At 38.8% G+C, this 72,089-nt stretch overlaps 1 protein-coding gene across 1 annotated transcript; it reads left to right on the top strand.

Moving 5' to 3' along the window:
• Positions 1-20,247: 20,247 nt before the first annotated feature.
• Positions 20,248-67,709, top strand: Eda2r (ectodysplasin A2 receptor). The gene is made up of 8 exons (XM_038317264.1): positions 20,248-20,333; positions 27,081-27,177; positions 40,830-40,926; positions 59,966-60,144; positions 60,681-60,766; positions 62,504-62,668; positions 65,537-65,911; positions 67,414-67,709. The coding sequence occupies exons 3-7, from the start codon at positions 40,840-40,842 to the stop codon at positions 65,899-65,901; spliced, it is 882 nt and encodes a 293-aa protein (XP_038173192.1). The 5' UTR covers positions 20,248-20,333; positions 27,081-27,177; positions 40,830-40,839; the 3' UTR covers positions 65,902-65,911; positions 67,414-67,709.
• The last annotated feature ends 4,380 nt before the right edge of the window (positions 67,710-72,089 follow it).

Raw genomic sequence — 72,089 nt, 5'->3', positions numbered from 1 at the left:
GAGAGAGTGGACAGCCTTGTCGTGTTCCTGAATTTAGTGGGATAGCCTTGAGTTTCTCTCCATTTAATTTGATGTTAGCTGTCGGCTTGCTGTAAATAGCTTTTATTATATTTAGGAATGACCCTTGTATCCCTAATCTCTCCAAAATTTTATCATAAAAGGGTGCTGAATTTTGTCAAATGCTTTGTCAGCATCTAATGAGATGACCATATGGTTTTTTCCTTCAGTTTATTTATATGATGGATTACATTGATAGATTTTCGTATGTTGAACCAGCCCTGCATCTCTGGGTTGAAGCCTACTTGATCGTAGTGGATAATTTTTCTAATGTGTTCTTGGATTCGGTTTGCCAGTATTTTATTGAGAATTTTTGCGTCAATGTTCATGAGTGAGATTGGCCTGTAATTCTCTTTCTTGGTTGAGTCTTTGTGTGGTTTAGGTATCAGGGTAACTGTAGCTTCATAGAAGGAATTTGGCAGTGACTCTTGTGTTTCTATATTATGAAATACCTTAAGGAGTATAGGTATTAGGTCTTCTTGGAAGTTCTGGTAGAATTCCGCATTGAAACCATCTGGTCCTGGGCTCTTTTTGGTAGGGAGGTTTCTGATAACAGTTTCTAATTCTTTGTGACTAACAGGACGATTTAGAGCATTTACCTGGTCCTGGTTTAACTTTGGTATATGGTATTTATCTAAAAAACTGTCCATTTCTTTTACATTTTCCAATTTTGTGGCATACAGGCTTTTGTAGTAAGATCTAATGATTCTCTGAATTTCCTCTGTGTCTGTGGTTACGTCCCCCTTTTCATTTCTGATCTTATTAATTTGCGTGTTCTCCCTCTGCCGTTTGATTAGTTTGGCTAAGGGTTTGTCAATCTTGTTGATTTTCTCCAAGAACCAGCTTCTTGTTTCATTGATTCTTTGGATTGTTTTCTGTGTTTCTATTTTGTTGATTTCTGCCCTCAGTTTGATTATTTCCAGTCTTCTGCTTCTCCTAGGTGAGTCTGCTTCTTTTTTTTCCAGAGCTTTCAGGTGTGCTGTTAAGTCACCAATGAGTGCTTTCTCCGTTTTCTTTAAGTGGGCACTTAGTGCTATGAACTTTCCTCTTAGCACTGCTTTCATTGTGTCCCATAGGTTTGAGTATGTTGTGTCTTTGTTTTCATTAAATTCAAGAAAGACTTTAATTTCTTTCTTTGTTTCTTCCTTGACCCAGATGTGGGTCAGTAGTTGACTGTTCAGTTTCCATGAGTTTGTGGGCTTTCTGGGGGTAGCATTGTTGTTGAATTCTAATTTTAATCCATGGTGATCCGATAAGACACAGGTGGTTACTAATATTTTTTTGTAACTGTGGAAGTTTGCTTTGTTACCAAGTATATGGTCAATTTTCGAAAAGGTTCCATGAGCCGCAGAGAAGAAGGTATATTCTTTCCTATTTGGGTGGAATGTTCTATAGATGTCTGTTAAGTCCATTTGGTTCATTACCTCCATTAAGTCTTTCAATTCTCTGTTAGGTTTCTGTCTGATTGACCTGTCCATTGGTGAGAGAGGAGTGTTGAAGTCTCCAACTATTAGTGTGTGTGGTTTGATGGCTGCCTTGAGTCTAGAAGTGTTTCTTTTACATAAGTGGGAGCTTTTATATTAGGGGCATAGATATTCAGGATTGAGACTTCATTCTGATGGATTTTTCCTGTTATGAGTATAAAGTGTCCCTTTCCATCTCTTCTGATTGATTTTAGTTTGAAGTCAATTTTGTTGGAAATTAGTATGGCCACACCCGCTTGTTTCTTAGGGCCATTTGCTTGATAAACCTTTTCCCAACCCTTTACTCTGAGTAGGTGTCTGTCTTTGTGGTTGAGGTGTGTTTCTTGTAAACAGCAAAATGTTGGATCCTGTTTTCGTATCCAGTCTCTTAGCCTGTGCCTTTTTATAGGTGAATTGAGTCCATTGATATTAAGTGATATTAATGACCAGTGGTTGTTAACTTCAGTCATTTTTAGTAGTAGAGTTTGTGTGTTTCCCTTCTTCTAGTTGTGCTGGTGAAGGGTCGCTAGATGCCTGAGTTATTGTGGGTGTTGTTGGACTCCTTGGTTTGTGATTTTCCTTCTATTACTTTCTGCAAGGCTGGATTTGTGGCTGCGTATTGTTTAAATCTGTTTTTGTCCTGGAATATCTTGTTTTCTCCATCAATGGTGAATGCAAGCTTTGCTGGGTATAGTAGTCTAGGCTTGCATCCATGTTCCCTTAGTGTCTGTAGCACATCTATCCAAGCTCTTCTGGCTTTCATGGTTTCCATTGAGAAATCAGGTGTAATTCTGATAGGTTTCCCTTTATATGTTATTTGACCTTTTTCCTTTGCAGCTCTTAATATCTGTTCTTTATTCTGTATGTTTTGTGTTTTGATTATTATATGGCGTGGGGATGCTTTCTTTTGATCTAGTCTATTTGGTGTTCTGTAGGCTTCTTGTACCTTCATAGGAACATCCTTCTTTAGGTTGGGGAAGTTTTCTTCTATAATTTTGTTGAATATGTTTTCTGGGCCTTTGAGTTGTAATTCTTCTCCTTCTTCTACCCCAATTATTCTTAGGTTTGGTCTTTTCATTGGTGTCCCAGATTTCCTGAATGTTTTGTGTTAAGAATTTGTTAGATTTGTTTAGTTCTTTAATCTGTGAGTTTATTTCCTCTATAGTATCTTCAGAGTCCGATATTCTTTCTTCCATCTCTTGTATTCGGTTGGAAATACTTGTCTCTGAAGTTTCTGTTCGTTTACTCAGAGTTTCCATTTCCAGTCGTCCCTCAGATTGTGTTTTCTTCAATACCTCCATTTCATTTATCAGGTCTTGTCCTGTTTCCCTTACCTGTTTGATTGCTTTTTCTTGTTTTTCTTGTTTTTCTTGGGTATCTTTGAGAGATTTATTTATTTCGTCTACCTTTTTGTTTGTCATCTCCATTTCTTTATGGCAGTTTTTTACCTCCTGTTTAAGGTCCTCTATTATTTTCATAAAGTACTGTTTAAGGTCGGATTCTTCTATATCTTCTGGGGTAGGGTGTTCAATTCTTGTTGTTTCGGGATGTCTGGATTGTGGTGATGTCATGTTGCCTTTCATGTTGTTGGAGGAGCTCCTGCATTGGCGCCTGCCCATCTCTTCCTTCAAAAGGAGCCCGGAGGCGTTTGGTGTCCTAGACCAATCTTTGCTGTGACTGAAACTGGTTGGATCTCCCCAGTATCAGAGGAGGACCTATTCCTTGTGTCACAATCTGAAGAAGCCCGCACTCCCTTGCAGGAATCCCCAGACCTGCCTAGAGGCCAGAGTCTGATTCCTCTGGGTGGATGGCCTTAGAACAGGAGCAGGACACCAGTTCAGGTGGAACTGAACTGGTGGAATACCACACAGCGAACATGGCAGCACAATCTGAAGGAGCCCGCACCCCTCCGCAGGAATCCTCAGACCTGCCTGGAGGCCAGAGTCTGACCCCTTTGGGTGGATGGCCTTAGAACAGGAGCAGGACACCTGAGAACACTAGGGAAAGCTTGGGAGACACAGGGACGGGAGAAACAGACACAAGCCTGCAGAGGGAAGTGGGGGTAGGGGGTCTGTGCTCTCTTCTAGGGCAGGTTGCCCCAGGGTCCGCATTCACTCACCAGTTCAGATGGAATGTCAGTGCACAGGATCAGGGATTCCAGGCAGCCCAGGGTCGCAGCCCAGACAAAAGGGCCAAGGTGGGGGCAGGACGGGATGGAATACCACACAGCGAACCTGGCAGCACAATCTGAAGGAACCCGCGCAGGAATCCTCAGACCTGCCTGGAGGCCAGAGTCTGACCCCTTTGGGTGGATGGCCTTAGAACTGGAGCAGGACACCTTGCCCCGGGCAGTCAAATGAAGGAGGGGACCTCCCACCGGCCTGGGTGCACTCAATTCCAGGTCCCCAGAGCCCAAACAGGGTGAGCTGTGGGATTTTGTGGCCCCAAAGACGGGAGGATGAGGCAGGGGGACTTGAATATTTATTTTTATTTAGTGGAAGTGTTTGGGAAGGATTTTTAGGTGTGGCCTTGCTGAAGGATATTTATCACTTGGGGCAGGCTTTGAGATTTCAAAAGCCCAGTCCAATCAGAGTTAGCTTTCTCTCTGTCTGTTGGTTGTGTCTCATAGTGTAAGTTCTCAGCTACTACTCTAAAGTCATGTCTGCGTGCCTGTCTCCTACCATGCTCACCACCATGATGGTAATGTGCTTTAACCTTCTGAAACTGTCTAAGTTGTCTTGGTCATGGTGTCTTATTACAGCAATGGAAAGTAACTAAGGCATATATATCTAAGAAGGGCGTGGAGGCAGAATTATCCTACAAGGGTGGACAATGCTGACCCTGGAATATATATATGGGTTAGTTAACAAAAATCACAGTGCCAGCCATCGGATATCTCCTTGTCAGTTAATGTTCAGGGATGTCCTAGAGGCACCCAAAACAACACAGGTTATTGTTATTGTTCTTAGTTTCCTATCATAATCTGATAGTGAGTCCCTATTTGTGAAGAAACTACTCATTTTGGATGCAGGCCTTAAAGAAATAAACCTCCATCTGACTAGCAGCTACCTTACATAAAGCCACAAGGTGTTAATCTATATTTCTGGGGGAAGATGCCCTGGCTTCTCCATACTACAACACTGACCTGTTGGAAAGATGGGCCTGTTAGTGTGAAATAATGGTATGATGATAATGGAGTAACTAACCACTTTCTGTTTGTATATTGGGCCAGATCCAACTGGAAAATTTTATGCCTGATACTGTAAATAGGGTCAAATCTCCATGATTGGGAAGACCATTAGCCCTAAGGGAAACACATAGATTATTGTTTTTCTAAATATCTTACATTGTCAAATTGCATTCTAAACACTATGTTTACACAATAGATTTGTGCTGCCCTCAACTGCAGGAAAAGAAACTTCTTTGTTAGGTAAGTAATTGTAAAAATACCAAATACAAATAACTGAGTGTTCTGCTTCCAACCATCCAGGACTCAGGGAACTTTTCAGAAGAAGGGAAAAAAAGCATGATAGAGGGGATTTGGAGGAGACTTGTAAAATGCTAACTTCTGAACAGGACATATCTGTAGCAAACAACTCATAGCTGCTCTGATTACTTGCACAAGATCAAGCCACTGAAAATCTCATTATGGATGAGTAATGCCTAATTCCACACTTCTATCAAAAGAGCTATAAGGAGTTGATGATTGCTGGTTCCACTCTCCTTTGTAGATGTCACACAAGAGTGGATTGCTCATCTATCATTTCATATAGATGTATAATTATCTTCTCCAATTTAAAGATAAACGTTGAACAGCCATTTATTCCCAGCATTTTGGCCAGTTATAATTCTGCACAGTAACCATTGCTAAGTATATAAAAGAAGCTTATGAGATCGAAACGGACAGAAGCAATAATACATTGACATAAATATAAATATTAAGAAGGCAATTTAGCAAGTACACCATGCTCATCAATAAAACAAAAGCAGATGTTTCCCCATTGAGGCCTATGACCATTCCAGGCAAAGGATATGCTTGTATTATATTAGACACAGATCTCTTCATGCTGTGGTCTTTTGTAAAACCTGGTGCTCACTTTAATCTCCTTCCTCCACATACATATACAGGGTATCATTCTTTTTTTATTGTGTTTTCATGTTTTTATTTTTTCTCATTTTTTATTAAAAATTTCTATCTCCTCCCCTCCTCCCCCTTCCCTCCCCTCCCTTCCACCCATACCCCCACTCCCTCCCTCTCCAGGCCAAAGAACCATCAGGGTTCCCTACACTATGTTAAGTCCAAGGTCCTCCCAACTCCCCCCAGGTCCAGGAAGGTGAGCATCCAAACTGACAAGGCTCACACAGAGCCTGTCCATGCCATAGAATCAAAGCCCATCTCCATTGTCCATGGCTTCTCAGTCAGCCTCCAATGTCAGCCACATTCAGAGAGTCCAGTTTGATCGCATGTTCCATCAGTCCCATTCCACCTGGTCTTGGTGATCTCCTGTTAGTTCTGTCCCACCATCTCAGTGGGTGAACGCACTCCTCATGGTCCTGACTTTCTTGCTCATGTTCTCCCTCCTTCTGCTCCTGATCAGGACCTTGGAGCTCAGTCCAGTGCTCCAGTGTGGGGCTCTGTCTCTATCTCCATCCATTGCCAGATGAAGGTTCTATGGTGATATGCAAGATATTCATCAGTATGGTTATAGGATCTGGCCTTTCCCGGCTCCCTCTCCTCAGCTGCCCAAGGAAGTAGCTGGGGGCATCTCCCTGGATACCTGGGAACCCCTCTAGAGTCAAGTCTCTCGACAACCCTTAAATGGCTCCCTTAATTAAGATATATGCTTCCCTGCTCACATATCCACCCTTCCTATATCCCAACCATCCCATTCCCCCAAGCTCTCCCCATCCTCCCCTTCACACTTTTCTCTCCCCATCTCCCCTTGCCCCCAACCCACCCTGCCCCCAAGTTCCCAATTTTTGCCCGGCAATCTTGTCTACTTCCAACATCCAGGAGGATAACTATGTTTTTCTTTGGGTTCACCTTCTTATTATCTTCTCTAGGATCACGAATTATAGGCTCGATGTCCTTCATTTATGTCTAGAAACCGATTATGAGTGAATACATCCCATGTTCATCTTTTTGGGTCTGGGTTACCTCACTCATAATAGTGTTTTCTATTTCCATCCATTTGCATGCAAAATTCAAGATGTCGTTTTTTATCGCTGAGTAGTACTCTAATATGTATATATTCCACAGTTTCTTCGTCCATTCTTCCACTGAAGGGCATCTAGGTTGTTTCCAGGTTCTGGCAATTACAAATAATGCTGCTATGAACATAGTTGAACAAATGCTTTTGTAGTATGATTGGGCATCTCTTGGGTAAATTCCCAAGAGTGGAATTGCTGGGTCCTGGGGTAGGTTGATCCCGAATTTCCTTAGAAACCGCCACACTGCTTTCCAAAGTGGTTGCACAAGTGTGCATTCCCACCAGCAATGGATGAGTGTACCCCTTACCCCACAACCTCTCCAGCAAAGGCTATCATTGGTGTTTTTGATATTATCCAATCTGACAGGTGTAAGATGGTATCTCAAAGTTGTTTTGATTTGCATTTCCCTGATTGCTATCTTTCCCCACAACATATTGCTTGCACTTAGGGGAAGTATACTATAGATAATGTAAATCTTCCTTTTCTATCATTTCCAAGGAGTTTTAATTTTGTGGTATACTATAATCCCTCACATGGACACCTTAGTTTTGTGAAGGTATTTTTATGTATGGATAGTTTATAAAATTGATGTTTCTACAAGAGGACAAGTACCGAAATGTCCTATTCCGTTATGTTGCTGAAATCGTTCCCACCTAGAATTTTACTTGTTCATTCTTTCCAGTTTTATACCTTTAAAATTTTTACTTTAAGCTTCTGTGTTAGTACCTGCATGTATGTATATGCACCATTTACATTCATAGTACAAGAGAAGGCCAAAAGAGGACATGGGATGCCCTGAAACTAGAGTTGCATGTGGTTATGAGCTAGGCAATGTAGGTTCTGGGAACTAAATCAGAGTCTTCTGCACAATGTGAAAGCACTCTTAACCACAGTGCCATCTATCCTGTTCCCTGTTTTCATTTTTAAAATGGAACCAAAATTTGAAGTGGTGTAAAAGACTGCATCTGTCTCTCTTGCTGTTGATGTTGCAGTAATAAAACATTTTGACAGAAGGCAACTTAGAAAGAGTTATTTGACTTATGGTTCCAGTAGGTTAGCATTCATAATGATGGGGAAGACAGTGTCACAAGGTGGACACTGAGAATTCACATCTCAACAGCATACAAGAAGCAAACAGCTAACGAAAATTTGGACGAGGCTGCAAACTTTCAAAACCTTCTTTGAAGTACTTACTTCATCCAGCAAAAGGATTCCATAATGTTTCCAAACAGCACCACCAATTAAGAACCAAGTAGTCAAATATATTAGCCTATTGTGGGGGCATTATTTTTTAAATTACTGCAAAGAGTTAGTGAGATAACTTTTAAAAATTGCCTAGAGCCATTGTCTATATATAGTAAAAAGTCTCATGGATGGCAATTCTGTCCTTTGCAACAAGTAAACTAGCATAATTATGATAAAGAATCTTTCCCATTATAGTAAAGTTGAATGACAGAGGAGGGATATTTGCTTCCAAGTTACTTTAAAGCAAAATTATTACTAAGCATATATGCAGCAATATCTTTCTGGACTTAAGCCTGCCAGTGTAGTCTGTAGAAGAAAACATTGGTTTGGCTACTTGTCTCAGTCACAATTGTATTATTTCAGTCAACATTTGAGTAATGAAAGACCAAATAAAACCAGGAAGTGTTGACAAGGAAGTAGATTAATAAGCAAAGTTCTCAGCGAGGATGTGGAGAGCATGGTTGGTGGGCTATGAGGAACTTGGCAGATAGGATGTCCACACAAGATTTATTGTTTGGTTATGCTCAGTTTATTCACACAAGCATTCCTTACAATACTATGCTATAATAAGGTTATGATAACCTTATGCAAACGGGTGTTTCTGTAAGCAGGGAACTGTTGGTCAGGCAGAAAATTGCTGCAGGGTTCCACTGAGGAATCCTTCCCTATTAGAATGCTTCTTACAGGCCTAACCAACATCTTTGTGAAGCTCTTCACCTGTGGTAGGCCCAGTGGATGGCACTGTTGGAAGTCCCAAAAAGTCCTTGAGAGTTAAGACATTGTTAGCACTGGCAGGTAGGCATGTGTGAACTCAACAACCATGCCAAAAACTCAATAGTCACTAAAGCCAGAGCCCAACAGAGGATATTCTCTCAAAGTCTACTTGTGCATGGATATCAGTATAGAGGCTTGAAATGCTATCTCAGGGCAGTTTTATACTAGAATTGCCTCCAAATTTCCAAATCTTTGTATTATTCTAACAGTGTTAGTTTCATGCTATGGGACTTTCAGACTTTAAGGCTCTTTCTTTTTTTTTTTTTTTTTTTTTTGGTTTTTCGAGACAGGGTTTCTCTGTGGCTTTAGAGCCTGTCCTGGAACTAGCTCTTGTAGACCAGGCTGGTCTCGAACTCACAGAGATCCGCCTGCCTCTGCCTCCCGAGTGCTGGGATTAAAGGCGTGAGCCACCACCGCCCGGCTTTAAGGCTCTTTCACTATTATGTCAGTGCCACCTTGGGGTTGTTTAATTAGTATACCAAAGCCTGTATTGAGTTTGGCTCATCTAGGGATACCTTGTGGCTGTCTCTTGGCAACTAATTATTCCAAATCAAACAACATAGTTTTTGTTGCACAAATTGCTTCATTTACATTTCTAACAGAGTATCAGAAAATTACTTGGGTAAGGTGTGCTTTAGTGCATTCTGGGTAGTAAAAAAAATCTCTTAACCTGGCTAGATTATAAGATACCTACATTTCTTATTTTTCTATCAGTTTGGGATACAAGATTAAGATGTTGTCAGAGTCACCATTTGGTTCATGTCCAATTCCTCTATTGCTTTCCTCTTGTGCTTTCACATGATGGAGGGGGCAAGGAATACATATGACCTATATGATATTTTTTATAAGAATACTTATCATTTTCATAAAGTCTCTGCCCTCACAATCCAATCACTTTCTAATGGATTGCCTACAAATCCCCTGTCATTAGAGTTTAGGCTTTGACTTATGAATTTTGGAAAGATATAAACTTTTAGACCATAGCAAGGGGAAAAGGTTTAGTAATATAATCACTGGTATTAGCAGGATCTAGTGGTGATAATTTCAGTTACTGAGGTCCTGTGTTTAGGATTCAGATATGGAGTCTATAAATGCTTCTCTTTATTCTTTTTAAAAATCCTTGTTTTGTTCTCGATTTAAGGATCTGGATATTGATGTTCAAAGAGGTTTAAGTTCCTTCTTCTAAATCCTATAACATATAAGCCAGTGAAAGATGATGAACCTCAACTTATATTACAAACTCAGTCTATTGTTGAGTTATATATGTATATTTGTTTAAGAAGAACATGTTTGGAATCAGATTCTGGCTTTCATTCTGGCATGAGTTTATGCTCCTTGCGTCCCTGGGCATTTCAGTCTATTTCTCTGATTTTGAGTTCCCTACTTTATAAAAGAATGAAAAGAATATATCCTTCAAAGGACTGCCTATAAGGTAGATGAATTCATGTACATAAAATATTTTGAAAAGACTCACCTTAAAAATATTCATAGAGGCAAGACAAAAGAAAGATTTGTTACATACTCTGAGGTGGAATATTATGAGAGATAGAAGAAAATTTTTCTCCAATGAAAGAATGTTTCTGAAAGAAAAGTGACCAACATTGGAAAAAGTTGTGAATAAAGAAGAAATGAGAAAAAAAAATGTTCCCTAATATTTGGCGCTAAAGTTGTCCCTTGTAGTCCAAAGAACAACACATGGGCTAAGGAGGCTGATTACAATATATTAGGCTGTTGATAGAAATGATTGCCTGGAAACAGTAAGTGCAAAATACTCTGATCAGAATATTTTAAATTATTTTGTTAATATATTTTAATTATATATTATGATAGATTTTATTGCTACATTTTCACAAATATATACAATATAATTTGATCATACTTCCATTTTTACTTATTACCACTCCCTCTACCACTAATCCTCCTTCTCTTCTCAACAAAGTCCACTCCATTTTCATAGTGTGTGTGTGTGTGTGTGTGTGTGAGAGAGAGAGAGAGAGAGAGAGAGAGAAAGAGAGAGAGAGAGAGATTCAGTGAGTTTCATTGATGTTGTTTATTTATAGGCTCACAGGTGAGTGGTTTTTGACAGGTCTGTGGGCAACTTATCAGTGGCTACACTGTGGAGAAAATGCCTGTCTCCCGCATCAATCAGCCACACTGTATAAATCCTTAGGCCAAGTGCAGGATCATCTCCTTATTTCATGAAAAAGTGTTGACAGGTCCATTCTTGTGCAGATTTTAAACAGCTAACCATGGCTGTTGTGAGTTCAAGGGTGCAGTAGCCATGTTATGCTTGGAAAATAGTGGTTCACAAACTCCTACCCCTGCTTCCAGCTCTGATATTCTTTTTGACCATTTCTTGATATTTCTTGAGCCTTGTAGGGAGTAATTTAGATGTTCCATTTATGACAGTACATTCAACAATCGCTTATTCTTTAGACTTTAAGTAGTATTGTCTCTTTAGTTGCATTTTGTACTGCAAAATGAAGCTCCTTTGATGAACACTAACAATAGCACTAATCTATCCTGAACATAGTTATTCAGAAGTGATTTGATTAGCACATTATGCCTATTTATAAAAAAAGCAATGTCTTCCCCATTAGGACCTATGACCTCTCCAGCCATGGGCTCTTGTCTGAATTTATAGTATCTGACTCAATATTTAGTTAGAACCTTAACTAAGAAAGGAGAAGAGATGAAGCTGCTCTTTAAAAAGAAGGCAGTGTAGATCTAGGGTCAAGGTAATTTTACAGTGGGAGGGGGACTCAAATGTGTTTGTGGGTAGAGGGCATGGACACAGCAGAGAGGACCAATAATATGGATGCCAGTGAGGATGTACGTGATGGATGAAGCATGTCCACAACTGGGAGAAAGAAGAGGCTCATTTCTCCTCTTTAACTTTTAGAGGGACAGGTAGAACAGATGAAGAAAGCATGACTATTATAGATTTAAGTAAAGGAAGCAGAGGTATTAAATACCCTATACCCTCAGATGTGGTGTGGAAAGTCCTTCTGTATATGTGTTGCTTTTATTGGTTAATGAATAAAGAAGCTGCTTTTGGCCAATAGCTTAACAGAATATAGCCAGGTTGAAAAGGATATATATATAGAGAGAGAGTAGGGGGAGTCAGAGAGAATCCATGGAACCACCAGAGGAAAAAGACATGAGCTGCCAGCAAGGATCCTTGCTGGTAGGCCACAAGCCTTGTGGTAAAATATAAAATATTAGGAATGGGTTCATTTAAATTGAAAGAGTTATCTAAAAATATGCTTGCATGGCTGGCCAAACAGTATTGCAATTAATACAGATTTCTGTGTGATTATTTCTAGTCAGTGTGGTGGGAAATATACTAACAGCCTCCCCCAACAAATTGGTGCCCACATGGGTGACTATATCCATAAAAACTGAGAGACTACTTTTTTTTCAGATGGTCTCTGTTTGCTTGAAGCAACAGTAGGAGCACTGTGGTTCCTTTAAGAGAGGTCTTTCTGATTTGGTGGTATCAGAAAAAAAGTGCAGTTTCAAAACCGCAGCTTCCTGGTCCATACTGCCAACATGAACTCTGGCTCTTTCATGAGGCCAAGCACTTGAATGGGGTTTGTGGGTAGGTTACTTGGTGACAGCATGGGCCAACTGCTTACAAGAGTTGAGGTAGTAAGCGTGGCTCCTATCTGGCAGTCTCAGAGGCAGTGAATGGACCTCCCCTATGTTGGACAGGGCATAATAAAAAACAAAGCAGCCTTAGTTCTAGCCATGCCACTTTGCATCTTAACAAGCAATCCTGGTCAGAAAAGGATTACAGATACACAATAAAGACAAATTCAGATGAAAAAGACCTCTAAATGGGTCACAGTGTGTTTAAAAAATATGGGTAGACTTGGGAGAGAGAAGAAAGGGGGTATAGAGAATCATAAAAAGAAGTAAATGGTTTTTTAAAAACTAGAACGAAGTCTTTAAAGAGACAGAGTACAGACAATCATAGATTAAAGGGGTAAAGAAAAAAATAAGCCACATAAAGATGGAATAAACACAGAGACTGGATTATGTATATTATTGTATTTTAAAAAAAGTTTTTGACTGTGAAGTACAGAGAGATATTTCATTGTATGGGCTGCTAAGCTAAACCAACATATATACTTTAAGGGTATTTTGACTTCAAAATTTGGGTAAGGATAAGTTGCTTTGGAAAAGAGATTTTTCTTTTGTTTCCACAGAAAAAGAGAACCTGTGGATTCCTTCCAGACTAATATGGTTTGATTAACCAAGAACACCTGAAAAGTCACTGTGAACACCCCTAAAAATTCACCCAACAAAAAGCAGGAAAAAGTTTGGAGAGAACTCTGCCTAAATTCCCTAAATGATTGTTTATACATGTTTGTTTACATTTAAAGGGGGATATGATATAGAGATCAATAATTTGCATTTTTATGGATCTTGGATTACTGATATAAATTTAGGATCAATTTTGTTTATATATATATATATATATATATATATATATATATATTTCTGCTCTTGATTAAGGTATTGTGTTTGTGCAGCTCATTGAAAAATGTAATGTATAATTAAGAAATATATGTTGATGGAGAGTCATCTATAATAGTCGTTTGTCATCATGTTAGGTAGCTTTTCCAGATACATAGATATATATTTCAATTAGATAGGTATTCTTCAAATCTTTCAGAGAGCTTCAGAATATGGCATTTCAAATATTTTAAGAATTTAGGACTTTTAATGACAGTGAGACACATCTGCTCCTAGCAGCACTAATCTACTTCAAGAGGATGGTGGGCATCGAAGATGTTCCTCATGGAGTTTGTTAGTCTTTTGAGCAGTGAACTGCTCTTGCTTGAACTGCTTGACTGGACTTGCAGAACCCACAGTAAAATGATTGCTGAACCTGCCTGCTTCATAAGAGTCTGCCAGATACTCCATAGAATAGAGAAGAAAGTGATTGACAAACTGCCAATATAGGTGGAACTGTCTTTGAAATTTCCTGTTTCTTGGAAAAGTTTGCTGGATACTATGGGCCTGTAGGCTGAAGACTGAATGCCCCAAAGATAGAGAAAAATTTGGGTGACTATCCAGACAATGAGACATCTCTGTCATTTCTAGAGTTTTGGAAGTTGCTTACAATGTACTCCCTGTTTACTTAGGTAATATTATATTCTTATGAGGTCTTTGATGGAGTTGAAGCATAGTTATAATCACAGTTTTCCTTAGTTATGATAAAAGATAAAGTACAAATATTGTAACTGTAATTCTTGCTTGATACCCATTTTGTTGTATGTAATTTTACTATGTTAAAGTTAAAACTTTCTTTTTTATTTAAACAGAAAAGGGGAAATGGTGTGGGAGGTCCTTCTGTATATGTGCTGCTTTTATTGGTTAATGAATAAAGAAGCTGCTTTCGGTCAATGGCTTAATAGAATATAGTCAGGCTGTAAAAGATATATAAGGAGAGTAGGTAAAGTCAGGGAGAAGCCATGGAGCCACCAGAGAAGAAAGTCACACTGCTAGCTGAAACCTTGCAGGTAGACCATGAGCCTCATGGTGAAATATAAAATAACAGGAATGAGTTGATTTAAAATATAAAAGCTAACTAGCAATATGCTTAAGTGATTGGTCAAGCAGTGATTTAATTAGTATAGTTTCTGAGTAATTATTTCTGGTCTGACAAGCTGGGAAACAAACAAGCAGTCTCCAACAACATGGATGTTCACAACAACAACAACAAAAGGATCAAAGTTCATTTTTGAGACAAAAAATTCAGTACTGAGTAGGAAATTTAGGGAAATATTTGAAGTACAGAATAGTTCTCCAGATAACATAGGATGGTCCGTTTTGGAAAAGAAAGAATGGGATATTTTTAATGTGGCAGTAAGTAAATCAGGGATCACATATTTTTGAGAGTCCTGGGTTACTTGCCACTTGTGAAATTTTACCTATTATGAAATATTACCTATCAATTCTGTCACTCAATTTTCTCAATTATAAAATGAAATCTTGTGTATAGAACATTTAACATAGGACCTAATGTACAGCATTATTGAAGTGATAATAAATTTTTAGTTATCAGTACTGTTTACTATGTATTTCCATTGTTTGCTTTTGTTTAGTTGAGGAGGTATTGAAAATCTTGTGTGGTGGTCCCTGTGTGGCCTGGAAAACATGATTTAAAGTTTTTATCCTTTGTCCATCCCACCCAGTCATATGAGAATTAGTTTATTAATGACATACTAATGGATATAATAAAATTGGCCAAAACTATGCTCTGAGTGCTAATTTGCAACTGGAAATTAGTGAAATGACATTGTAGGTCCTTGACACATAGGTTCACACTCCACTTAAACATGTTAGAGTCAGTTACGAGGATCAATGGGAGAAACTCTCGGATATTCCAACATGTGAGTTGTAAGTAGAGAAGAAGAATCCAGGGGAAAGTATAGAGGAAGTACTGAAAGCAAGAGCCCATAATTTCCACAATCTAGGTAGAAGTCAGGAAAAAGGGACTCAGTAATTCTGGATGTTCTAAGGACCTCAAGTAAGTAGAAACAAAGAGTCTCTGTGTTTGACAGCAAGTAATCCATGAGTAGCCTTAAGGAAAGAAGAATATAGTGAGTTCAGAAATGAAGAGGTAGAGACAGATATAGTGGCTTTTATCTTTAAAGCCTGCTTTAGAGATGCTATGGTTAGAGGATCATATAATCCTGTTCTGCTCAGGCTGTTAACAAGAGACTATTTTTAAAAACCCAAAACTACAAACAAAAGGAAATAAAGAAGCAAAAATGATCTCCCTCCTCCTGCTCCTCATCAGGACCTTGGGAGCTCAGTCCAGTGGACAGAACTAACGGGAGATCACCAACTCCAGTTGGAATGGGACTGATGGAACATGCGACCAAACCAGACTCTCTGAATGTGGCCGACGGTGGAGGCTGACTGAGAAGCCAAGGACAATGGCGCTGGGCTTTGATTCTTCTGCATGGACGGGCTCTGTGGGAGCCTTCTCAGCTTGGCTGATCACCTTCCTGGACTTGGGGGGAGTTGGGAGGACCTTGAGCTTAACATAGAGTAGGGAACCCTGATGCCTCCTTGGCCTGGAGAGGGAGGGGGGGTATGGGTGGAGGGGAGGGGAGGGAAGGGGGAGAAGAAAGGGAGGAGATGGAAATTTTTAAATAAAAAAATGAAAAAAAAGAAGCAAAAAAGATCATATAGAACCAATTGGCATGGTAAATCCTTTGCAGAATTTGCTTCAACTAAAAAGAAGAAAAGCAGCAGAAGTGTCTGAGGGGAAATGGCTACAAAGATACAAAGACCCATGAAAAGTAATAAGCAGCAGACAATAGGAATCAATAGGAATGAATGCTGATAGATCCTTCTGAGACAGAAAGAAGTTAGTTTTTAAATAAGATGGAAGGATAAACTTAAGGAAGTAGAGATCACTGTTTTTTTTTGTTTTGTTTTGTTTTTTTTTTTTTTTTTTTTTTTTTTTTGGTTTTTCGAGACAGGGTTTCTCTGTGGCTTTAGAGCCTGTCCTGGAACTAGCTCTTGTAGACCAGGCTGGTCTCGAACTCACAGAGATCCGCCTGCCTCTGCCTCCCGAGTGCTGGGATTAAAGGCGTGCGCCACCATCGCCCGGCTAGGTCACTGGGTTTTTTTTTATATTCTTTATAAAAAATGAAATAATTAGGCATTTTAGAGTCTTGACTAATATGAATGAACTTGAAATAGTCATTTTGGCAAATGAAAAGAAACATGATTCAGGATGAGAAAGAACACTAATTAACTAAGCTCAGACTCAGTTGAACATGGTGATTAACAGACCTAAGAAACTGACTGTGCAATTAGGGGTGATGCTAGTCATAGTAAAATCCAAAGAGTTAGCTCTATAGCTCTCACCATCCTGTGATTCATCAACTTTTGCTTTCATTTTCACTTATCAGTATCTACAGATTGGAAAAGCCTTAGTCTAACTGAGTAGACAGTATTTTCTATTATAATGAGTCACTGCGTCTGTATTTTATCCTTGAATTCTATGCTATCCTGGCTTCTTTGAGAACTCACCAAGGCCAGTATTCCTAAGTAGTCTGTGAAATATCTGAGGCCTGGCAGTAGAGAGCCCCATCTCTCTCTCTCTCTGTGACCCGAAAGGAACCCTTCTGCAACCATAGATATGCTTAAAGGAGGCTAGACTTGTCTATCCTCCAGTTAGGTATGTCAGGCATGTTCTAGCAACACTTCAACTAAAGTTATACTCTTCGGTCTCTTTAAGTAACTTCTGCCCAAGGTAAAAGGATTTGGGGGAGCCCCAAGAAGTAAAGTGACCCAACTCAGTTTTCACTGCCATTAGAAAGGAATAGATGCCATATGGAGGAAAGAATTGAGAGCCTTACTCTAGCCTAGTGCCACCCTGTATCTCAGGTACTTGGAGCTAGTGCTGGGGAAAAGCTCATTTATCCATTGGAATCTAAAATGCAGGAGCATGAAGGCATCAGTCACAAATGATCCCACACCAGTTTGGAATTATGATTAATAGAATGGTTATTTATTAAAGGGAAAAAACTTACAGATCACCGTCCCAGACAGCAGCTTCTGTGCAATCAGGAAAGGAGTCTAGGAGCCAGAAGCTGAGCTGGAAGAAAGAGAGCAAGGACATGGCTGCCGCTGTTTTTTAAAGCAAACCAGACCACACCCAAGTAAACTGGTATCTTAAAGTCTATTGGCTGAAGGAGTGGAAGCAGCTCCCGCAGCAGGGGCAGTTCTTTATATTAGGATATTCTTGAAAATTCCTTCTGAAAACATTTGAATGGAGAGCTAGAGCAGGTGATGGATGAAGTCATAATAATGGCTGGGAATAGAACCATGGTGATGGCTGGTGGAGAAATTTCTAAGCTGTGAAAGCACAAATCCAAAGACCAGTCTTTAACATGTCAGATTTTAGGAGAAGTAAGCCAAAGATACTGACCATAGTAAGGAAGGAGATTCGTAGGAGATGAGATCAAATACATAAGACAGGTTGGTGGCAGTCAGATGGAGTAGAGTATTTTATAAGCTATTGAAAATCATAATTAACACATTTTGTTTTTACTATTAATAAGATAATCCATAACATGGCTTGAAAATATTTAGATTTATTAATATTTTAAAGGGTTACTCTGTTTACTAAGCTGAGAATTGACTCGGGTGAGGGAATTACAAAAACAAGGAGAAAACATGACTGGCTACCAGAACTGTTGAAGTAAAGATGCTGAATTGTGGAATTTAGAACGTATTTTAGAGGCAGAAAGTGCTAGTGAATTATATGTGACATCTAAAGAAATAGACACAGGGATTATTGCATTATTTTTGGTCCCATAGGTTAAATATATTAATCTAATCAATTATAATGTGTGAAAGAATCCCTACCGATTTCTCAGTGAAGATCAACAAATTATTCTATTATTGGCCAAGTTACAGACGGAGGCAGAGTTGCTTAGAGACATTTTCTAAGTAATAGAAGAATAACTTGTGCACTCTGAAGTTTTTCCGCAACTTTTCTTTCAAGTGCCTTTCAGACATGATCGTTGAGTACTAGGGTTCACTTTGACTGCAAAATGTAATTGTTAGGGGCAAAACAACACAATTTACAAGATTACAGATTGCTTTAGCTTACATCTGAAATGTCTAGCAAGTATCTATTTGTCTATGGCTTGGACAATGTCCCATTGTACTTGTAGAAAATGCTAAAGCTTTTAAGAAGTGAGGTCTAGCGGGAGATATTTTGGTAGCTAGGGATATGTCCTTGAAGAAGAAAGTGAGACCCAGACTATTTGATAAGTCTCTCTTGTGAATTCTGGCCATCATGTAAACAGTTTTGTGACACTTGGATAAGCTAAGTTGTCACAGAGCAAAAAATAACAAGGACAGCCAACTGTGGGCTTAAATCTCCAAAACTATGAGCCCAAACAAGCCTGTTTTCTTCAAAAACTGATGGTTATTGTTATGGAATGCTGGCTAAAGCAAAGACGAGTCGTTAATGTTGCTTCTGTCCACCGTCTAGACCTTTGCTATTTATTGTCTATAATCCAGAAGCAACTGCATCAAATGGGAATGTCTATAGAAAGCCAGTCTCGGCCTCATAGCAGTGCTTCTAATGCAGAATCTATGTGTTGTCAGAAAGCGTATGTAACTGCATGTGCACACAAGCATGTGGGAAGACCCACTGTAGAATTTCAAGGCCTTCAAGAACAAGAATCTGTTCAAGTTTTAAATGCCAAAAGCAAGACTGAGAAAGATAATATGATTTTACACATGAAGTTGCTTGGGCAAGGGTCCTAATGCCCAGATCAACATTCCTTTTATTACAATAAGGTCTCAAAACTCAACTAGTTCAGGCACTATGATTTGAAGAAGATGGAGAAAATCAGAGGGCCCCTCTTTTAGAAAAAGTCGCCCTTTTTGGAAGAAAAGGCAGATTATTCCTCTATTGGTCCCTCCTCTTTATTAGAGACAAAAGTAGCTGTGGAGAGTAATAATTTTCACTTTAATTTCAGAGATGATGTCAGCTTGCTCCAAAAGTGTATGTATTTATTTTTTATGTCCAGTATACACTTGTATGCAACTAAACTCTAGTCATTATTCTAATCCAATTCTGATCATTTCCTACAAATGATTTTCAGCCTCTGACACTTGATTATGAATTCCTGTTTTTGGCCTCTACCCAGGCCAGGTGAAGTATCTCAATTTGGTCAAGACATATGCCCTCCTCTATACCATGGCTCAAGCCTCCACTTCTTCCTATCTATAATGCGTTCTAGGACACCCACTATAGTGTGGCCTGTGAAATCACAAGACTCTCAGAAAGTATCATTTTTGGAAGAGCCCTTAGAGATACTATGTATATGATGTGTGTGTGTGTGTGTGTGTGTGTGTGTGTGTGTGTTTGTACCATATATGTATGTGTAGTGAGACCCAGAGACCCATCAGAAGTAACAGGATGTCTTAAAAACAGAGTGAAGTGTTAGAATCTGGTTTTTCTTCTTTTTTTTTTTGTGGTCTTTCCCCAGCTTCAGGTTTCCTGGTAAAAATCTTAATCTTCTGAGAGTACTAATATAAAACTGCAAAGCCAGAGCTGGGAAGTGCCTTTTTCTTGTGTCTGAGAATCCTAACTATCCCACCATTTGGTTTTCTCTGGAACTCCAAGCCTGCTAAGCCATGCACAGAACTTTGAAAAACTGAGCTGCATTTAGCTGCCTCCTCCCTTCCTGCCCACAGATTCAGTTAGCTCCAACTCAAGGCCCTCCCCCTCGCCCCCCCCCCCCATGCCCCAGCTTCAGTTCCTGGAGCTTTAAAAACTCTTGCCTTGTGGCTTGGCCATTGTTTACCAGCCAGACTCGCAGAGGCCTTTCAGGGGCGGGGTTTATTTGCATAACCACTCCCAGACACATCAAATAGTCCAATAGTTGTCCTGCATGCCTCACAGGGGAGAGGAGGGGTATCGGCATAACATGATAGAGAGGATGGATTTGATCTGTTGTTGCCACACGTGAAAGTGAAATGAATCCAGCAGAACACTGGTTGCAACGGATTTCGCCTATTGTGAGAGCGGTATGCAGGCTGGGTGCTGAGGGGCGGCTATTGGGCAGGGTGTCTGTTCTGTACTCTAATGTGTTTGCTCAGGGAGTCTCTGTATGATCCATCCATTGATCTTTACAGGTTAAGTGTGGGAACACTCTTTCATTTGGTAACTAACTAGGGACGGAAATAGAGGACCACATCAGATGTCCCTTTAAGGGTGCTACAAAGTCAGCCTGACTTGGGGAAAAGTATTCTCTAATCAGTCATTTCATCGTTTGAGCCCTGACAGCACTCTCTGAGATGTCAGAAAGTTAGGCTGTTATCCCTACAGCCTTGACTAGTCAGTTCCTGACTGTGCGGGTTCGAACTGAAGCCAGATGGCCGCTGGGAATATGCCCGGACTTGTCCAACAACATTGTACATCTGGGATCCAGAGATGAGGAAGAGAGAGGAGGAGGGAATGGATTGGATATTCAGAGCATCCTGCAGAAAGCTGAACTACTTAGCCCACCCACGTGGTGCTTGGGCAAGTCCGGGCCTGTGTAAAGAGCAATTTGGCACTGTGTATGGGGGCTTTCAATCCAGCCTTGTCACCAGTGACTGAGTTTCATTTGATCACTTGCTGCTGGAAGCCGAGCCCAGGACAGTGATATTTTGATCCGGCCTCACCCCAAACACTGGCCAAGACCCAGACAGCTGCAAGAACTGGCGGGGTGCAGGGAGGAGAAGAGACCTGCCAGAGACTAAGCTGGGAAAACAGGCTGGAGGATCTCATTTTGACAGGTTTTGGCGGTGATGGCCAATATCATGTAGGGCAATGGAAGGTAGTAAATTGTGGAACTGTTTAGGTAACTGTCCTGTCCCCTTCACATTTAATAAATATAAAATGCGTACTGAATATCTACCCTCTATCACCAAGTTTGAAGCACTAAGCTGTCTACGATAGAGAGCTGCATCCCCTAGGACTTAACAGACTCATCCTGAGTGGAGGAACACAAATAATACTGTACAAGGTGAATTTTAAAAGTTCAGTCAAAATGCTCTCAAGTAGTCAAGTAAGGACCACATCCACTAAAGCCAGAGAAAAACAGAAAAGCTGTGCCCCCCCTCACTTTTTTAGTGTTTTGTTTTGAGTGGGACTTGTTCTGGGTATCTTTAGGACCTGATAGTGTCCCAGGTAGATAAGGCTGGACTAAATGAAATTCTGTGTAGCAAGGTGGCTCTTTAGTTCCTGATCCTCCTGCTTCAAGCTCCTAAATGCTATAAGCACAGGTATGTGTTTATTATGCCCAGCTGACTACTTTTCAGTCCTAGCACCTTTGGGTGCTAGAGAGCAAAACTCTTTATATTCAGATCTCATTCCACCAAATAGCAACTGTGTGACCTTGATCGAAAGGCATAAAAGGGACCTGAGATTCATTTTACTCCAAGTAAAAGTTGAGTTAACAGCACCAACATCATTGAGTTATTGTGATGAACTGAATTAATCCATGTAAAATGCTTGTACATGCTTAGCATGGTTCAAAATAAGCACTCAATAAATGTTAATCATTATTATTGAAGGTAGATTATGTAGCACAGATAGGGTTTCAACAGGTGGAAAAAGGAGAGGAGGCATTTGAAGTAGAGAAAACATGAACAACTGCTTGATGGCAAGGAACCCAGAACATGTGAAAGGAACAATAGTCAAATTGGATGCTTTAGTACAATTGGGAGAGAGTACCAGTTAGATAGGTGGGAAACCACCTGAGACTTTAAATACTTGAGTTTCTGTGTACTTGGCAGAGCATTGTACCGCCACGGTGAGTTTCTGAACTGAAGAAAAAGTCAGATCTGCACTTTAGGAAGAACAATTAGGCAAATGTGAATCAGCTGGGCAAGAATAAGAGCACACAAAAGTGAACAAATGAAAATTGATGTGGTGGCTGAGAGAACAGAAAGAAGGCAATGCATGTATCAAGTAACACAAACTTTGAAATCCCTTTAGAGATTTGAAATGATGAATTACATGAGATTTGAAAAGGGAAGGATGGAGTTTATCTCTTGGGGTTAACTTATACTTTGAAACAGTACACATTTTCGTCCTACCTTTCTAGAGAGTACAATTTAGAACCTGTTGTTTGGAATCTTAAATGCATTCATTGTATATTCAATATTTCCATGATGAATCAGACTAACTGGTTTTATGCAGTAAAGAGATGTTTCTTCCATTCACGATAGAATCATGAGGAAACCCAGTGAGAAAATCCAAACTTCCCTATGTTTCCATTTTCCTGAAAAATGAGAAATAGTTCCCACTGGTTGGAAGAATTAAAAATGATAATCTTCTAAAGGATCTATCCCAATGTTTGAAGAATAGTAGGCTTTTGCGAGTCATATGTTTCTTTTCTAACATTTGACTTCACCTTTAAACATCCATCTCATCTCTGACAACACTTCTAGAGGAAAAGTCTTTGCTGTTCTCTAAAAGATCCCATTATCTGGCTGTGGGGAAATCCTTGACAGCTGAAAGTTTTTCCTCTGGTTCAGCTGCATTATCTTATGCCTCTGACGTGTATTCAGTTGTTCAAAGGGTGCTTTCTGGGGCTACTTACCTAACACCCCCTTTCTCTCTTCTGAAAGGTAGGAGCTCTGAAGACCAGAGACCAAATTTCCCTCCATCTGCCATCCCCTGGGAAATCAGCTGGGTTTCTTCCATTTCTCATGTGACATAGTATTAATTAAAATATTTGTCTGCGGTTTAGAATTATACACAATATACAGCACCTTAAGAGCGATGTCAATAACTGCAAAAGAAACATGATGGAAGAATGTGACACAGTTCTTTATAGTGTATCATTCCTTTCAGTTCCTTAATTGCATCATTTCTTCACTAGAATATGCTTAGAGAAAATGAAACATGCTGGGGATCATTTGGTCTGTGTGTGTCTGAGCCATAACTGCAAGCCAGTTTTCTTCTAATTCACGTTTTTCCTTTTTTTTTTTTTTTTTTACAGCTGCTTGCATATAAGATGTTGGCTAGATAGATTAATTCTGGCACCAGAGAGGAAGAGAGGAAAATAGCTATTCAACTGCCTTGTGTCAGCTACATTGTCTTTGAAATTTTTCAGGAAGAGGAACCAGGGGCCTAGAAACCTAAGGCAGGCCACATAGCCTTCCTTTAGTTAGATGTCTTCGTGATCTGCTCCACTTGAGTGCCTTATGCAGGGAGTAAGGCATACGTCATTATTGAGAGCTGAAGCTTTTGAAGCAGCAGCTATTTTTTTTTTCTCTGTTTTCTTTAGAGGACTGGCTTCACCCATATATTCTCCCCTAAGGTGCTGAATGGGAAGAGAACTGGTCAGTTTTATCATCATTTTATATATGAGATGGACCATTATTATTAGAGACATATGAGAGATGTGAAGATGGCTGTAGTCTGTTTTAGATTAGCATTAACTATATATTTTTCAGTGTTCCTCTAGACATACTCTCTTGCAAATGATTGGCCTTCTTCATTCTGGTTTGGTGGTTTTCTCTTTTGTGACAAAGCCTAACAGAATTCCTAGTGTGTAAAACAATTATCAGCTGAGTTTTTAGTGAGCGACTATCCATTCTGAAGGATTTGCAGTTATTCTATATGTATCCCTAACAACAACCTAGGTGCTCCTGACTGAAGAATGGATAAAGTGTGGTAATATACAAAATGCAGTATTACTCAGCTGTAAAAACAGTGACATCATAAAGTTTTTAGGCAAATGGATGGAACTAGGAAAAAAATCATTCTGAGTGAGGTAACCCAGACCAAGAAAGACAAACACAGTGTGTACTCACTCATAAGTGGACATTAGATGTAAAGCAAAGGATAACTAGAACACAATCCACAGCTCCAGAGAAGCTAGGTTACAAGCAGGACCCTAAGAGGGACACATGGATCACTCTGGGAAGGGGAAATAGATGAGGTCTCTTGGGTAAACTGGGGGCGAGAGGTGGTAAGTGGAATGTAATAAGGGATGAGAACATGAGGGAACAGGATGGTCCAGTTTGGGGAGGGATGGGGTGGAAATTCAAGTAAAGAGATATCTCCATAGAGGGAGCCATTATGGGGCTGCGGAGAAACCTGATGCTAGGAAAATTCCCAGGAAACCACAAGCAAGACCCCTAGCAATAGTGGAGAAGATGCCTAAACTGGCCTTCTTTTGTAATCAGATTGGTGACTACCTTACCTGCCATCATAGAAACTTCATCCAGTAACTGATGGAAGCAGATGTAGAGATCCACAGCCAAGTACCAGGCCAAGCAACTGGAGTCCAGTTGAAGAGAAGGGGGGAGGGATTATATGATCAAGTGGAGAGGGTCAAGATCATGACAGAGAAACCCACAGAGACAGTTAATCTGAACTGGAGCTTAAGGATTCTAGACCTACAGCTGGAGATTCCACATGGGACCTAACCAGGCCCTCTGCATATGGGCAACAGCTGTGTAGCCTGGTCTGTTCATGGTACTCCTGGCAGTGGGGCCAAGTTCTATCCCTGGTGCATGAGCTGGCTTTTTGGAGCCCATTCCCTAAGGTGGAATACCTTGATCAGCCTTGATACAGGAGGGAAGGGCTTGGTCCTGCCTATACTGAATGGGCCAGGCTTTGTTGACTCCCCATGGGAGATCTTATCTTTTCTGAGGAATGGATGAGGGTGGGTTGGGGGAGGAAGGGGAGAGGAAAGGAGTGAAGGGAAACTCTGCTTGGTATATAAAAATGAATAAGATATAAAAAAGGAAATAGCAACCCATCTAAAAAGTAAAGTGGTTTCCATGTAATATTATGATGGAATCAAACAATAAAATGTCATTATTTCCAGGAGGTTGTTAGTCACTATTGTGATTAAGCCAAAATAAGTGGGCAGTACTATTTCCCTTCCATGAGCTGCCTTTCCCTGACCCAGTATACCCTTTGGTATTTTTCTTGTTGAGAGATTACAAAGCCAATATTATGTTTTGAAGAAAAGAGAAGATGGATCCTTGGTAACATAGTTAGTTGGCAGTCAGTCCTGAAGGTGGCCTGCCTCTTTGTTTATGGGAAATAGACAAGGCAGTGAGCCCTGGGAAGAGACTTACATTATAGTCTTAACAAACTGTACATTTGAGGAAAATTGTATTTTTCCCCTGTAGCTCCAGTTTTCCGACTGGGATCATAAAGGTTGAGGTTATCTTGATAGATTTCTGTGGCATTTCATGCCTACATAGTCCCAATTAGTTGTATCTTAAATTTTAATCAGTTGTCAAAATGAAGAAAAAAATAAACCATAATGAAAACATATTGTCTTGTGAGTACTGAGCTGCCTGTTACTAAAGGAGTTCAAAAAGAGATGGATGATATTTTTCTCTGATCAATAAAAACAAGAAGATAAGATGACCTTTTGTGTGAGATTTTCAAAATCTAAAATTATTTCTGTAAATTATTTCACAAAAGCATAATTATATGTGAGGTAATAGGTTTATTTTTAACCACATATTTTTTTATAATACTAACCCTTTCATGTCCTATACGTTTTTCCTCTTTTTGAGCATTTTTCACATAAATTTCTTCTTTAAAAATTTTTTAGTTAGCATACAATACATTAAGTTTCATTGTGACATTTTTGTAAATGTAGATCAGTCTTATTTATGTTCACCTTCAATTACCCTTCCCATTTCATGGGCGTGGCTTTTAAATGGAGGGTGGAACACTTTGGCAACAGTATCTCCTCTCCGAATGAGCCTCAACCTCTGGGCTGATTTGTGGAGTCTCATTGTGGAGGTTTTGCCTTGGGTTGTATTACATGTGCCTCCTGTTTTATCCCACAGTTTCTGTAGGATATTTCATTCCCTGGCCTTCTAAGGAAGAAATGTCATATTTGATTACTTTTGGGTAAAAAGGACTGAGGGATTCAGGGTGGTACAGTTGGTCTAGATTGCTTAGTAATCTGAACAGAGCCAAAAGTAGTAAGGGAAACCAGAAATTAGAACAGACTTTCCAAATCACACAGTTTCCAGCCACGCACATAAAGAAATCATATCATGATCTTGATTTCTTTCTGGGATACTCTGCCAAATTTCCTTGGGAAGCTAATGAATCTCCACTTCAAGCACTCTTCTGGTGGGCAATTAATTATTGTTCATAGCGAAATTTCATGCTGTCTTATGGTGGTCGATACACAAATCAGTGACTCACTTAGGCTTGGGTGACAGGAAAGCAAATCAGACTAAAATATTGGCTCAACATTGCTATGACCTGTGGCTTGTCACCAATGTCCTTTGCTCCTCTGTGCTGGGTGGGACAGTAACAATAGTCCTAACAGCTCTTCCCATGTGAAGCCCAATCTGGAGTTTCCAGAGCGCTTTCACATACATTGTCTCATTCTTTCCCTTGAACAAATTCCAGAGCAGTTTCTGGACTTTGCTTCTACTAGGCATGACTGTTTCAGCAGAAATCAAAAGGGTATGTTCCCTTTAAAATCAACCTAGAATTGATTTACTTTAATTAATTTCATTCCTTTGTTAATCATCTCTCATATATATATATATATATATATATATATATATATGCATATATGTGTATGTATACATAGTTTGGTGGGTTTGACCTTTTCTTCTGCTCAATTTACTGTCTTCGAAGTTGTATTTGTGTTTTTAAGAAGTTTATCTTTTTCTGAGGTAGCTGTGTGTGCAGGCACACATTCTGAAATTTAACTCATATGATTACTGTTTGCCTTTGGATGAGTAGACGTGGCCCAGTTTACTGACTTAATTCTACTTCTACAGTGACATCTGCCTTGAAAACAAACTCTATGATTGGGCCCACTTCGAATGAGATATAACCTCCCGCTTTGTGCACTGGAATAAAGGACAAAGTAAACACGTGAGTCACTCTAATTGTTTACAGCTTCTTTTTATTTTCCCGAAGCTGTTATCATGCACAGAAGAAATTCTTAAGCCACTAGGAAAATAGAAAAAGGAGCCAATTAACAACTATAATAAACACCTTTGTCTCTTAATTATTTCTATCCCAGGCATATGGTTTAGCAAATTTAAGCATAACAAGATAATTTACTTTTAAAATATGGCTTCTAAGGCTCAAATCCAGTTTATCAAGCTTTCGTGACAAGCACAATTACCTACCCACTAAGCTATTTTGCTAACTTGCAATTTACTTTTACACAAATCAATATCAAAATTGCATATTTTAACCCCTTTGTCCATCCCTGTACCAATATCTGGCACTAATTCTCACTCCTTAGTTATTAACGTTTTATTATGCATTAGTGTTCCCAGAATCAACTTTTCTTCTTGGTTTCCCTTGTGTGTTGGTGGCTGCTATTCCCTTTCTAGCGTTAAATATGTGTGTCACTTAACATTTTGTTTGTGGCATCCTTCTTTATCCATCTAAGTCTATCCCACTATTTACCTAGTAAAATGATTCTTAACTGCCAGATGTTTTGATTTAGCCATGGGTGTAGGCATTTCACAAAACTTCCCCAGTAACCCTTTTATAAGGATTATTTAAAGAAAAATCAATTTAATGTTCAGAAAAGATTTTTTTTTCTGTTCACTGAAAATATCTCAAAAAGAAAAAAGATCAGTAAGGTTATGCACTCACACTTTAGTAGAACCCTGCTTTGGGAAGCATGATACACTTTTGGATTCTAAACTGCCTTTGATTCTTGGTTTTCTTTCTTTTTATTTTTTATTTTTTCCCTTTTTTTCCTTTTTATTTTTTTAAAGTAAATTTATTCATCTATTTATCTTACATCCTTCCCTTCAAGCTCCTCCCCCACTTCCTTTTCCACTCCCCAAACCTCTCCTCCTTCATCTCAGTCCAGAAAAGGGCAGCTCTCCCATGAGTATCAATAGAACATGGCATATCAAGTTGCAGTAAGACTAAGCACCTCCCCATGTATTAAGCCTGGGAATGGCATCCCAGTATGAGGAATAAGGTCCCAAAAAGCAAACAAAGAGTCAGAGGCAGCCCCTGCTCCCATATACAGAGTTTGGCTTTCTTTCTTGCCATGTAACTTTAGGTAATTTCTCTCTGAGACTCATTTATTCTGTTTTGGTAAAATCTGTCTTAGCTCTCTCCTATGGTTATTGTGCAGATCAATAGAAGTAAGGGACTCTACAAACTATAAGGTTGTTACTATTATTCTGTAGAATATCTTTTTACCACTTGGTCAGTAATAAATACGTATATAGTCTCTACTGTGTGACAGGCACTGTTTTAAGTATATTGAATGGGGTGGTAAATATAATGATACAACGATATCATAGTTACTTCTCTTTATTTAGAGGAAAAATGGGATACATGTTAATAAGAAAAGCATAATGTCTAAGAAATTCATACATGCTATGGAGAATAATGTAACAGGAGGAGGATAGGAGGATTAGGGGAATTCTGATTTTAAAATAGTGGCCAAAGAAACCCTATTAAGGGATGATATATTAATAAAGACCTGAAAAATTGGAAAGATCCAGTAAAATGTGTATATTCAGGAGAAGATTCTTGGCTTGAGAAAGTATGAAGGCCTTTCACTGAAAATATCCCTGCTTAATTTGACGAATAGCAATGTGACCACTGTGGCTGCAGTGGATACAGTAAGGAGAATTGTAGACCCCTTTGCTAGAGATAACAGAGGAAGTTTAGGTAGCCAGATTCTATAAGATATCACCGGCCATTAAAAGGATTTCAGTATTTTTGCAAGTAAAAGGAAATACTATTGAAAGAGTTGAAAATAATGTCATCTAACATGTTTTAAAGGATCTGTTCTATATTCTTCTCCTTTCTCTCTCATTCTCCCCCCAAAAGAAAAAAATGGATAGATTACCTCTGACTATGGGAATTCTCTTTTACTGATTATGCTTTATATTCAAGCAATACAGAAAGTCAAAGTTAAAGGAACCTTTATAACCACACCATTCTTTAGAGTTGCTGTATCTGAGAATCAACAGGTAAACTATGTATGTTCCAGAAGCTCGGTTCCTACTTGGACTGATTATATCAGAACCTCAAGAGTAGTACCCAGGTATCCATATATTTTGAAGCCTCAGAAATATAGCTAAGAATGAGGACCGCTGGTCTGAAGTATTTAAACTAATCAACCTTCTCATGATGACTGTGCAGCTTGACTCAGCACTGAGTATCACTGTTACCTTTGGCAGAGCTGCCCCTGGGACCATTTACTCTAAGTAAAATAAGAAATAAAAAATGACAAATGGTGAGCAGGAAGAAGGTAAGATCCTTGATAACACAGAGATCTGACAAGAGGAAGTTCAGCTAGAAATGGATCTGGGCCAGACCAGAAAAGAGAACTCTGGGAGGCACTGTCTAATCATTTACAACAACATCTGACCTGCAAACCAAACATCTGGAATTGATGAGGGCACTATCCAGACTAGAAGTTTGATTTCCAAGGAAAGAACTATTCTCAAGGCCAAGCTGAACCACTGCTCCGATTTTTGACAGCCCTGAGCACATGGGTGGTGACTGGGCTTACATGAGAGGAATGGACAGGGAATGGGGCAGCTGCTATCTTCATCACCCTTTTTAAATCTCAGGACTTCTGTACTGCCCAGGCAAAACAAATAACCTAAAGTCCTGAGTTCTTAATTTAGACTCGTCATCCTCCAAGTTCTACCCATCCTAGATAGAGACCATGCTTCATGCCACAGGCATTTCTGCAAGTTGAGAAGACCAACAGCCACAAATGGTGGCCAGAGGCAGCTGCACACCCAGCAGTGTGACAACCTTACACCCAACAGAAACGTAGCCAGCATCATTTATTCAGGGCACAGTGAGCTAATGTTAGATTATTATTAATGCCAAGCTCGTTGCTTTTCTTTTTCCTGTATGCCTTCACTAACTCTCTTCTAGGTTATTTTCTGAGGAATTAGGACAATGGAAACAGGCTCACATATTATACAGATAGTAGAGAGAGGACAAGGAAAGAATCACAAGTCACTTTGTTGTCACTCCAGTCTTACTGGATAAATATTTCTGTGCACATGTTTAATAAAATATTAATTTAATATATTAAGTACATATATATGTGCAAACACATTGAATATGAAATAGGGGTGAAAAGTTGAATGAAATAAATCATTTGGACTAAGAGGATATTTGAGTATTTATCTTAAAAAAATGAAGGTCACCTTTCTCCAAAAAGCTGAAGCATAATTCATATAACATAAAATTTACCATTTTCAATTATACAACTTCCTGCTTTTTAATATATTACAAGGTTCTACTACATAATTCCTAGTCATTTTCATTACAGATTACATAGAAACTGTCTCCTCCTCCTAGCAAATGGCAAATGCTAAACCTACTTTTTGTCTCTGTGGATTGTTTATTTTGAATATCACATAAATGAAGTCAAATTATTGTCCTTCCATGTCTAGCTACCTCACTTAAGTATATTTTAAAGACTTATTATACATTATAGCATACATTATATGTTTTATTCCTATGAATAATGCTTTGTTGTACAGACATATCAAGCTGTGTTTATCAACATTGTTTATAAGTTGATGGACATTTGGTTTTTTATTGCCTATTATTATGAATATGCCGCTAGGAATATTTATGTGCCAGGTTGTGTGTGAACATGTGCTTTCACCTCTTATCAGATCCTTTAAACTTTAAACTTAACAGATCCTTTAAACTCTTATGTTTAGGAGTCTATGTTTAGGAAGAATTGTTATATTATAGGACAATACAATATGTTTCATATTTTAAAGAACCAATAAATCACTTTCTATAAATGTTGTACTATTTTAGACTCTCAACAACAGTGTATGGAATCCTAGTTCTTTACATCTTCCGTGACAGTTGTTTATCGATATTTAAGAAAAGCATATAGCTACCCCACTGCGTATAATGGAATATTTTCTTCTAATTTGAATTTGGATTTTGACTGAGCACATTCACGTGCTTGTTGGTCACTTGTCCTTTTTCAGAAGTGTCTGCGTAAAGGCTGAGCTTATTTTATGTTGTACTTTTAAAGATTTGAGTTATAAGAATTATAATTATATTCTAGGCACAAATATTATTTAGTTATATGATTTGAAAATTTTAGTTGGTTGTTGGTGGTGCATGCCTTTAATCCCAGCACTTTGGAGGTAGAGGCAGGAGGATCTCTGTGAGTTGGAGGCCAGCCTGGTCTACAGAGTGAGTTCCAGGACAGTCAGAGCTACACAGAGAAACCTTGTCTCAAAAAACAAAAACAAACAAACGTTATTTTTTATTTTATTAAACTCTCTTTTTATTTATTCTTTTTGTCTTTCAATTTATGCATGTCAATCCCTTTCATTTCCCATCCCTTTATATTTGGCCTCTACCTTTGCAACCTAAGCCTCAAAATATAAAATTTAAGAGAAAGAAGAAAAAAGGAGAAAAGGAAAAATCTTGTTACAGAAGTTGCAATGTGACACAGTGAGTCTAGCAGTAAACCCTTTTATCTATGTATCTTTATCTGTAAGTGTTCATCACAAAGAGTCACTGGTCAGATTCTATGTCTCTGGTTTCTGCTACACAATTGATGCTGGGCCCTCACTGGGACTCCTCTTGGATATCCTGTTGTTGCCCTGTGTCATGGCAATCCTGCAGCTTTGGGTCTGCAAGACCAACCCCTTTATGTGCTCCAGCAGATCATAGCTGGGGTGGATGCTGGGCTGGGCCCAACTCATAACCCTTATTCTGGGCCTGGGTAGTGGTATGGTTGCTCAACCCCTCCAGGTCTCCCTTGTTTTCACCACCAGGGTGAGCTCTCTAGCATTGCCCTGGCTAGTTCATTCCTTCCAATGATGAGCAGGAGCCAGGGCCATTTCTCCTACTCCCATGCCATAAGGGTCGGCGCGCCCACACTTACACCTTCAGTACCAGCTCTATAGTGCTGCCCAGACGAGGTGTAGAGGGCACTCTGCCAAGTGCTGCAGCCGGTGAGGGGCAGGGAGAATTCTCCCACTTTTATGACCTCAGGGCCAGATCTCTCACCTGCTACAGGGAGCAGGGTGTGGGGGGCATGTCTCCCCATATGGTAGATGATGGGCAGGTTCAGATCCCCCATGCTCACGTTCTCGGGCCGTTCACCTGCCTCCCTGTCAATAGGGTCAGCTCTACTATGCTGCCCAGGTTGGGTGCAGGGTCTATTTTCCCCGGAGTGCTGCCACCGGCAACTGGGGGAGGGTCATCTCCCTCACCCAGCACCGGTAGCAGGGGCAAGCAGGAGGGCATCTTTCCCTCACCCTCAGTACCTCATGGCAGACGAAGGGCATCTTCCACCCTCGGGGCCAGCTCACCAGTGCCTCTGCAAACAGGGTCTGCTCTACTGCCCTGCTCAGGTGAGCATCAGAGCCCACTTTCCTTAGTGTTGCAGCTGGTGATGGGGAGGGATAGCTCCCTCATCTACGGTAGGTGGTGAGGGGCAAAGGGTAAAGGTAGGCATCTCTACCTCACTCACACTGCTCCATGACAGAGAGTAGTGGAGATATCTCTCCCATGTTCTTAACTTCGGGTGGGGGAGCTCACCTATACCACCACCAACAGGGTTGGCTCTATTGTGCTGCCCAGGTGAAATGCAGGACCTACTCTCCTGAGTGCTGCAGTTGGTGGGAGGTAGAGGCAGCTCTCCCACCTGTCCTTCACCCATGCTGCCATATGACAGACTAGGGGCGGGGCCAGATCTTCCAAGCTCATATACTTAGGGCAGGCTCACCTGTGTCTCCATCACCAGGTCAGCTCCCCTGTGCTCCCTAGATGAGGTGCAGGGCCAACTTTCACAAATCTTGCTGCTGGTAAAGGGGAAGGTCAACTCCCTTGCCTGCTGGAGGATGTACGGGCAAGGGGAAGTGCATCTTTCCCTTGCCCCCCCCCCCACCACGCAACAGACAAGGGAAGCAGTATCAGCTATAACCCCTCTCATGCCCTCAGGGCTGGCTCACCCATGTTCCTGTCTATAGGATCAACTCTACTGTGCTGCCCAGGCAAGGTGCTGCAACTGGTGAGGTATTGGGTCAGATACCCAACCTGCTGAAGGTGGAGGAGGGCATCTTTCCTTCACCCACACCACTGCATGGCAGAGGAAAGGGGCATGGCCTGTTCTCACATTTCCACACCCTCAGGGCCTGCTCACTCATGCCCCTGAGAACAAGGTCACTTCTATTTTGCTGCCCAGGTGAGGTATAGGACCCTCTCTCCTGGCTGCTTCCACCAGTGAGGGGCAAGACCTGTTCTCCCTAGGGTTGCAGCCTGTGAGGTGCTGGGGCAACTCTGTACAGCCCTTTCCTCTCTGCCTTCAGTGGTATCAGGAGCCATGGAAATCAACACAGTCCGTGGCTGCATCAGGGCCATGAACCCAGACATGGGTCCAATAATCTTAGCTTATTTTAAATTGCGGTTTTAAAATTTTTTAAGTTATAAGATCTCTAACAATATTCTAGGCAAAAATACCTTATTAGTTATATGATTTCTAATTTCTTGTCTTTTGTGTGAATTATTGTCTATCTTTATTTTTAGAATATTTTAATCGTGATTAACATGTATTAATTTTTACATATTAATGAGGTTCAGAGTGTTATTTTCATATATTCACCCAATGAAAACCAATTACCTTGATTTGTTTTCCTTCTCTTTCTTTCCTGATGTTTCTTTTAAAATTAATCTTAAAAAATAACAAATATCAACTAATTGTTTATTGAGCGTGTTCAAAACTAATATGTAGGAGTATTACATGCTGGTACTGCTTCACAACCAGCCTTTAAGTGGCAGATGTTCTCACTGGCTACTTTGGAGATCTCCCCACAAAGCTCTCATGTGGGAGAGAAATAATACTACCCAACAATTTATGAGAAGGAAAAAAGGGCAGAATTTCCCTTCTTGGTTCTCTCCTATCTCCCTTTATCTATTAGTCAAATTTTACTCAGGAATACTACCTGTCCCACAAGTCTGGGATTCTCTGGCTATGAAGAATTTCAGATCCCATCTCCTACGGTAGGGAATTCCATTCGAGTCTAGTGAGAAAGTACTGGATATGTGAATAGCGGTGCCAGGGAAAATCTAATGTGGTACCTACGCTATATTCATTGTAGCCTAAGACTCTCATTGTTATTTTCTAGACGATGATGAAATAAAACATGGTGTTAAAAGACCTTTCCCAAGGTCATTTTCCAGTAAGCAATAGTTTAATTATTTTAACATTAACTTGGTACTGAAGACTGTGAAAGACCCAGGTAGAGATCCTGGACTTTATGGACCAAGTAAACAAGGGTCATTAAATGGTTTTGAGGTCAAGAGTGGCAGAAGATGAGTTCTTTTTTTTCTCATTTTTTATTAAAAATTTCCATCTCCTCCCCTCCTCCCCCCTTCCCTCCTCTCCCTTCCACCCATACCCCCACTCCCTCCCTCTCCAAGCCAAAGAGCCATCAGGGTTCCCTTCACTATGTTAAGTCCAAGGTCCTCCCAACTCCCCCTAAGTCCAGGAAGGTGAGCAACCAAACTGACAAGGCTCACAGTGAGCCCGTCCATGCTGTAGAGTTCAAGATCATCACCGTTGTCCTTGGTTTCTCAGTCCTCCTCCACCGTCAGCCACATTCAGAGAGTCCGGTTTGGTCCCCTGTTCCATAAGTCCCATTCCAACTGGACTTGGTGGTCTCCCGTTAGATCTGTCCCACCGTCTCAATGGGTAAACGCACTCCTCACGGTCCTGACTTCCTTGCTCATGATCTCCCTCCTTTTGCTCATCATCAGGACCTTGGGAGCTCAGTCCAGTGCTCCAATGTGGGGCTCTGTCATTTTCTCCATCCAATGCCAGGTGAAGGTTCTATGGTGATATGCAAGATATTCATGAGTATGGCAATAGGATCTGGACATTTCTGGCACCCTCTCCTCAGCTGCCCAAGGAACTAGCTGGGGGCGTCTTCCTGGACACCTGGGAACCCCTCTAGAGTCAAGTCTCTGCCAACCCTAGAATGGCTCCCTTAATTAAGATTCTTTTAAAACCCTTTATCTCTGTTCCATTTGCTCATCTGACTAAATGTGTATAGTACACATGGCTCGGAGAGACAAGAGCATCAGAGACTATTTTTGAAGATTTTGAGGTATCCCTGGTGAGGTCAACAGCTTAATTTGGGCTTTAATCCCACAGCCTAATACTCCTTCCTCTATTTAAACCTTTACATATCAAAGGGATGAGCTAGTCTGAGGCACTGAGGTCAGGGGTTAGAGAGTCAAAGGAAGGAGAAAATTACCCAAAGTTCCTTGTTAGGGGTAAGAAGACCGTGGGTCTTTCTTCATTTGGCCTGAGGTTCTAGGCAAACTAAAATCCATTGATGAGTCCTCTGGTGCTACCTAGATGGTTAGATGTCATGAACTGTAAGCTGCAGTCATTGTATCCATAAGGTCCGTATCTAGTGTATATTCACATAACATCCAAGCACATGAGGGCATGTGCAGTGTTTTATATGTGTTGGGCTTCTCACCTGTATCTTTATTTCAGGACAGATAAGGTGAGAACATTTAGTATATACCTTTTCACAGTTGCCATATGGCATAAAGAAAGACTTGAAACCAAGGGTTTCCTCTTGAGTGCCATTTGGCGTTCTCTTTACCCTGTGGAGCACCTGTGGGCTACTCAAACAAGAGAGGGCCTGCCTGGCAATCTGACTGGTTCACAGGTGCATTCTGAGATTCTAAAATAAACAGACTACTGATACCCCAGCCACAGTTATTCAAAATTCATAGAGATTTCTGATAAATAGCGTCTCATGAGTAGTAGAGGATGTAGCCTGGGCCCAGTAGATGGCAGGCCTGATACTAGTACCATTTCATGTGTTGAAGAGGCTGTTTTAGAAGGGATCAAGAATCCTGCAGTATTTGAGCTTTGGTGATGGATATGACTGAGATGCCACTGGAAGCCGAGGCTGGAAGGCTCAGGCTCACTACAGGATATTATACTTTCCCTGAAGGTCATTGCCATTCCTGGAATCCCAGGCCTTTCTCATGGCATTGTGTGGGACCCATTTGTAAATCATGCTCCCTAGCTAGAAGAGAGCTACTCCCTGAAGGGGTAAGAGTCCGCTGGGAGCAGTAGCCCACACTATCCTTAGTGACATAGTGAACTACGATTACTTTTTATTCATACTTTGCCTAAGTGACTCAACAGACCAAAAAGATGTGTGAGTCGGGGCGGGGGGCACTTCAGTTTCTTCAGACTGTGAAAACAATGATGAATGCTTGATGACCCATGGTTGTAAGGGATGCGCACTCTTTTTCCAGAAAAGAAGCATATTCAGAACTAAGAGCAACTTCTCCTTCTCTAGAGGTGTCTGGTAGACAGACCATCAGGATCTGAGTTCCTGAGCTGCCTACTCATGTTGTCCAGAGTTCAGCTCCACTTTGGGACTCCAGGGGTTCAGAGTCACTTCAGATCAGAGGGGAGGTTATTTCCTAGTTTCCTAATCACATCTTGAGACAAAAGCATTTTGGATTTTTAAGTACTAAAATGTATAAAACTTGTCTTCCCACCTTGCCCTTTGGTTGCTTCTGGTATTTTGCCAAAGCTTAGAAACATTATTATTTGAGGTCCCAAGGATTTAAGCCCATATTATTTGATCAAAACAACTTTAAATTATACATTTTAATATTTCTTATAAAAAATCATATAAACAAGAAACAAAAAAGTGATTTCTATGTTTAAATTTATATGACATATAAATGGCAGTGAAAATATATAATGACAGAAACTCTAATGACAGTCCCCTGCAGGAAGGTGTCATGTTTCCTGGAAAAGGTGTACAAGAGGGCAATGTAATCTGAGTAGGCAATGTAAAGGTTCTATATGTTTACATGGATAGTATTTCCTGTCACAAAGCACAGAATTTGTCCTCTGCACCTGGGATTTCTTCAAAGTCCATCTTTTTTTTGGACTATATTTTTCTTCCTTTTTTGTTGGGCAAAGTGGAGGCAGAAAGAATTTTTGAGTGTGACTTGTTTTGGTACAGTTGAGTGGATTTTGAACTTTGGCAGAAGCATAAAGAACCCCACCCAGCCTGTGTCGTGCTCCAGGAGAGAAGACAAGAGATGCCTGATATTTCCTTTCATCTCCCCCTTTCCACTAATGGAATGATACAAAAAGAACACAGTCCCACATCAAAGATCAGCCAGAGCACTAGGATGTGACAATAAAAGTGACTGTTCTGTGGGAAATGACCTGCTCCTCAGTAAAGTCCCTAATATCATACGCCTCCCCCCCCAATTAATTTGTATATATTTTCTTTACACTTGCATTTCAAAAGTAATTATCTTAGAAAACTTTCTAAGCCTTGTCTACTGTGTTCTTCTTATATTGGAATATCCTGATGGAAAATATTCAACAAACACTACTACAGTGTTCAGTTTAGCCAAGCTGACTTAGATACTGCACACACTGAAGGGCACATGTGCTTAAGCATCATGTTGTTGATTGGAGCAGTTACCAAAAAGGGATGTCTTCTGCAGACACCTGCTTCTTTGGTGTGACTTCCGTGCTCCTGATGACATGGGCTGCAGAAGTATTTTCTGTGCTTCACCCTTTCCTTTCCTGCAAATGCCTGGGGTGATAAATGAAATTTCCCTTGAATTCTTTACACTTCTAAAAAAAAATCACTTGTAAACTGGGGGCAAATGTGAAGAGAAGTTTCTAATTACCATGTAGTAGCACTTGCACACAGCTCCATACTAGGTCTTTTTTTTTCTTGGCTTTTCAAGACAGGGTTTCTCTGTAGCTTTGGAGCCTGTCCTGGAACTAGCTCTTGTAGACCAGGCTGGCCTCGAACTCATAGAGATCTACCTGCCTTGGCCTCCTGAGTGCTGGGATTAAAGGCTTGCGCCACCACCACTTAACCATACTGGGTCCTTTAACGTATGTTAGAACACCTAGTTCTTTATAAATTACCGTGGAGGGCTTGTATTATTAAAATAAAAAATTTAAGGGTAAAATAAGAAAACCATTTTAAAGGCTGGTAAATGGCAGAGTTCTGATTCACATCCAAGTCTGCTTGGCATGGGTTTACAATGAATTGTCTGGAAAAGCACTATTGGAGAGAGAAACGATCTAAGTTTTTGAGGCACATACATAATTAATCATAGGCCAGGAAAGTAAGTGTGTTCACAAACTAACAAACAGCAAGCGCTGTTGGATTACCATTTCTGAACTAACTTGGTATTGGGCATTAAGATTCTTTACTAAAAAATTCATAGGTCTGACTGTGCATTGCTGACTTGTTTAAAACTACATCTTCTCTAACACTTTGTAGGAGGACAGAGTCAGCAATAGGATATTTAAGAATAGTTGTATTCACAATGTCTGATTATTCTTTCTTATTCTTATTATAAATTAACATCTGCTGTAGGACACTGCTATTCACAGGAAATAGTTTCATATAAGGCCTCACATTATTGATGGTGATGACCTTTATTACTTATTAGGGAGTTTTATCAGTATAACCAGGATACTTCAGAACAGTCCAGCATACACATGGCTTTTTTTTTTCAAAGAAAATAGTTTTCAAATTGAGAGACAATTTAATTTATGTTTTGGATAATTGCTTTTATTTAAAAAAAAAGAGGGACAAAAAAATTCTGTGTTTATTTGCTATGTCCTGGGTTTGTGTGGAAAGCCTACCTAGAAGCAATCTCAAACTAGGGCTAAAGGCAGATACGATGCTTCAGGCAATTTAATGTTTATTGGGTGAACTGGGCTTTGGAAACTAAACTGAAAATAGGCAGTAGCTTCCATGAAAATTTCAGGCGCTTTTTTAAAAAAATATTTATTTATTATGTATACAATATTCTGTGTGTATGCCTGCAGGCCAGAAGAGGGCACCAGACCCCATTACAGATGGCTGTGAGCCACCATATGGTTGCTGGGAATTGAACTCAGGACCTTTGTTCAGGCGCTTTTGTTAAGAATTTATCTCCAAAGGAATTTTGCTTTGTGGTCCCTATCAATCTGTGTCTGTCTGTCTTTCTTTCTCTTTCTTTCTTCTTTCTTTCTTTCTTTCTTTCTTTCTTTCTTTCTTTCTTTCTTTCTTTTCTGTCTTTCTGTCTGTCTGTCTTTGAAAAGAAAACCATGCAGGAAAAATTTTCTCTAGATAATCCATGCTGGATTTGTTACCGTAATCCTGAATTCCATTCTTGAGTGTTAAGAGACTACTGATAGTTTTTGTACTCAATGAGAAGTATAGAGAATGAAGATGGGAAGATTGCCTTCTGAGGCTGACAGTTTGAAACAATAGAGGGGAAAGTGTGTTCATTTTGTGCCAAAAGTGAACTTCATAGGACACCTTCCATTGAGTGAAGAAATTGGAAAGAAGAGTTATGGGAAAAGTTATACTTCAACAAAAATGCCAGCCAACACATCTATTTCTATTGGTGACCTTTGTGGAGATGATTGGTGGTCACACTGTCCTCTCTTATAATTAGAAACATATATTAAGGTCTATCAGTATGTTGAGAACCCACCTGAAATACAGTCTTACAAGAGATTGGTAGTAACAAAAGAAGTCCCATCATGAGTTTTATTTTAGAGAGACAGACACCATGTTATAAAAATTGTGTTTGTGCAAAGCTGCCTATCTCCATATTAACACTCTTTTACTTGTATAGTTCCTCATGATTACTTAAGGAACTTAACACATTTAATCCTTTCAAAAAGCTGTCTGTTGTACAAGACAGAAGCATGATGTTCATTTTCTTCAGTTTAAGTAACTGAGATCATTAGTAATCCATCCAAGACTGCAAGTTGAAATGGAATGGGCCAGTCAGGGTAATCAGACCGTTTGGCAAAGAAGAATTATATTTCAATTTTTTTCATTCACAAATAAAGATAATTTTCACATTGCTTCAGTTTAAAAAATATCAAAAGTATTTGCAAATATAATAAAATAAGTGTGAAAGTGATTTTTAAATTCTTAAGAGATTTTTACACATTTGTTTGTAGCCACGAGAAAGAATCGAACTAACCAGGCAGTGGTGGCACACACCTTTAATCTCAGCCAGTGGGAGGCAGAGGCAGGCAAATCTCTGTGAGTTCAAGGCCAGCCTGTTCTACAGAGCAAGTTCCAGGGAAGGCACCAAAGCTACGCAGAGAAACCCTGTCTCAAAAAGAAAAAGAAAGAAAAAAAGAAAGAACCAACTGTTTTACTTATTTCCTTGCTTGCTTGTTTCTTTGTTTATTGACAGTGAGCTTCTGGTATAGCTGAAAATTTCTTTGTCCCTGTGCCTTCTTTTTACTTGTAAAGTGGAATTTATAATAATTTGTATCATTATTTTTTGAGAATCAAATATAATGTCACATAGGAAGCATTTAGAAGAGTTCTGGGCACACCGTCTGTATTCTAAAAGTTTTACCTACATTAGTTTCCCTTTTTTGGCCATTCTCACTCAAAGCCACAGTTAAAAAGACACAAAAACAAGGTGTCAGGAAAGCCACTGCTTGAAAGTCTTTTGGTTTTCTCAGTAGTAATTGTTTTCTGTACCCATAGTTTCTTCATCATGGATTGTCAAGAAAATGAGTACCGAGACCAATGGGGGCACTGTGTCACCTGCCAACAGTGTGGCCCTGGACAGGAGCTCTCCAAGGTAAACCCTTCTGATCAGTGCTTTTTTTTTTTTTACATCTAAGAAACCAGGAAGTAAGTGTGTGTGTGTGTGTGTGTGTGTGTGTGTGTGTGTGTGTGTGTGTGTGGTGTGTGTGTGTGTGTCTGTCTGTCTTGTGAAAGAAATAAAGAAACAAATGTTTAAGAAAAAAATTAAGAAAGGACAATATTAGAAGTTCCATCAATTCTCAGCTCTTATTAGTTCAGTTTAGTTCAGCAGATACAATGAGATACAAATTGTATGCAATAGTAGTCAGTGTTCAGTCAAGAAGTGAGGCTAGCAGACTCAGAGGCCAGAGCGAGCTTAATGCATTACTATGATACTTCATTAAGACATATGTACATTTCAAGGTTCAGAATTTTTGCATTAGAGAAATCTGTTAAACAAAGCAAAGTACATTTAATTAGGTTTAGAAACAAAATACCAGGTTTGGGGAATGTGAAAGATAGAAGAATCAAGAAAGCTGATGTGACCTCTGTTCTGAAGGGTCTGCTTTACTAAGAAAACTGTCTGAGGAAGGATTCAGCAATAGGAAACCAGCTGAAGCATAGAATGGTCCAATTAAAGGTAAATTTTTGAGTAAAAAGAAAAGCAATGAAAACTGATATCAAGGCAGGGACTCCTTAGTTGTTACTTACGTCACATCCCTTGTTGCTTCTGCAATTGGGAATGATATTAGAGTTTACTATAAAGGCTAGAAGAAGAAAGTCAATAAAGTTTCTGTATGCTCATGCTTGTTTTTGCACATTTATTCATTCATCAATTACATATTTCACATTTTCAAAGTGGCCAGTATGATTATAGGTATCTCTCTTTCTCTGTCTCTCTGTCTCTCTCTCTGTGTCTGTCTCTCTCTCTCCCCCTCTCTCTCTCTGTTTCTCTCTGTTTCTGTCTCTTTCTCTCTCTCTCTCTCTCTCTCTCTCTCTCTCTCTCTCTCTCTCTCTCTCTCTCACACACACACACACACACACACACACACACACACTGAGAGCCCAAGAACAAAATGATGTTGACGTGATGCAGTGATGTGATTCAGAGTGGGAGTTGGGAAGAGCTCCCTGAGTAACTGCTTTCTGGGAATGACGTAAAGCTAATGCAGTCCCAAGTGAAGTACAAATTAGCATTGTTTCATGGATAAGAAGATTAACACAGCTGATTCATAAATAAAGAAAGGGGAAGGAAAATATAGGTCAGACAACTTGGGGACTTTGATGAGAAACATCTTTTTTCTAAGGGCGCTAAGATTCTTCTGGGTTTTTTTTTTTAAGTAAATAGCATGCTCTATCGACTGAAAGAAATAAAAAAAAATATCCTAATTCCTTCTTCAATTTATAAGTTAAAAAAATAAAAAAGACTAAAGCCCAAGGCTAACAAAAGATAGTACTAACTCTAGCTTTAACATGTATTCTACAGAGGGATGCCCACAGGGTTGTGGAGGAATTCCAAAGCCATGGCAAGACTACCACAGGATAGGTCATATTGGTTATTAGAATGAATCTAATGCAACAAATTTCTTGTCTTGACAAAAATATCTCTTTTAAGTACCACATCAGTCTTCATGATAAATGGTTTATAAATTTTCCTCTCGTGTACATGATTATTACCTTTAAAGCCATCTGCATTGGCAAAAGTGCACTTCTTTGAATGGAAAAAGAGGTCTGTTAATCCGTCAAGCTGCTGTCATGAAACTCATAAAAGGAAGACCATGATGAAAGGTCCGTTTGACTTAGTGCCTCTCTGACTGCCATTTACTTCCACATCACTTGAAAGTTCAGAAGAACACCACATATATGGCAATACTGCTTCTGGAAAACTTTAACTATAAAGAATTTCTATTCATCCAGTCGTCTGGATTTTGTAAAGAACTCTCTCAAGAACATTATTTTGTTCGGTTTTGTAACTGTCCTGCCAGGAAACTATTGTGAGCCTCATTTTACAGACTAGACAACCACAGTTCTGAGCGTGTATGCAACTTGTTCAGTGACCGTGAATACCGAAGAAATACATTTGGAGTCAGGTACAACTGGGTCCTGTCTTTCTTTCAAATTAAGTAGGATGCATTAAATTGAAAGTAACATTTTCCAAAAGAAGACATACAAATAATCTACAGGGCCATGAAACCATGCTCTACATCACTAACCAGAGAAAGACTTTTCAAGCAACAAGATTTTGAAAAGAAATAATTCTGAAGATTTTAGTTTTAATGCTGGTAAGGATGTAGAAAAAGAACTCTTCCACACTGTGGTGAGAATGAAGTCATATTGTAAAATAGCTTGGATGTTTCTCAAAAAAATTAAAAATAGGCATTTTTAGAGAAGGTGGCAGATTAGAGACCTCATGATGCAACCCACTGAAAGAAAACAGGAGAGTACATGGTCATCTTTATCCTTGCAAGAGACAGTAGCTCTAAAAGGGCTTATTAAGCCAAGTGAGATCTCTGTGGGGAAGCAGACAAGAGTGGCTGTGAACTAGTGCCTAGCTGCACAAATTGGCTCTGGTAAGGTAATTGGAAACCACAGGGAAGCACTTTGCAGTACACACACTCAGCAGAGCTGCAGTAACAGTTAGCTGAGAACCAAGGACTGGCTAGCAATTGGAGATGAGGCCTTGGAACTAAAGCTTTCCTTCTCACAGCAGGGTTCCAGTTGAGGTTTAAGCAGGAATTGCAGGACCAAAGCTCATACCGCCTTCCCCTTTCTGAGTACCAGTACGTCAACACTGTGACAGAGTCTCAAGAAAGATCTGCCACAAAACTGAGAGCTGGGTGGGTCCACGGCCTGAAATGTGACAGGGCAATTGACACATTCTGTAAAACCAATGGGAAACCACGGCAACAGATCCCAACCTGTCTTCTCCAAAACAATGCTGCCAAACCACAGAGAGTAACAAGGAGGGAACTGAGAACTGCACAGCTCATCTCTGCGGCTGTGCCAAACGCTCAATCCAAAGTGATCCTAGTTAACCTCTATGAGACAATGCATACACAAAATCAGGCTTTACAGATGTCTACTGGAATAACAAACAAATTGCAACTGTCCCATTAGTGCAGTTTCCACATGAAACTTTTGAAGGGAAGAAAAATTTCAAAATCCATGCCAGGATAAAAGAAATATTGACTGACATGATGTTTTTAATCTAAAGTGCTTTTATTATACATTTTTGCTACTGTTGAAAGTTTTGTGAATTTTAATTTTTCTTTTTGTCTTTTAATCTTAACTCTTGAATAAATGCTTCGTAATGGTTATGCTTTAGGTCACACAATGCTCAGTCTGCATGATTGTTTTGTTTGCTTTTAAACCATTGTACTATTATGTACTTTGTGATATTCTTCCTACAAACAATGTATTTTCTCACTCATTCCTACTTCTTTTTATATTTTGTCTTTCTTGCCCCAACTTCTTTTTCTTCTTAACTCTAGATCTCCAAAAATTTTTAAAAATGTTTAAACTATAGAAACTAACAATATCCCAATGCTCTGCTCCCAAATATTTTTCCTCATCTTAATTTTCTTCCAATTTATTTAACAGGAATCCCTATCCTTATCTAGACCACATCCCTCCTACTTAGAATCTTGGTAATACTCTACTATTCACCATACTAACCATATGTATTAGTCCTCCAATAGTTACTGGAGTCAAAAGGATCATGGTTACTAATTGGCTAAAAGGACACTTTCATAGAATTTTATCCAGCAATGTGGCTGATTCTACAGATAATATTCAAATATTACTGTAAATACCAATCTCCAGCCTCCATCTTTGGAGGCCCTGCCCTTGTGCCCCTTGAAACTTGAACCCTCTCCGAGGAGGGTCAAGGTAGCCCACCAAACATTGACACCTCCCCCCTCAAAAGTCAAGACCACTCCCCAAGGCTATTTAAACTGCTCCCCCCAAAATAAACACGTGGTTTTCCCTCTTTCCCACATGGTCACATTGATAGCTTCCTGGTTTCCCTTGGGACCACCCGAGAGTGCAGGAGTCCAATTAAGCCTGGATATCTTTTAATTTGGCTTATTTTGATTTGGCTTGATTGGGATCTTGCATCGGCAGAGAGCTCGTGTTAAAAATAATATTCCTAACAATTACCAAGCACAATGAGTACATGTCAGGGGTATAAATTCTAAACTATGCATATAAATTATATCAATTGAATACTGATAATATTTTGACTGCAATAGAACAACTGATAAACCCAATCAATGAATAACTCAGATGCATAGATCTCAATGGATTGGAACAAGGAAGAGAACAAATCAAGGAAATATGACCTTCTCCCCTTGGAAAATATCATAGTACTTGTCCAAAATGAGACTGAGTTAGATAAAATTCCAGAAAAAAATGTATTAAAGGTGCTAGAAGGAGGAAATGGAAGAGAGGAAATAATGCAATTATGCTTCAATTTTATTAAATATAAGAGAGTCAAAAACAGTATATTCAATAAAACCATTATAAAAAGCTTTCAAAATCTAAACTAAGAGGATGGCTATCCAGGTTCAGAAAGCATATTAATCACAAAATGGCAAGGAACTGAAAAGATCTTGAAAAAACTTTCCTAAGTCAGAGTAGTTAAAACTCTCTCTCTCTCTCTCTCTCTCTCTCTCTCTCTCTATATATATATATATATATATATATATATATATATATATATAATAAACTGATGACTTGACATCTCCAAGGTATAGTTGAGGAAAAGGTTTTGTTGGAGCTATGAGGGAAAGTACAGTCAGAGGCATCTGGAAAAGTCCAGAGCAGGGAGAGAATGTAGTACAATGAACATGGCCAGCATACTGAACCTGGCAATGAGACGAAGGGTGAAAATAAGAGCAAGAAAGGAAGACAAAGAGTATGGGGAAAGGAGACCAAGAGAGTGTAAGAGAGAGAACTAAGAGGTGTGTGTGTGTGTGTGTGTGTGTGTGTGTGTGAGAGAGAGAGAGAGAGAGAGAGAGAGAGAGAGAGAGAGAGAGAGAGAGAGCAAAAATAGCAAAGTTACAAGAAGAAATGATGAGAAGCTGGGGAGAGGGAGGCCCATGAGCTGGAGACAGTTAAAGTAAGGGGCCTGATGGACTGCCAGGCAGGACTGAAATATAGAACAGGTACTTGTGATACTCAGGAAGCCTCAGGCCAGAATGCCCTTTGGTATGCTAATAGGCATCACAAATAGCCATTTGTTCCTTCTGAAAGTGATAAGGAAATGGTTCCTTTGGTAGAAGGGAACTAGCTTCACAAGTTCCAGAGGAAGGCTGGCTTTTGTCTAAACATCAGAATTTTCATCTGTCATCTATATCCAGAAAAGTTATAGCTCAGTTAATAAAGTATTTGCTCTATACATTTGAGGACCAGAGTTTAGACCCCTTGCACCCATAAAAAATCCATACCCTGCAGCATGTACCTATAATCTTATTCTAAAGAGAAGTAGCTAAACGGATCTTTACAGTTTGGTTGCAAGCTAGTCTGTTTGGATTTGTGAACGCCAGACTCATTGAGAGGCTTTGTCTCAAAAAATTAATTGAAGAAGATACGTGATTTCCATGTGATCTTGCATGCATATACACACACACACACACAATCAGAGATTACAAATAAATAATTTATTAATATAATTTATGGCTTCAGAAGAGCAAGTAAAGCCAAACCCTAAATCAATATAAAGAAAGAAATAACCATTTTCCAGGAAGAAATTAAAAGAATTGAAAGAACAATCACAATAATAAAACAAAGCAGAAAATTAATTAAACAAAGACTTGGTTCTTTGAAAAATAAAATCAAATAAACCCTTAGCAAAACTTCTTAAGAGAAAAAGAAGGGAAACTTGTTATTCTTTTTTTTAAAGATAAGGTTGGGAGAGCCTGGTCCTGTTGAAGGAGCAGCGGGGCTGAGTCCCGCCACCCGGCCACCAGCTAGCATTACACCCGAAATAATTACACGGAAACTGTATTATTTTAAAACACTGCCTGGCCCATAGTTTCAGCCTCTTATTGGCTAATTCTCACATCTTCCTTTAACCCATATTAGTGATCTGCATAGCACCATGAGGGGTGGCTTACCAGGAGAGGTCTTAACCTGCGTCAATCTCAGAGAGGAGAAGCATGGCTACTGCATATGGCGACTGCCTGAAGAGTCTCCCCACTCCTGCTACCCAGCATCTGTTCTGTCTACTCCACCTACCTAATTTTCTGTTCTCTTAAAGGGCCAAGGCAGTTTTCTTTATTAATTAACCAATGAAAGTAACATAGACAGATAACTCTCCTCCATCATTTCCTCTTTTTCTGTTTAAACAAAAAAGAAAGGCTTCAACTTTAACATAGCAAAATTATATATAACAAAACAGTTATCAAGCAAGTATTATAGTTACAATATTTAGATCTATTTTATCTTAAGCTATAACTATCTATTTATTCTTCAACTCCATCAAAGACTCCAGAAGGATATACTACTTAAGTAAACAAGAAATAAGTAACTTTTAAACTCTAGAAATGACAGAGACAACTCGCTGCCTGGACAGTCACCTAAAGTTCCTCTGTACCGTTGGGGCATCCATCTTCGGTCTTCAGGTCCATAGTGTCCAGCAGACATTTCCATGAAGCAGGAAATTCCAAAGACAGTTCAATCACTTTCTGCTGTGTCCTGCATAACGTCTCACAGACTCTTTCATGAATCAGGAACCCCGAAAGACCATCTCACCTTTAGGCAAGTTCAGCAGTCCTCTCTCTACGGGTTCTTTGTGTCCACTTTATGCAACAGTCCAGGCAAGTGCAGTTTCTTGCCCAAATAGCTATCAAACTCCATAAGGAGCCTCTTCGATGCCCATCCTCCTCTTGAAGTAGATTGGTGCTGCCAGAAGCAGATGTGTCTCATTGTCATGAAAAACCCTAAGTTATTAAAACATTAAATGCCATATTCTGCAGTCTTTGAAAGATATGAAGAATGCCTATCTGAAATATATCTGTGCACATCTAGAAAATCTAACTAACATGACTACAAGCTTGACTATTATCGATGATTATCCATTAACAACCTATATTTCCTAATTATACATTACATTTTAAAATGAACTACACAATCACAATAGCTTAATGAAGATCAGAAATACATATACATATAACAAAATTGACCTTAAAATCTATACCAATGCAAATTATTCATATCTATATCATCTCCCCCTTTAAATGTAAAAGAACATTTATAAACAATATTTGGGACAATGGGCACAGTTATTTCTCTCCAAACTGCTTCCTGCTGAGGGGGGGCGCTGTTATTTAGGTCTTTCATGGTGTAATCTGTGTGCCAGGTTCCTCTCAGTCGGCAATTGAGTGAAGTAATTTTTTGAAGATGTTCACAGCAACCTTTCAGGAGGGCGTGGTCTATCATACCATATTGGGATAGAAGCAATCCACAGAGTCTCGTCCTCTGTGAAAAAAAAGAAGAAACTCTTTTCCAAAGCATTATGTTCTTAGATCCAAATTCTGAAGTCATACCGTTAAGATGTCCATTCTGGTCTAGCCTGGCAGCCCATATAATGAAATGTCTCTCTGTACTTAGCTCCTTTACAGTCAAAAAAATCAAAGAAAACACAACAAAATACATAGTCCAGACTCTCTGTGAATTTTCCATTTTTATGTGGCTTAATTTTACTCTATCACTTTACTTCTTTTAATCTATAACTATCTGTACTCTGTCTCTTTAAAGACTTTAGCCCTTTTTAAGGCATTAACTTTATTTTCTATATTTCTTCTCTCTCTCAAGCCTACATACATTTATCCAACATTGTGACTCATTTAAAAGTCTTTTATGTCCGAATCTGTCCTATTGTGAATCTGTAATTTTTTTACTATCCAGGAGCACTTTTGTTCTGCAGTTTTAAATCACTAAGCACTTAAGAATCTAAGCTGTGACATTCCTAGGTCAAAAACAGGTACTGTGAGCTTGCCACGCCCAGTCCAACATGGCTGAGCCGCTTGTGACTGAATCAGTTGCAGCTCTGGGCTGCAGAGCTGCGAGCTGTTCTGAATGTTGGCTCCACCTCTCTCCAATTTCAAAATGGAGGATGTACCATTTTCTACTAGCTCTGGGGCCGCCAGGTAGGAGCCGCACTCAGCACTTTAACTCTGAGACTGAGCGTGTGGCACAAAAACTCTTTTCATCCAAGTTACAACCAAATCTGACACGCAGAGCACCGCACAGCTTGGAAACATCTCTCTCTATGGCGGCAGGAATCCGCCATGCTCTTCCACCTGCCTAAGCCTGATTCCGCCATTTGCCCAGGTGCAGGCAGGGAACAGTGAGCCATTGGCATGGTCTCAGAGTACTTTCTTTCTGATCCCAAGCAGGCACACAAGCATCCAGTCCCATAAAAGCCATTGAAATGCTTTAAAGCCAGAGTTTGCACTGGCAGCACAGTGCAGGAAGCCTCGTTTTAAAATGACTCAGCTTTTTCTCTGCCGCTATTGCCGAAACAGGAAATCTCTCTACGGCACGTCCTAGCAAACAGCAAAAAGCTGTGTTAAACTCTCTCTCTCCTTTATTTAAAGCTTGCTCAGGTTTTTAAGTGGAGTTAGTGCATCACGTTGGGCGCCAATCTGTTGAAGGAGCGGCGGGGCTGCGTCCTGCCACCCGGGCACCAGCTAGCTTTACACCCGAAATAATTACATAGAAACTGTATTCTTTTAAAACACTGCCTGGCCCATAGTTTCAGCTTTTTATTGGCTAATTCTCACATCTTCCTTTAACCCATATTAGTGATCTGCATAGCACCACGAGGGGTGACTTACCAGGAGAGGTCTTAACCTGCGTCAATCTCAGAGAGGAGAAGTATGGCTACTGCATATGGCGACTGCCTGAAGCGTCTCCCCACTCCTGCTACCCAGCATTCTGTTCTGTCTACTCCGCCTACCTAATTTTCTGTTCTCTTAAAGGGCCAAGGCAGTTTCTTTATTAATTAACCAATGAAAGTAACATAGACAGATAACACTCCTCCATCATGGTCCCACAAGGGGCTGTGGGATCACTGGAGCCTTTAGAGGAGCCAAGACAGGTAGAAAACCATGGCCAGTGGGAGACGGACAGATAAGCCATGCAGAGAGAGTTTGGGTATAGAGTTTATTTTGTGGGTTATAGAGGGGAAAGGGAAAAGGGAAAGGGAAGGAGAAACAGAGAGATAGGGACAGGGAGAAGGGAGAGGGTGAAGAGAGAGAGAGAGGCAGCAGTCACCTCTTCAGAAGATGGATAAAAAGAAAGGCAGGCTGGAGGAAGAAAAAGATCCACCCGGGTGGAAGGGGAGGAGGAATTGGTGTAGTGTGAGCTGTTGCAGGCAGGCCTGCTTTTTGTCCCGCCCGGATCCCGCATGACTAGCTTTATACCCGAAATAACAACACACAAACGGTATTCTTTTAAACACCGCCTGGCCCATTAGTTTCAGCCTCTTATTGGGTTTCTCACATCTTGCTTAAACCCATATTTAATAATCTGTATAACACCACAAGTGGTGTTTTACCAGGAACGATTCAGCATGTCTGACCTGGCAGCTGGCTCCATCGCGTCTGTCACACTGAGGAGAGGCATGAAATCTGACTAACTTCCCAGCATTCTGTTCTGTATACTCCACCTATCTAAATCCTGCCCTGTAGCTTTGTTGTATGTAGCCTTTAATATAGGGAGGTATTTTCTTTTGATCCCTAACCTCTTCATTACTTTTATCATGAAGCGATGTTATATTTGTCAAAAGCATTTATAAATCAATTTAAATAATTATGCAATTTCTATCTTTAAGTCTATTTATTACATAAATTATGTTTATTGATTTAAACATGTTTGACCACTTCCAAATCTCTAGAATAAGAACAACGTGGTCATGAATACTTGGAGGCTCACCCCTCCTTTTATTATCCCCAGTGCTCTCTCTTCTTCCCACTCAGGAGTTTAAGATGTGAGCTCTCAGCTGTTTCTGGTATCATGCCTTTGACTTATCATCATGGACTCTAAGCTTGAAAGAAAGTCTTTCTTCCCCAAGTTGCTTTTGGTCATAGTGTTTTATCACAGTAATAAAACTCTAACTAAGACAGATAGAAAGAACATCAATTCTCATGAATTAGAAAATAATATTCTGCAAACGACTCTACTGCCAAAACCAAAACTAGATAGTCAATATAATCCCTTTTGAGTCTCAATGCCATTCTTCACAAAATAGAAATAAATAAATAAATCTGTGTCGTAATACTAAAGACCCTGGATAGTGCCATCAATTCTGGAGGAAAAAAAAAGAACAAAGAAAGGCATAACCCACCCATTATTTAAGTTGTACTCCAGAACCATAGCAATAAAAATAGCACTACATTGGCAAAAATAAAAGTTCACTTCTATGGATCAGTGTAACAGAACATAGGACCCAGATATAAGCCCATAATTCTACAACCATATGATTTTTTTTTTTTTAAAAAAATCATGATTAGGAAATCATACTTGAAGAAACGATAACCTCATCAACAAATGTTGCTGGGCAAGCTGAATAGCCCCTTGTAGAAGAGTGAAACCAAATCTCTATCTCTGACCCTGCATCAAAAATCAACTTGAAATATATCAAAGACTTTAATTTAAGACCTGTAACCCTAAAAGTGTGAGTAAAACTTAAAATATAAATAAAATCAAACACTATCTGATAGGACTATCATGACATTGATTGGTAAATGAAATTTTATAAAATTAAAATATTTCTACGCTGCAAAAAAACCCACAATTGAGCAAAGAGACAACTTAGAGAATGGTAGAAAATACTTGCTAGTTAGTAGTATGAAAGGAAGTGTTGTGTAGACCATAAATGTACTGAAAAAACTAAACACCATAAAAAAGACACACAATCAATAAAAAGGCCTAGCAATAAGTGGATTATTCTCAGAAGATGATGTATGGCAAACATGAAAATGGATGTTGAAAGGTTGGTTCAGTTGATATAGTGTCATGTTTAAGTTTTGTATACCAATTTAAAATAAATTTAATTAGAACAATTGTTTTACAACTTCAACAACTTGTCTATGCTTAGCATGAAAAATAGTCATTAAAATTTGAAGTGACTTAATATATGAGCCCGTGAATGGACATGTTGAAGTCTAGATACAGACATCTTTGTGGTGTGTTTTGCTGATCATCAATGTTACCAAAGACACAGGTTCTTTTTTGGTATTTTGAAATCTTTGCTTTTCTGTTTACATACTCATGGCTCCATAGTTGTTAAAACCCAAAGAATCTTATTTTCACACCACAAAAGGCATGAAGCAGAGACAAAGCCAAAAGAGCTTTCCATCTACTAGGAAATAAAAATTTCTCCATGTTTCCAAGTAGACTTTTGTTTATATATTCTGATATGTAACTGGGCAATGCATATCTATATACCAGGTAGGTTGACTGAGAAATTTGTATTTCACAGAAAAGAGTGATATCATGATTGACTAAACAAATTTGGCGACCAGTTTTAGCATGGTCATCATAGTACCTAGAATGAAATCAGCTATTGATTACTAAAAAAGGCCCATGGTGTTTTGATAAGTAGCTAATGACAACATTTCTGTTCAGTTACCTTTATTTAATTTTTTGTTTCACTCATGAATTATAAACAAATATCACTGAAAACAAACTATTGCAGAAAATTAACAGTACTTCCTCAGGATATTTTTCTAGAAGTATAATTTGTAAACTAAATACAATTTTAATATTCTTGAAATATATGAACAGATACCACTTTTGAACATTTTTTACTAATTTCCATTACAATTGCATGAATTTTCAATAATGCATAAAGCTTCCATGTCCCAGAAGTCAAACCCCCAAAATGAATAATGCATATTTCTATCATCTGTTAATTTTATGCTTTCTTCTGTAATGTTAAATTACTAATTTATGAAACATTATGAGAATTTTTGTTACTTTTTAAATATTTGATAGAGAAATATACTAACCTGTAAACTGTTTCTTAGTGCAATATTTACTGTTTGAATTCTACTCATGTAAGGTACTTAAGTAGACCAACATTGTCAAATAAAATATTTATGGTAATTTATAAATTAAACAAATATATTAAAATCAGAAAATATTTCAATTTATTTGAGTTTCATTATTTTATATGCACTTTTTCATATTTTTGTCTTTATCATGTTAATTTGTTAACATAGTAAATTCTTAAAATTAAAATGTTGTATATTTGCAGATAAACCAAAACATTCTTGATTATGATTGTTAGCTAATTGTTCTTATATGTTACAAACAACTTTTCAAAAGAAATAACTGTACCTACTCCATGATGAGCATCAAAATTTTGTGTCAGCATCATCAAAGCGTGTTAAAATTAAGATAAATGTTTCATGGTTATAAAACTGATTAGCAGCAAAAGCATTTGGGAATCTGAATCATTTAAAAACAAAATTCCCTTTGCCTGCTACCTATGAAAGATGATTCTCAACAAGAGTTTTAAATGATAATTTGCATCTTTTTAATTCTTAGGAAATGATTCATTCATCAGTGGAAGAAATGGCTACTGGGGGTAATTTGATAGCATCTGATTTTATCTACAATGCTCATTTCTGCCTTTTAATTGCTTTGCTTAGATGATTTAAATTTAAGATTATTACTGATTGGCATTTTAGAGCTTAAGGCTAGCATTTTAGTTTTGTTCTCTCCATTCCTATTCCTTTCGTTGTCTTTTCTTGCCTTTCTGCTGGTTACATAAAAGTATCTTTTAGGACTCCATCTTGATTTATTTGTGCCATTTTATTGTATTTCTTTGTATTATTTACTTAGCCTTTTTAAGTACTAAAAATACACACATGTAATTTTCAGGGTCTGCTGGTTTCAACTCTTTTTTAATGATGAATATGGAAACATCACTTCCACCATGGCCATAGAAACTTTTATAAAAGAAAGCGTTTTGTTGAGGCTTGCTTATGTTTCAGAGATTTAGTTCAGCATTAGCATGGCAGGAAGCACAGCATAATGGAGCTGATATGGCACTGGGAAAGGAACTTTAGAGTTCTACAACTAGAACTATAAACTTCCTGCAGGCAGCAGGAAGAGAGAGAAAGACTCTGGAACTGGTTTGGGGTTTTGAAACCTCAAATGGCACTCCCTCAGTGATGTAGTTTCTTTCACAAGGACACATCTTCTCCAACAAGACAACACCTCCCATGCCTTTACAAAAAGTGCCACTATCTGACGACTAAGCATTCAAATATATGAATCTATGGGCCTTTCTTATTCATACTACCACACCCACTATAAATATATTTGTTAATTGATATCAGACATGATATTGTAGTATAATCACCAAACAGGATTTATAAAAGTTATGAAGAGAAAGGTTTTTTTAAAAAAAAAAACTTTTTTTTAGTTTTCAAATTAAAACATGATTACATCATTTTCTTCCTTCCATTTTGTCCCTATTATAACTTTATAATCCCTCCATGATACTGGTATCCTTTTCTTTGGGGAAAACTATTTCTCCCTCTCTGGGCATTCTGTAGTTGCTTGTGTAAGGTTGTAAGGTTGAGGCCTCCTGGCTTTTCCCATTCTCTTTAACATGTCTGTGTAGTTGTCCTTGTTCTGCTCATGTTCGGGCATTCACATCGGTAAGACTACGGGTGTATTTCTGACATTACCAGGAAACAGTCTCATAGCAAACTTCTTTATCCATAACGTTCCATGAGTTTTAGATATAGAAGTTGTTTGGTAGGTGTTTCCATTGGGGCTGGGCAGTACAACTCTGCATTTTTATTATTTATGACCTCCTTTTGCAAAGATAAGTTTCCTTGATAAGAGGGTAGGACTAGACTTATCTGTGGGTGTAAAGACAAGTATTTAGAATGTGGTTGAAGATATTGGTGGCTTAGTTAAGTGGCAGTTGTAACTTCTTCAAGATCTCTGACTTCACTAGCACTAAGCGGTTGAAAAGGTTTCCTGTACCAGGCATTATGTCCCTCTTGTTGAGCCAGTCTTAAGTGAAATTAGAAAGCTCTTGGTTACCAGCAAGGTATGTATGCCACTGCTGTACCTATTAGGTTTATTGTGTCATGGAAGTCACTGTTGTTTCATAGGTGTCATAACTGGGTAGTAACAACTGTTAGTTGTGTTCTTCCTTCGGAAGCTTTGGATGGCTCCATGGTCTCTTCTGGAAACATGAAAGCTACTCCTCATGGAGGATACATTCAAGTTAGGTCCAGCACAGGGGCATCTGAGCCGTGTGCCTAAAGTGCATAGTGTCTTTAGCAACAGGGACTTAACCTTCTACTTTTGAGGGCAATCAATGTCAATAGGAAAAGGCTGTTTTAGGAGTCTCTTGGACAACCCTGGCCAAAAATTCAAAAGAAGGCTTCTCATGCCTAGTGTTGGGGGTTTTGTGTTAGTTTGGTTTTGGCTCTTGGAAGGAACATTGTCAACTGAGAGCATATGTTGATGTATTTTTATGTTAAATAAAAAGAAAGTTTTATTTAATGTATGTACATATATTTATGCATAGAGTTATGTTTAATAAGATATTTTTGGTAAATAGTTAATAGTGTGATTCCTTGTGACTTTTAAAGACATGCTTACTGTTATTTTATCCTCATCCCCATTTCTTCTATATTTATCTCCTTCTCCCTTCCATAATTACAGCCTCTTTGTCCCATTTCCCTGATCAGATCATTTATACCCAGCTTCTCCCTGCTTTTCTCATCTTAAGCCTATTTTTTGAATGGTTTATTTGTGAATTGTTTTTGTTTTTGTCTGTTTGTTTTTTGCGTTCTTTACATTCTTTTTAGATGTTAATCCTCTGCCAGATGCAGAGCTGGCAAATTCTCTCTCATCCTGTGGGAGTACTCTTCATGTGATCATTTCTTTAGCTATACAGAAACTATTTAGTTTTATGAGGTTCCACTTTATAATTTTGTGAAGTCAGTTGTTGACCTCAATTTCTGGGCAATTGGAATCCAATTTGGAAAGTCCATTCCTACACTCATTTCACATAATATAGTCCATATATTTTTTTCTCTAGACATTTGGGATTTCACATTAATTCTTTGTTGTATTTGGAGTTAGATTTTGTGAAAGACGAGAGACACAGGTCTGAGATCTTGACATCATGTTTTCCTGGCACCATTTGTTGAAGATGCTGTCTTTTCTCCAGTGTATGTTTTGAACATTTCTGTAGAATAGTAGATGGATGTGGTTATGCATACTCATGTTGGATCTTCAGGGTTGTTTTTTCCCCATTGTTCATCATGCCCATTTTGTGTCATTACCATATTGTGTTCACTACTTGACTGTAATAACCCATTTGTATTTGTATTTGTTTGAACTTATTCTATTCTAATTGATAGTCATATCTGGTTATTCGTTTTTTAAATTTGTGAAAATTTCAGCCTTTGTTTCTTTGGTTGTTTTTTGACACAAATAACTTTGCTTTTCCTTTCATGTGTTGTATGATTATAACCCCAAAGTTCTCCAGTTATTGTCTTCTTTTTGTCTATGCTAGTCTAATTTTCCTGCTGTTTGAACTGCATTCATTCTATTGTTTTATCTTCAGGTTCAGTAATTTTTCTAATTTCCTGTAATCAGCGCACCCAGTGAATTTTGTTTATCTATTTAGTTATTTTTATAACTTCAATTTGGCTCTTTAAAAAATAATTTCTTTGAGCTGAATATGGTTAGTTCCAGCTCTAATGCCAGCATTCAGAAGACAGGAACAAAACAACTTCAAGCTTAAAGTCAGCTTGAGCACTCTGTCAAAAAACAAACTTGCCAATAAAAAAGTCATGCATTTGCTGTGGTGTTTTAATTTTCTCTCATATTTAAATGTAATTTGTAATTGCTTGTCAAAACAGTTTTTATGAGTGCTTTAAAATCCTTGTTAAGCAATTCCAATAATTGATTCATCTAACTGGTAGTGCCTGTTGATTGCCTTGTTTTCGTTAATCTGATTTTCTTGATTCTTGTTATCACAGATGTTTATAGTGTCTGATTTTTTTTCCAAAAGATTCAGAGTCTTACCAAAATCTTCCATTTTATCAGGCAGTTGTCTGTGTTAACACACATGCCTTCTTTGTAGATGTCAGTTTGAAAGACTAATTTTCTTTATCCTGGGTACATACATTGTTGCGTCTATATTTTGGGGGGAGGTACTGCTGGGTCTTGCATTACTCTGCTAGAATACCTGATGATTGCAAAGATATTTTCTCTATTTATCTCATATTCTCATATTCAAGAATCCCATAAAAATCTTTCAACCGGAAGCCATAATATATATACAAAGACCTGTAGGGTAAAAAGAAAGCAAAAATATATAAATAAAGTAAAAATGAAAATAAAAATAAGATAAACTTTTAAAAAGGGAAAACCCTGACCTGGCATTATGAAATGAGAAATGTCCAAGGATGCCATTGAGTTCATTTTTTATTGGCCATCTACTGCTGGGGGTACAGACTACCCTTAAGAGTTGTTTATTTCTCCAGTGACACTCACTTGGAGAGAACTAAATTTTCATTTGTAAGTGACTATCAAATGAAGACAGTTTCTGAATAAGGTAGGAATGGGTACATTTGTCCCCTTCTCTTTTCAACTCTAGGACAATATCTGGGCAGATTCGTGTAGGCCTTGTGTATGCTGCCTTAGTCTCTGTAAGTTCATGAGTGCTTTTGATCATATTGATTTAGAGGGCCTTGTTTTCTTCATGTCCTCCATATCCTTTGGCTCTTACACTCTTTCCACCTCCTCTTCATCAGGGTTCCCTGATCCCTGAGAGGAAGGATTTGATGGAGGCATCCATTTAAGGATGATGGTTCCAAAATCACTCTCTGAATAATGTTTGGCTTTAGGTTTCTATGTTTTTCCCCATCTGCTGCAGCTGCACAAAGAAGCTTCTCTGGTGATAACTGAGGAAGACACTAATCTATGAGTATAGCAAATTGTCATTAGGAGTCATTTTATTGCTACTCCTTTATTTAGAACAGCGGTATTTGGTCTTATCCTAGGTCACTGAGATATCTAGTCTCAGGTTTTGGTCCCACAAGCAGTGTTGGATATGGCTTCTCTCTCATGGAGTAGACCTGATATCAAATCAGGTATGGTTGGTTACTCCCACAAGCTTTCTGCCACCACTGTCCTAGCATGTCTTGTAAACAGGTGATCACTGTAGATCAAAGAGTTTATACCTGGGTTGGTGTTTATGCTTCTCCTTTGTTTGTGTGCAGAGTACCATCTGGTACCAAGAACACTGGTCTGCATAGGTGAAGCCTCTAGGTAGGCAACTACTTGAATTCTCCATCTTTAGTGAGTTGCTTAGGTTGTTGTCTTCAAAAATGAGGACTTCAGGTCAGTTCGTGTAGAGTAACCTATACTCTTGGCAGCAACCTAAGTTTTTTTGGCTGTTCCCATGGGATCACATTGGCCAAAAACTCAATTAGATATAACCCATTGCTTGTACTGATGGCTTCCACTTTTTTGATAAGAAATGTCCAGTTGGGCTTCTGTCTCCCCCATTATTTGACAAATTCATTTAGAGTGCCTTCATATATGTGCATACTTTAGGAAATGTCTACTCCGTCAAGTTTCCATACTAGTCCTAAAATGACCCTTAATTTTAGTTTTTTCTCCCTATATTCCCTCTCTCATCTCCCTTTTCCCTCCCCCAACCTACTTGATCATCCTATTTCAGTATTCCCACCTGTCCATAACTATCTATTCTAGTTCCTTTCTCTAGGAAGATCTATTTATCCCTTCTTTGAATTGTAACTTAATTATAATTGACTTAACTATTGGTATCAACATTTAATGCATACCATATTTGTCCTTCTGCATCTGGGTTACTTTTCTAGGGCTGATATTTTTTTCTGGTTCTATCCATTTACCTACTGATTCATTTTTTAACAGGCAAATAATATTCTGTAGCAGAAATGCCCCACATTTTTATCCATTCATCTGCTAAAGGACATCTAGGCTGTTTCTATCTGGCTATTATTAATAGAACAGCAATGAACATTGTTGAGCAAGTGTCTCTGTAGTATGATATAGCATCCTTTGGGTATATGTCCAAGAGTTGTATGGCTAGATCTTGAGGTAGATTGATTCCCATATTTCTAAGGAACCACCAGACTGATTTCCAGAGAAGGAGAGCTAGAATAATCTTTACAGTATGTCTGTTAACATCTTTGCAAGTGCTCAGTTATCTTAAACACAGAAAAAATAGATTGGGAATAATATTAATAGCATCATTGCATTGATACCTAACTTGAAGCAAAAGCCAGAATAATCTATTTCCAGTGAATATTAAAACATTTTTATTATACTAGAATAAGATGTAATTTTTCATCATTTCTCAACATATACTAATATGTGTTTTACCTGTGAAAGTTAATTAAAAAGATAGGTACTATCTTTTATGTCAGATATTTGCTAGTACCCATCTTTTGGCATACTGTAAAATTGTGCTTTCTTGTACTCTTTATACTTAATAATGATCAGTTGATTTGTGTGTCCTGTGCTGTATGATAAAAGGAAAGTGTATTATTTCTGAGGACAAAATGTTCCCTTTTACCCGATGCTTCAGTCATAGTAGCACAAAAATGAAACCTTTCATGTATGCTCCATTGTGGCTAATGCAGGTCAGAACCCTCATTAAATCTCTAATAGACCAAATGTGAGTAAGCCTGGTCTACAGAGCAAGTTCCAGGACAGCCAAGAATAGCTATGGCTACACAGAAAAACCCTGGCTCAAACAAACAAACAAAAGAGAAATAACCTTTTGTTTTCAGATAGCTAAAGTTTTCAGTTTTTTTTCCATAGTGTGATCTTGTTTGTTTTGATTGATGCACTTGGCTTTACTTCATTTTATATCACTGTGCTGTTTATTTCCATTTCAATTTTCCATGTTGGTTACAACCTAGTGAATTGATTTAATGATCAAATAATATGGAGGAAACTTATAGTTTGAAAAATATTGCTTTATACTATATTCATTTGCCTCCTAGCAGATACCCTCTTAGAGCTTTGTGAATACTCCTATATTTCAGGATTGTGGTTATGGAGAAGGTGGAGATGCATACTGCACAGCCTGCCCTCCCCGAAAATATAAAAGCACATGGGGGCATCACAGGTGTCAGACTTGCATCACCTGTGCTGTCATCAATCGGGTCCAGAAAGTCAACTGCACGAATACTTCTAATGCTATCTGTGGAGACTGTATGCCCAGGTAAGCCATTAAATGATATCAGTCTTTCTGGAACTTTTTAAAGCTAGTTGATGTCCCTTATCATCCTACCTCTTAGACCCTAGTAAAAGTATTCTAACTACCCATGTCATGATCTAGTTAAGGTCTATGAATGGGAAGCCATATATTCCTAACTATATCCCTATATATAAAATATCCAGCAATTATCAAACACAGATGAGCACTTAAAAGCTTTTTAATCATTCTGATAGTCTGTCTAAAATTTAAAGTAAAAATGTTGCTTTAGACAGATTGCACGGAAATCGTGAAGAAGTTGGTATTATATACCAGCTTCCCTGTCTCATGACCTTAACTCCCCTTTTGGCTACAGGATGTGATGGCTTAGGAAAATGGTGGACTGAATCACACATATCAGAGGTCCCACAAGGATAGGTACTGCGTCCCATGCAGGAAACATGAAGGAAAGACTCTTAGATATTCCCTACAACCTCAGGAAGGACTGTTACAAGTCACTTGCTTGTTTCATCCCCCCACATTCCTTTCTGCTCTGATCACAGGTTCTACCGAAAGACACGCATCGGGGGCCTGCAGGACCAAGAATGCATCCCATGTACAAAGCAGACTCCTTCTTCTGAGGTTCAGTGTGTGTATCTAGTTTTCTCTCCTGTCTTCCCCCAAACCTCTGTGTGCCAACGAAGTCAATAGACTTCTTTATTCCTGTAGAAGGAAAATACTCCTTAGTACTCCTTCTATTGCATTGTTGGTAAAGGCAGTTGCCTATGACTAAACCTCAACTTTTCAGCATTCAAACACATTGGACATCATTTATTTCCCTTGTTTTGAAAATTGAATCTAAATGAGGAAATATTTTTATTCATGCTTTGTGACCTACTTGGCTGGGTTTGGTGGCATAACGAATGTTGCAATGTACTTTACAAATAATAGCATTTCTACACTTATTAATTGTGATTATAGTCAATATTGCTATTAGAGTCGATACACATGGTATATGGAAGTCCTTAGGTTTTAGAACACATTAATATCTGAAAAAAAGAACTAGAATCTAGTCTATAACCATGTCACTTGACATTTACTTGTTTGTCTGACTTCTATAATTTTTTTAAAAGATTTATTCATTTATTACATACACAGTGTTCTGCCTCCATGTATGCCTACTCGCCAGAAGAGGGCACCAGATTTCATTACAGATGGTTGTGAGCCACCATGTGGTTGCTGGGAATTGAACTCAGGACCTCCGGAAGAGCAGTCAGTGCTCTTAACCTCTGAGCCATCTCTCCAGCCCCCTGACTTCTATAATTTTTATCCATCTTCTAATATAGTCTTTAAATTATTGGTGTATCTCTAACAATTCCTAAAAATCATGATAAATAAAACAGACTTTGCAAAATACACATAAGTATAAAAATATAGTTCTAAATTAGCTGAGATTCCTAGATAATAAATTGTATTTTTTTAAATAGTTCCTTCAGCATTTTAAAAGCACAGACATAATAACCTTCCCCTTTCGATCCTTTCTGAGTCCTCTTTATTTCTTTGCTCCACAGAAACAACCACTGTCCTGAAATTTTTAGCAGCTTTTTACCAGACTATGCTATGGCAATAAACAAATCCCATGTTTCTTTTCATAAGGCCAAAGCCTTCTATCATGTGCCTATGATTGCTAGACTAGGTAGTGCCCAGTTCCTTGTCACAGAATGAAATGATTGAGATGTATCAGCTCTTTACTGACTCAGTCTAGAAATGACATGCATTGTTTACACTCAAAGTGCATTGACTGCAAGTATGTTGATGTCTTTACTGTAAGGGTGTAAAGAACACGAAGAATGTGTTGTTAATTCATGTGCATATTCCTCTGCTACCTTCTCCACTACTGTTTAAATGTTTTTATTATATCCTGTATATTCATATTCTTAGACAATATTGCTAGTATTTTGTATTTTACAACATTTTTCAATAAAGGTCATCAAGCTATTCTTCACTTTATTTTCTCCACTGGGTTATTTATATTAATCAACGAAAGGTCTTTTATGACGTCTTAGGGGGTAAATCATGATTTACTGATCTAGTATTTACTGATGAGCATTTTAATTTGGTTCTATTTTTTAGGTTCTATTACTAAACATAGCATGAATGAACCACAACAGCAGCGTCTTTTTGTTAGTCATGCTAATTTATACCGTGCCTGTAGCATATGAGTTTTGCTTTTTTATTATAATCTTACCAACTTTCAGATAAGAACATAGCAGCCCTGATAGAGATGACCTAAAGGAGATGTGGCCTAAGGAACTTTAGGGTCCTTTTCCAACTCTTAACTGCCCACACTAACTGACTCTCTGATTATTTTGCTGTTGTTCCACAGGTACCTTCCAGTTGAGTTTAGTGAAGGTAGATGCACACGCTGTTCCTGGTAAGGAAGCCACACTTGTCGCACTGGTGGGGAGTCTGCTGGTAGTGTTTGCACTGGCCTTCCTTGGACTCTTCTTCCTCTACTGCAAGCAGATCTTTAACAGACATTGTCAATGTGGTAAGTGTGTCTGCTTAACATTTCACATAAAACTAAAGTAAGATACAATTTTTGGCAAAAGAGGAATATTTTTGAGATTATAAGTCAAGGTGCCTTCCCTATCACATTAGAAAATCCCAGGAATCATGCTCTGTTATCATGTGGGAACTATCTGGCATAGCATCAAAAACCATAGAATGTCAAAAGGGCTAGAATTTACCTGGAAGTTTAGTAGACCAGTTTATTAGGATTTAAGGGTTTGTGGAGAGTCTCCCTTAATGGGAAATCTCTTGGTAAAGAAACCAAGAGATCAATTATCTAACTTTATATTTAAATCATAGTGTAACTCAAATTATATAGATTCTTTAGGTTTATTTTTAATCTTAAATGATAGATGGAATTGGATAAGTTGTTTAAACTGTTTTCTTTATGTATGCATTAATAGATTCTGAAATATCAGAATTGGAGATTTAGATATACCTGAAACATGACTAATAAAAGTTAATGAGGTCTACAGTAAGTGCTGTCAATATAAGTTTCCCAGAACTGAATAACTGAAAGCATAGTGTTTAGTCAACATTCTTATGTTTTTCTGTCTTCCAAAATACTGCTGCTGAATATCTGGCCAATGCCATAGGAGATGGGTGCATTAAAATCAAGACAGATGGTCATGTTTAAAGTCTTGATAACACTTTTACTTTTGTCAACTTCATCTATCAGTCAATAATGTAAGACAGAAAGTATAGTTCATCAGGGAACGAATACAGAAGAGATGGGATTATCAGGACTAAATAAGACATTAGAATTCCAGACAAGAATACCAGTGTTCAATGCAGCTTTAGTAAAATTAACAGAACCAAGAACTAAACAGGAACAATGAAAAACCTAACATAGACTAATAAATAGACCTGTATTAGCAAAGGAAAGGATGGACTTTACTAGATACAATAACTGTCAGGATTCCATAACTAAATGGATACTGTACCTGAAGTTATTATAGCTTCATTCTGCTTGTGTTGGAAAATCCTTCTTAAATAGAACTTGCTTAGTCAGTTTGGCTCTAGAGTCTATCAATGATTTACCTGTGTGTACTCCATGTTTCAGCAAAGATGAATCTAGCATTTCATGAGATGTAGTTTTCCCCTCTTGATTCTCAATGACCCTTCTTCAGCTTTACTTTAATCTCCTTAAAGCTCCTGACAGTTTAGACAATGGTGGACCGCTGGATCTCTCTCTCATTGACCATTCAGTCTTTGGAAGGTGGTGTGTAAAGTAATAATTCTTGCCCAGTACTGAATCATGGGTAATGAAGTGTTTGGGTTGCAGGTCTCAGCAAGGTGAATGTGATGAGACATCTAAGACCTGCCCGTCTCCCTGTTCTTCCCTTGGGAGAGAAGAAATGAGTAACCCCTTTTCTATACTATTGCAGTATCTCCTTGGGAACATAAGGACAGGTAGCTTCCTGTGCTTATTAGTACTCACTGATTTACACACATTCTGTAGCTTTGAAAGGAAGGTCAACTTGATGTGAATTAAATCCAATTCAGATGCAGGAAAAAGGAATAGGATTGTGGTATACTAGAAAGACAATCTCCTCTCTAATCAAGAATCCATTATTCAGCTGCATCCCTTTGCTACCACTGTAAAACCTTCCAATTTTTAAAAAAATCCAGACATTTGTAATTTTGTATGAAATTTTCTTATGCACTCACATAATTTGAACAAACTGGAAACGCAGTCACAGTGGGGAAACATAAAGACATGTAGAGTCAGTTTGTAACCTAATATTGAGTCTGACTCATGCATGAATGATGAATTACTTATCTTTATCATTGTTGTAACAAGTTGTCACATTTAATGGCTTGCCTCAGTTTCCATAGTTCGGAAGTTTAGCAGGCTGTATGGAATCTTAACGAGGCCTAAACCAAGAAATTGGCAGGACTGTGTTTCTTTCTGTCTGTCTGAGGGGAATCTGTTCCCTCATGAATTTGTAGAACTGAAGTCCTATTTTCTTGGTGGCTGTGAGCAGAAGGTCACTCCCAGCTTTTAGAGCAGGAGTTCTGAGCCTGTGGGTCATGAACCCTCTGGGGGTCAAATGATGCTTTTACAGAGGTCGCCTAAGGCCATCAGAAAACACAGCTATTTATAATTCAAAACAGGAGCAAAACTGCACTTTTAAAGTGGCAACATGAAGAACTGTACTAAAGGTTGAAGCATTAAGAAGGGTGAGAAGCACTGGTCTAGAGGCTGCTCATATGTTTTGGCTCATGGCTCTCTTCTTTGTCTAAAACGAGCAATGGTATAATGAAATTGTTTAGAGAGATGTTATGCCACATCTTTCTATATTAATGCTCTGTGTCATTTCTGCCTTCTGATACTTATCAGGATGCATCTAGTAACCTAGAGAAATGGAACTAAATTAAAATGTTCATCATTAATCACAGAATAAAAAAATCATGATTTATCTTAAGGATTTTCAGAACTCATCTGCATAATTCAAGATAATCTTCCTATTTTAACATCCACTACCATAATTCTGATTGCATGGTTCCTTTCCCATATAACATACCCAGATCATGGAAGAAAGGGGCATATTAAAATACCTTTCCTACAAAGCATTTATCTCTAGCTGAAGAAATTTGTCTTCCCTAATCCAGCATCTAAAAGACTTAATGTAATACCCCAAGGAAAGCATGTCTCTGAAATGTATCATTTTCACCTACTTCTAGATGCTATGGTCCTTCAGGAAGAAAGAAGGAGTCTGGCTCCTAGACTCCCCCCTTACTACTCCCCCCCCCATAGTTTGTGCTCAGGAAGAGATACCCTGTTGAGAAGAGACCCTGACTTTGGGGGGGGAATGACTAAGTGGCTTTCTGCTTTGAGTTGCAGGAGGTTCGTTGCAATATGAGGCTGAAAAGGCAGTGGAGGAGGATTCTCTTTTCCCCATGCCACCTGGCCAGGAGACCAGTCCTGAATTTCCAGTGAATGAGATGAAGCCAATCGACTCCATCCTGGATGACGACTGCAGCTCCACTCGTGGCTTCCCCACCCAGGAGTCCTTTACCATGGCCTCCTGCGCCTCAGAGAGCCATTCTAAATGGGTCCATACCCCCATTGAATGTACAGAGCTGGACCTGCAAAAGTTTTCCAGCTCTGCGCCCTGTACTGGAGCTGAAACCTTGAGGGAGAACACAGTTGAAAGCGCCAGAGACGGTCTGGAGCTCCGTGTACCTTTTCAAGTCCCCAGCCTTTGACTCTACTGAGGTGAGCTAGAAAGATGTGGTTAAAAGACCAGGAGGTGTGGGCCACTCTCCACAAATTTCCAGCCCCAGTTCTATTGTCTGATAGGGCTTGGATGGAAGAATGGCAGGAAATGAGGTTCGTAGAGGTTGGAGAGGCAACAGTTGTGGCACTAAGTCTTTGAGCTAATTTTATATCAGACTTGGAAGCCAACAATTGTCTGGAGACCCGGCAGGCTGGCATGATGCCAGCTTCTTCATCTGGACCCTACTCTTGACTAGTCATACTGTTTACTCCTTTTGTTTGTAAAAACACAGCACCATCGTACAAATATGCAACTTTGTTTTCAGATGAACCCCAGTTCCTGAACAGCCTTATGATCTCGAGGAAATCATTTTACCTCGTTCAGACACAGAGTCTTCTGCTCATGAGTTAGTGTGAGGATTGAATGACAACATATGCAAGTGTCCTTTATAATGTCTTCGTGAGAGGTGTTTGTACCATGATGGCATTTCCTTCCTTTCCCTGTGTTTGGTCACCAATTACAAATTCCTTCTATATCCACTACATTTTTTTCTGAACTTCGTAACTTCATGCCTTTGTGGTAGGCAAATCAGAAATATGCTAATCCCATTTTAAACAGGCAGAAACTGAGCCACAGAGATGAAAAGTGGTTTGCTTAAAGACAGAGTAACCCATTCTCAGAACTAGGCTAGAACCCGGGATTCGCAGCCCCATTAGAGTTCATCTAACTCCATCATTGGATTTTGAAATATATGTGTATGTTACCTCAATATATGTCACATATACATATGTTGTATGCATGTATATGTGCATGTGTGTGTATAGAAACATCATGGATAAAAAACCAGAACATACACAAAATTCATTTGTGCTTCATGTGCACTTTGCACACATAACCTGAAGGTACTTTCATGTGCTATTCTTAGTAAAAACTGTCATGTGTGATCAAGTGTGCATTTTTTCACTTATGGTTGTCATGTCAAATAGTAATAAAATTTTGAGTATTTTATAGTTTGAATCTTTGAATTTTACACTAAGGACACCCAATCTATTTCTTCTTCAAGAGGTTATGTAGTTCTTGTTCAAATATTGTAGTGAAAAGAGCTCACAGCTGCCCAATGTGTATTACAGTTACAACTGAAACACTGGAGCTCAATATAAAAGGCATACTTCTATCTTGTACTCACTTATGGGTTCTACTTCTGTCCCTGGGCCACACATCTAACTTCCCTGCCATATGTGAGAACTGAAGACAATATCTGTCTGCTAAGAACCACTTTGGGTTTTTCTTAAGTACATGGTGCTAAAACTTAACCCAGTTTCAGGAAAAATATTTTTTCTAGTTAGGAATAGGATAGATTTGTTATCTCCATGGCCAGGTGATAGATTTCAGCTATTGTGCCCTAAATCACTGGTCCAAACACGAACTTTTAGAGGAAAGAAAGAGGAGGGTGGTGATTCCACATCATCACAGGATTCTAACCACTCTGCTCTTTTTCTAGGTCTCTTACACTCTTGGCAATCTTGCCAGTGGTTGTTCCTGGACTTTCCTGCTCTTCTTCTATTCAACAGCTGTAGCACGGGCCTGGGATGTAGGCCCCACAATAATCAGTACTCTAAAAACGGGGTACACAGGGCCCATCCTACCAGAGGATTAAATCCCCACCATTTCCCCAAGACTGGCCTTGAGAATTTTTGGTTTTCTTATTTTAGTCTGGGGACTCAGAATTCATAGCCATAAAAATGGCTATGGACCAGCTAATTATAGAGGTGGGGGAATAACAACAAACAAGGTAGAATTTTCCTGCTTGTATATTTTTTCTTCTTATATTTTTTGTCAGATAGATCTGAGAAAGGGTTTTACAGAATTCTGTTGACATCTATATAACACTTTAGAGAGAAAAAAATAAAGTGCTTTTCAATTTAGCTTTCTGTTTTGACTCTCTCCCCTAACACACACACACACACACACACACACACACACACTCATACACACAGAGCGGAAGGATATATATATAGAGAGAGATATCATGGGGGAGGCATGAACACACATGCACACACACAGCAAATGCATACACACACACATACAGAGTGTGGGAAATATATAAAAAGAGATATCATGATAGAGGCCTGAAGCCTTAATTTTACAACTCATATCCTAGATTTCTATACCTTTGATAGCTCTGAAGTCAGCGTATTTGTTAGAGTCTGCTTTCTCAAAGATTAGGCTGCCAACAGTCTCTGCTAGGATTCAAATTAGTGTCTTTTAGACTTTAGAATTATCTTTTTTCTTAAATGTCTTTCCATTTTTATTACTCTAATATCCTTACCTTTTCCCCTCCCAGTCAGGTCTTGACTGTCAAGTTTCTGAGGAACAGGAGTAGAGCACTAAGGAGCAAAGGGGACCATTTGGTGCTTTCTTGGCTTAGAGAATAGTCAATCCATTTCTCTTAAGCTTGAACCTCCAGTTTCACATGCTTCTCAGCATGAATTGAAGCCTTTTCCTTCACGACCTTTCTGTGGAGCATGGCAGATGTGACCCTCACAACTTAGATGTGAGCATCCCATACTGGTAAAAGTATCCCCTTATTCCAAAAAGAGCCACTAGTTTTGATGCCTATTCCCTCCTAGTGGTTCAGGTTTAGAGGGGGAAAGCGGTCAGGTGAATAAAGCATCTGGATCTTCCTGTTGGGAGTTTATATACTCTCCACAATGCTGATGTGACTTAATTTATTACAAAAACCTAACAATAAGCACAATCATTTTGGTCAGAGATGTTAAGATTTACTGCACATATGGCGCCTCACTTTCTATTATTCACATCAGAGCTGGCATCTCCATAGCTCATTTTACAGACTTTGATAAAGGCAGTGAAGGGGTTACTCAGTGAAATAGGAGTGCATAACAAGGCTTGAATGTTTTCAGTCTTTTCTCCTCATTTGAAGCTTCCTGAAGAGTTTTCAAAGGTACAAGAACAGGGCATAGATGCATGCAAGTATTCTCGTAATATAGAGGAGGCAGAAGTACCAGCATTTTGAAACAGGTCTGCAGTGCACTACAAGACTCTTTCTCAAAATTCCAAGGGGTGGGGATTTAGATAGTGATGGAGTACTTGCCTTTAGCATGAACAAGGACCTAGATTCCATCCTAGCAAAGCAGAAGAAAGAAATTGTGGGAGGAAGGAAGGAAAGGATGGTAGTAAAGAAGAAACAAAAACATTTTTGCCACCAAAAAATTCAATAGATCCCAGAATCTGCTAGTGCTACAGAGACTGTAGTGGAATTTTCCATTGGAAAATGTTACATGAGTTCATCTTAGGAGCTTTTCTTGCTTTTCCTACCACTAACTCTTAAATACAGTTTATAAGATTTTTTGACTTGATTCTTGGGTCCTTGGACTCATAGGATTCTGGGAGTCTTCCAGAAGGTCCAGCGGATAGTCAAAGAGCAATGGTCCTGAGTTGAACCATATAACACAGAAAGGAAGTTTCATGTGGGTCTCCTGGGCCTTATCTCATATTTGAAATTCTATATCTCTCTAGCCCTAGCAGGAATCCAGACTGAAGTTTGATCTTTCAGGACTCTACAGAATATATTTGAGTCAATTTTTCCCTTTTCGATGTCTGGGCTTTCAATACAAGCATCCATAAGGTGCTTCAATACAATTTCAATACAATACCCAACATATTTAGGGTTAGCAAAGTGAGAATGGGAAAGGTGCCCCAAGGTATGGATGGGTATTGCTTTTGACATGTCAGTTCGATACCTAGTGTGCTGTCCATTTGGTTCTTTTTGAAGGTTCATTTTGCCTTTAGTTCTTCTCTATTCGTTTCATGAACAGAGAGAAACAAGATTTTCTGTGGAGATTATATTATTCTTTATTATCTCAAAATCTTTCTGAATCTTTTATAGCTAGTTTCTATTCCTGAAGTGTTTGGTGGTTAAAGGAAAACATAAACTTCATCACCAGGTCTTACCACTAACAGAGAGTATTCTCTACAAGATTTCTGTTTTGAGGATTCTGTTAAGTATATCTTTAATAACAACTCATCCACAATCACTGATTAAGGGCCTTAAGGTCAAACCACTGATAAGTGTGTTAAAAGCATGGGAGAAAAACGCTAAAAGGTCCCACTGTACTCGGCAGGGGATTAGAAGCAATGAATCACAAAACTACACCAGGCAACCCGGTCTCATGTAAGCATTAGCAAATATGTGTGAGCCAAGGTTTAGGCCTTGGTCTTTGGGCACTCTGTACTTTTTTTCTGGGACAGTTTATTCTTATCTCACCAACTTTAATTAGTCATATTTATACTTCTGATGAAGAAGAACTAACACCCAGTCTAAGGTAGATTGAACTTAAGTAGTTTCCAGCTGTCAAAAGGTCACCATGTGCCTGGCACTGCTTCAAACTCAAGTCGGTCACTGCTTCTCAGTGAGAAGGATTGTGATGATAGCACAGCAAAAACAATAAAACAATGTGATTAAATGAGCTAGGCATCCCACTACACTGTGCTTTTACAGAGCAAGGCATATATATATATATATATATATATATATATATATATATATGTATACACACACACACACACACACACACACACCATACTAAGAACCATCTTGGTTCCAATTTTCTTAAATTTAACAGTTGGAGTTGGTAATTAGAATAAGGTGAAGTTTTGTTTTTATTTGATTTCTAAGGTATCTCGGGTAAAAGGGAAGGGTGCTTTTTTTTCTTTATAATTGATATTTGGCCATGGCCAAATAAATAGTTGCATGTTTGCTCAAGAAGTGTCCTTATAGAGTGGGACAACTTTGAGTACTATGCTTTTATGTCTTCTACTTGGGAGTATAAGTCAGTAGAAGACTTCATTAGACATGTATTCAACATAACTCTGAGCCTGGAAAGTATTCTAGTTTTACATATTTGATCTCGAAAAAGAAAGCTGATTTTGTTTACATGGCAGAAGTAGGTCTTTAGTGGAGGTGAGTCAGGTTTCAGTATTCAATTTTTTCCTTCATTTACAGTTTCACTGGAATTTTGAAAGAATGTAAGTAGTATGGGAGGTCAACTTTCTCCCTTAAGGGTCTTAATATTAGGTTAAGTAAAAATGTCAATACTATACCATTCTCCCCAACAAACAGCCCTGCCACACTGACATGTCACCCTCATACACCCCTCTCAATTCATTACCAAGATCTTTGGTATTTTGTGTATAATGTAGGTAGATTTCAATTATTGTTTTCTTTAAATGAGCTATTTATAAAGATTTTGTCAAATCTTGAGCCATATGCATGTGTGGATACTGACAAGTTGTGTTTGGATTATGAAAGTCTGCAAACAATTCATATGAATCAATAAACATATGTACATTCAAATGTCTTGTTTATTCCTCTGTTTTCAGGGAACTGGGGTGACTCATTTGGTTGTTTTCTATGTCTGCTCAGTCAGTACAAGAAGAAATGTGTTTCTAATCATTGGGTGTAGCACCAGGGCTATGGAGATTCTGACTTGTAATCCAGGAGATCTGAGTTATAGTCTAGATTATCCTGCTTTTGAATTGTTTATGACATTTATAATCTTATCTGACTACAGATCTGCAAGACAATTTTATGTTCTAAACTTATCATTCTTAAGAAGGTTTATGTAGTCTTCAGACTGCATGCATATATTTGGAGGAATGAATCAAATTCCTATTTGGTCACACTGTTTTAAAAATAGGGAAAAACACACATCACACACACACACACACACACACACACACACACACACATACACATCAGTATGATTGCCTCTTAAGAGCATTACCTCCCATTGTTTGGTCTGTATTTTTGTTTACAATGTTATTTGATTCAAGGGTCTGCTAAAGGACTAACATTTGATTTGAAAATGTTCTTCACTCCTATAATTTTATTTAAAACCAGGACAATTAAATTTCTTCCTATCTCAAATATTGTCTAATCCTAATAAAATACATACTGACAGGGATGTGACAAAAGGAGAAAATCCATATATTGTTGGTGGGATTGACCATTTGAAACAGTCTGGTGGTTCCTGTAAAGCTAAAGCTTCAGTTGTCATATATTCAATAATTCTACTCATATATATATTCTGGAGGTAATTAAAAACTTATACACATAATAACTTGACTAAACACTTTTAAAAACATTGTTCATAA

This window comes from Arvicola amphibius, chromosome X (assembly GCF_903992535.2).
Source record: "Arvicola amphibius chromosome X, mArvAmp1.2, whole genome shotgun sequence".
Lineage (NCBI taxonomy): Eukaryota > Metazoa > Chordata > Mammalia > Rodentia > Cricetidae > Arvicola > Arvicola amphibius.
Note: the sequence above shows the minus strand (reverse complement) of the source record. Positions and strands in the feature narration are given on the sequence as shown.

Bases quoted from the DNA above. Each gene is read 5' to 3' on its own strand.
- Eda2r (XM_038317264.1), top strand. From the start codon at position 40,840: ATGGATTGTCAAGAAAATGAGTACCGAGACCAATGGGGGCACTGTGTC. The intron at 40,927-59,965 runs GTAAACCCTTCT...CCTATATTTCAG, and splicing joins CTGGACAGGAGCTCTCCAAG to GATTGTGGTTATGGAGAAGG. The intron at 60,767-62,503 runs GTGTGTATCTAG...GTTGTTCCACAG, and splicing joins TCCTTCTTCTGAGGTTCAGT to GTACCTTCCAGTTGAGTTTA.